Source organism: Prunus mume, linkage group LG3, assembly GCF_029339155.1.
Source record: "Prunus mume cultivar Tortuosa linkage group LG3, ASM2933915v1, whole genome shotgun sequence".
Classification (NCBI taxonomy): domain Eukaryota; kingdom Viridiplantae; phylum Streptophyta; class Magnoliopsida; order Rosales; family Rosaceae; genus Prunus; species Prunus mume.
In genome coordinates, this window is record NC_142700.1 from 14191027 (window position 1) to 14260557 (window position 69531).

Sequence of the window (69531 nt, forward strand, 5' to 3'; positions counted from 1 at the left end):
ATGCAGCAATGGGATTTGATCAAAATCTCAAAAAATTTAGTGAAATTGATTTTTAGGTTGTGGAATTGGGTGAATGATAACGGAGTAGTATTTTCGTAACCTTTTTTGTTACGGAATAGGGTAGTATTTAATGTAAAATCTCAGCAATCCAACGGTTCATTCTTCTATGCACATTTTGCTTATGCAGATATAGAATTATAATTGGTTTAGTATCAACAAACTGAAATCAGGAAATATAAATAACAAATTCTGTTGATATCTCAGCAGCTCTTCACATTTTCCTTGTCCTTTATCCTTTCATGCACATATAAGTCAGAACTGTCAAACCCTCCATGAAAAATCCAACCCAATCAACAATATTGAATCATGTCACTATATACTCTTTTTACAACTTCCTATTTCAATATTAATCTAAGGGCTATTTTCAATAAGTTGATTGGCCGGTTGAGCCAGTGTGGATAAGTGCTTTTTTTAAAACCTCACAAATATTACACATACAAACAGATTTTTGATAAGAAAATTACAAGAGATGCAGAAAATAACTCACAGTGACTATCAATGCAAATGCACTAGTTACATCAAATAAACAGGTGGGTTTGTTTGTGTCTTCCTAGGATATACAAAAAGATAACTTACAGTGCTCTCCTTGTGTGGCAGCAACACCCGAGGCCTTATTGTGTATGAGAGCTGTGAGGTTATTCACTTGACAGCCATAAGGCATGCATCAGCTGCATTATCAAGCATTTCAATTGAAAGGTCCATCCCTTGGACTTGAATAACCCAGAAACCAATGCCAAAGAATTAGGATATGAACTGCAATCAAAAGCTACTAGCAACGAATTAACTAAGCTCCACAATATCAATTGACAGGAGAGTTTCGGCTTTTCCGCCCAAACAATAGAAGCTTCTTAAACCCTTTGGCAGCTTTAGGAGAGGTTTCATCACTGTTCCATTTCTTCCTGGAGTGGAGTTGTTCTCTGAGTGTTTCATCACTTGGTGGAGTAGAGATTTCTATCTCAGAAATCTCAGAAGAGATTGGTAAGTTCTTAGTTATTGGACCATTTTCTTCAATGTTCACGGCTGAAACAATTGAAGTTTTGTTAGGTGATCTTGGAATAGGAGGATACACGCTCATTTCAGGAAGATAATTTCTTTTGTCTTCACTAAGAACTGGAAATTCCTGAGGCAACTCTTCAGCATCACCTGCAAACTGATCCAGTTTTGCAGAGTTCACTTCAAAAGGCACAGATAGACGCAAATTGGGAGAATACCCATTGCAGCTTCCGTTCTCCAAGGCCTCTCTTTGTAACGTCAGATTTCCTTCACTCTTTTCAACAGAAGATGTACCATGGAGTTCCTTAGTCTCTTCCAAATGATTGATGGAACTAGCGGGTTGAGTTGCAGGTGCAGCTGATGACTCAATTGGCAGTGCTTCTATGCAAACCTTTTCCTGGACAACAGAGTCAGACAAAATTAATGGATTTAAATTCTTCAGGTCGCCTTTCACATCTGAAGGTTTGGTTTTGTTTGGACTTGGTTTCTTATTCATAGCACCAGCTGCCTTCTGTGATGAGGCAGTCGCAACTACACCATTGGCTTTAATATTTTGTTTTTTGGGTTGACCGGAATTCGCCCCAGTGGTCGACAGCTTTTCAGTTACCCGAGCAGTTGCAAGGCGTTCAAGGGTGGAACCCCGGAGGACAGGCTTATCTGATTTCTTAGTCTCTTGGGTTGAGGATTGAGTTTTAAGCTTCTCACTCTTTGTGTTAGTCATGACAGTTTTGTTTTCCACTGGGGCCTTCTTAGACGTTGCTGTATTAGAACCACTCCTTTCAGCAATTCTCTTCTGGCGTTGAATTCGTAACTCCTCCATTCTCTTTCTCTGTTCTTCTTCCTAAAAATATATTGGAAAAGAAAGTGAATAAATCCAGCAAAATGGAAAAAGGAAGAGGGGGAGTGTTAGTAATAGTGGACAAAGGTTCAGTCTTGTGACATCAAAGAAAAAGAAGTAATTCCATTTGGTCTGGGTAACAAAAACAAGTTCTACAACATATTGCGTTCATCAAAAGGAATTAGGAAAAATCAGATAAAAAATTGCAATGAGTATAAAATATTTTAAAACTCGGTAAACACTGAAAATGATATCAAAGAAAAAACAGACTGGTGTCTAAAGCATAACTATTTCAAATTTGTGGGACAGATTATGCCACTCTTTCTTGTTCCCCCAAAAAAAAGAGTTGAAAAGGAAATCTAGCTTTGCAAATCTTACAAAGGGAGTTATCTTCCAGTACTTTCTATCCCTTCCCACATTATTCCATGAACCACTTGCAACGTAAATGTTCGTTACATACCTTTTCAAATTTGCTCTTCGGGACTGTGCTTTTGCTTACAGAAGTAGGTCTTGTGCTTCTTGACATGATATCAGATTTGCTCTTCCCCAAAGATCCATTTACAACTTTAGACCTTGCTTCTTTGGATTGAACTTTATCTCCAGGACTTCCACTATTTTTATCGTTCCTTCTCTTACCATTAGAAGGTTTCTTAACTTCAACACAATCAGTCATTTCAGTGCCAGGATTCTTTTTAGTGGTTTCAAATGATGACACATTATTCTCATAATCCATTTCGGGAGTCCATGGTGCCACAGCATGCTCCACAGCAGAACCACGGTCAAGCATCATGTAAAGGTCATCTGGTTCATGGGTGCTAAAGGCCTCAGGTTTATTATTTGAGATTTCCTCCATGCCATATTCATATTGAGTAGCTCCAATAATATCTGGAACGATGCTTATATCTGTCCTGAACCGAGAATCTGATTGATCAACCACTGATCGGTCTCGAACCATGAAAGAGTCATCCACAAGAACATCTCTCTTATTTTTCTCAGCATGAATACCATCAGTTGCTAACTTTGATGAAGCATAAACACCATCAAATAGTTTCAGATCATTGCTGGCATCCTGATTTGCTGATATATCTGTTTGGTTGCTGATGAACCAATCCCCTTCATTAGGACATTTGGTTATGTAAGATTCATTGGCACAACCAGATACAGTATCATGGGAATTGTTCCCCGATTCTTCAATTCTCCGTGAAAATAATACATCCTCATACGTGTTATCAGTTCTCTTGGTAATTCGAGCAGCATTCTCGTCACCTTCAAAGTACCGGATGTGCGTTTTACTCTCATTACCTGGATCTCTCTCTGTCACCACAAAAAAATCACTTGAATCTGCTTGTTGCTTAGTCACTTTCGTCCGTTCCTGGTTAAATGCAAATGACCTTCCTTCACCAGAGTTCTTACTTGAAAAATATTCTTCCTCAACCTGTATATTGTGTGGTTCCGTATCAAAAGAACGTGAATCCTTGTCCCTCATGAGAAGGTCCTGAAAAGCATTCCAGTTGTCATTTTGTTTTTCTCCCTCGTAATTATTTGCAACTCCATTTTTAATATCCTGATCAGCAGCACCATTTGAATCATCTACGTTGCCTGGAAACTTGCTCCCATCTTGTTTTCTTTGACGATGTGAGGTTGACCTATGTTTCTTCCCCAATGACCCAACAGCTTCCTCCACCTGCTGTTTAATGGATTTTCCATCAACGAACTCATCCTCATCAGATGAATTTCCCTCAGACACACTTCCTGTTTCTCCATCCCTTTTAGAGGTTATGTAATTGATATTACGGATAACAACCTTTCTTGAGGACTTCCTTCCATGCTTTTTCCTATGCACCTGCTCTGTTCCAGAGTACTTTTTTCCATGTTGCATAGGATCATCAGATTCACTCTCATAACTAGAGCCAGTGCTCTGATCGGATCCATCTTGCTCTGACGTTTCCAGCACTTTTCCATGAGAATGTTTCTTTTTATTCCTATGAGATTTATGATTCCTACGACCATCAGATTCCTGATCAAAAGTAGGGCCAGATTCTTCCCCATTTGGAGGCCATTTCATATTCCCTGGATAATATGGTGGAACCTGCATACCAGGAAAAATGTAACCTTGATAGGGGTGCATTTGTGGATATACAGGACCTTGAAAATTGTGCATGTACTGGGGAAGATGGTTTGGCCATGGGTTTGGTACTTGAGCTTTCCCATCCGTTGATGACATCTTACCCGATGTTGGCAAGCTATTATCTGCACAAGACAAGAGAAGATGTTGTTGGAGATAGAAGCTCAGTTTTTCTCATATTGTAATCCTAAAGTAGCTCTAACATGGGTAACACAGTAGCCTTTAAGATGACAGACAGGAATTACTGGCTTCTCTCATAAGATTGTTAGATGTGAAACGAAAATGAAGATGATCATAGCAATATCTATGGATTACGATTTTTAAACCATGTCACATATTTTGCAAATGAAATTTTTGGGCAATGTAGATCACATCCAAATTATAAGCAGAAACTGGAAAGATTCATGGATGTTCAACCATACCTTGGTTCACATCCAGACTTCCATGACTTGTTGACTCAGACACTGATGTGTCTAGTGAGCCATTTTTCCCAACAGAGAGAGTACTATGGTTAACATTTATCATGAGATTCTGATTGGGGTCATTATCTTCTCCAGCAAGAATGATTCCTGATGTTCCCAAGTATGGCAGTTCTGGGTGAGCGCATGCCTGCATTGCTGCTATTTCTTCCATCCAAAGCCTATCTTCATTCTTTTGTTTGTATAGATTTATGAAATTAATGCATGCTTCCCTGAAAAAAAAAAAACAAACAAACAAACAAACACAGATTTCATCCTTTAACAAAATATACACCCACCAAACCTCCAAATGAGAAAAAAAGAAGAAGAAGAAAGACAGTTCTGAATAAGAAAAGTAAAACTTTATTACATGAATTTATGGAAAGAGGATAAAAGCATTTAAAAGCAATTATCCCCTATATATCCCCCGAAAATGGTTTCCTGGAAGATATCTCGATATGTTTTTTAACATTCAGCGTCCTAACTTATTTTCTTTAATTTGAAAAGGTTCATGGCCAAAAACTTGTGGAAAACAGTTCCAAGTCAAGTCAACTTTCTATACCTTAAACGTGAAGCTCCAAAAGTATCAGAGAAAGATATAAGATCATCTATATAGTCCAGTTCAAATCCAGCAACTAAAGCACGAGCATAAGCCATCGCTTGTTCTTTGCATAGTACTACCTTCCGGGTTTCCAAAACACGTTGGAGACGAATCCTGTTCAACAACAGCAGCTGAGTAATCAATGCATGAAAATGCATTATGTTCTAAGTTGTAACCAAGCATGTACTCACATATAAGCAAATGACAATCCAGATAACTTACTTGGAATTCTCTTCTGGCACAGAATCAATGGTTACATTGGATTCACTGTTTGACTAATGCACCATCACAACACAATAAAATGGTTCATTATAATGGAAAGTGCTTCAAAAAGAAACATCAGTATTTCACATACAATTGCCAAATGATGCATACCTTCAATGCAATTGACTTATTGTGATTCCCATCAGCTGTGGATATTTTAACAAACTAAAAGTCAGAAGATAAGTTTTATCAACTGTAGCAGTTAAAGTAATAAAGAGAAAGGGTGGGCCATGCACAAGCCTCCCCACCATTGCAGGGTCTAAGTTGGGTCAGATGTAAGCAGCCTTACCCCTGCTTGCACAGAGGCTGCGTCCTATTTTTAACCTGCGACCTCCATGTCACAGTTGAGCAGGCTTACTAGAGAGATTAAAGTAATATAACTCTTTTTTCATATTTATCCATTGCTTGAAGTAAATGCATGTTTAAGGGTTCAAAGAAAGCCCGACATTTTTTCATCTCTAGCTGGTGAATTTTTTCCCAGAATACAAAACAGGGTTTAATAAATGAATTTGATGTTTAGTTCAATAGATCAAGAACGGAATCGATTCAGAAAATACAATCCGCAGGTAAATGAATTGAAGAATATCAAGAAGAGATAAAGTATAAGTAAGCATCTCCAAAAAGCACCTTCTGCCTCTGTCAATTCGTTCGATTGAATCGAATTCTCAATTTGCAAAATCTCCCTCTCAATAGTCACAAATCTTTCAAGAGCTTCTGGTGTGGTAACAAACTTCACAAACCTGTTGCATGTACATCAATAAAATCACACCAATTACACAATCTGTCAACAACGAACAATTATTTAGCACTTCATACATAATGAAATATGCAACTATAACAAGCTAAAGAACAGAACTTTACATCAAATCTAAGAGTGCTCTGACTCCAATGTCATTTTTTGGTTATCACAATTATGACGAGGCTCTTCACTTAAATTAATTATAATATATGATTTTCTTTTATAATTAATGGGTTCAACCCAGATCCAAACTTGGTCATCATCAATTTTGGAAATTTTCACTCAATTATGCTAGAATATGCAAGCAACCCATTGAAAATTGGACAAAAAATTCTTACTTCACTGATACCTGAGAAACAAACTCAAACAAACACACACAGAATTACCTTTGCAAAGTGGCTTTGGTGAACCAGGAGGCACCTGAGCCCGGAGGACGAAGAATAATGGAGTAGCCTCCTTTGGAAATCTGATCCTTGGCGCATTTCAAGTGTACAAGAAATGGTTCTAGAAGCCCTGAAGCCAATTTCTCGCTTCCACCACCAGCAGCAAATATCACCAATTCACATCTTTAACACAAATCAATGATAGAAAACTCAATTTTAGCAGAAACCCAGAAAATGATCACTGTTCAATTGCACACAACAACATGAACAATATGAAAGTACGCGTCTTTGTGTGTGTGTGTTTGTGAGCAAAGTACCTTGTTCTGGTTGGAGTGAGTTGGAACAGAGCATGATCAAGACGAGTCCTAGAATCCATTGCCAATATGAGAGAGAGAGATTTAGAAAGGTTCAAAATGTGAGCTTGGACATTTGGTATGGAGGTTTGGGTGGAGATGTTTTGTTAGAGTGGGGCTGAAAACATGAAGAGAGAGAGAGAGAGAGAGAGAGAGAGAGAGAGAGAGAGAGAGAGTGCCAGCAGGAGGTGATGAAGCTGAGCACATGGGGTAAGTTTGAGAGCGTCGGAGGAGCACTTTTAGATTGCTTCTGAATGTGGATCCCACGTGACAATGCCGACAGAAACGTATCTATCTTACGTTTCTCACTCTTTCTCTCACTTTCACTTTGCTTTCACGGTAGAAGATGAAGACGAAGATGAAAAGAGGAATGAATCTAAGGTGTCCGATCTTTCTTAAATTCCCCCCTCCCCTCCGCACAATCGACATCATGCATATTACATAACGTTAGGATTATATGTTGCAATTCTATAGGTAATTATAGAAATATATGTGGCTAGCATTATTGTAGCAACGGAGTATTCTCACCAATATATATATGATCCATCTGTATTACAGGATGGTCAACAATGTAATCAATAAATATGGTATAAATATAAACTGTCATTTCATCATAATTATGAATAAATATATGTTCGATTTATGACAATGTTTAAATATTTTTAATACGTCTGCTCATACATTTTAATCTTAAATACACAAATAAATATTCTTTTTTTTTTTTTTTGGTCTGACACAAATAAATATTCTTTTGTTGGAGAGTTTGATTTATTACAAAAATGAAGATTGCATACTCACACATATTTACACTTAATCAATAACTTAATTTCACAGTCTAACAATATAACATTCTATCTTTGAGAGTCTATAAGAATATAATATGTCATTATTAAGAAGAAAAAAGGGGTTGAGAAGTCTATATCTTGGGTTCTCTCTTTTGGAAGCTTGTTTTTAAAGAGAGCAATAAGGAACAAAGAGAGAGGGTCCTCTCACATTCACGCTGAATACGTGGACACAGTATAGTGTGTGTGTGTGTGTGAGGAAAAAGCTGTGGTGTTGCTTTACTGATACTAAATTCTATTGAAGACTTTGAAGCAAAATAGAGTGAGGGAGTGGATAAGGAATCATAACACTGTCAAGCACCAACCGCAAAAAGCTACCCCAAATATTGAATGCCAATTTCTCCTATAGCATACTACTTTTCTATTTCTTAACTAGCCCCTTTCCCTCTTACTCATTCAACCACAATTTATTAAATTTGTTGAAGCTCGGCTCACACCGAATCTATCCGCCCAATAAAAATACAATATGCGAGCCTTGTACACGCAGGCCTAACAAATTGCTCTCGACCTTGGCCTCATAGTTGTCTTAGAGTATCTCCATCCACAAGGACTAAGTCTAAAGCAAGAAGGCAGAACTATTCACGTGAATAGTGATTCCACCCATGGCAAAGTCTAAGGCAAGTCAAGGCAAGAAAAAAATATATGCAACAAAATATAAAATTGTTATGTATTTATAGGAAAGTGAATAAAATTGTTATGTATTTATAGGAAAATATCCATAATTTTTGGTATTTTTTTAAAAAAATTGAATTTTTATAATTTTTAGAATTTTTTTGCTCATTGACGTCAAGATAACACCACGACGTCAAGATAACACGACGTCACGCTTCTGAAGCCCATGCGAAAGTTGCCATTAGGCTGCCCGGCTGGTGGGACCCACCATTGCCCGAGCTCTTTTCTGCTGGAGGAGTTGGGTGCCAGGGGGCCTTTTGCCCAGGTTTGGGTGAGCGCTGGACTTGCTCTTAGGAAACTCAAGAGGATGCGAATCGTCAATGCCGATGACAAGACCTCCTCAACCACAGGCTCCTCACACCTCGTAGAATGTGCCCACGTCCCTTCAAGAGTCAGGTGTAAATTGCCTGGATCACCACCTGACTAGATGGGACTGCCGTCGTGCGCAATAGGTTACTCTGCCCACGTCCACCCCCTAGTAGAAACATTGAGGTCATCATGGGCAGAGAATGTGGACGAACTCCGACCACCCATCATCTGACAAATCTGATGTGACATAAACGGCTTGGCTCTGAGCCGAGGTGACCGGCTTGTAAATTAATTCATTTAGTTCTCCTTGTAAATAGAACATAGATTTTTTTTATTTTTTATTTTGTGTGTAGAAAATGACAATTTTGAGATCCCTTCAATACTAAGAGGAATAAAAGAGAAAAGCCTTGTCCCTTCACTTGGACCCGTACCTTATTCCCCATCACCTCTCCTGGAATCACATTTAGAATAATTGTATCTTCATATGTTAGGCTACTGGAATATCTGTGGTTCAAACAAAATTAGTTCTCTAACGGTGCGTTTGGATAAGGGAAATAAATTTGGGATTTTGACAAAAGTAAGAATTTCTACATTGACATGAACCAATTCACTTATTTGGATTTTAAAAAAACATAGAAATTTAGAAATTCTATGTGGGAAAAAAAATGGAATTTGGAGGTCATAAATTCCAATTTAAATTCTATCTAAAAGTCTTCATTTCTAAAATTACAAGATAGATTGAGTTTATAAAAAAAAGATAACTTTACAAATAAATGTTAAATTCCGTATTTAAATCCGTTATCCAAATAAGAAACTTTACAAATTCTAGAACATTAATTTCTGTCACTTTAAATTCCATCATTTATAACTTATGTTATCCAAACAAGATGAAGAAAGAATGAGAGAAAAGAAAATTCAAAGAATTGCTAGACTAGATTGCACCATAAACATAAGACATTGGCTTATCCAAAAACATCATTAATCATTTTAAGGACTTTCTTTCTCATTTTGATAACGAAGGGTTTTTTCTTGTTCCACAATCTTATAATGGAGTTGCCTATACTCTTCCGAATGATGATTCTATTAGTTGGGTTGATTGGCCCCTTGGTTTATTCATAATGTTTTATTTAAAGATTGTAATTCTTCATAATTATCAATAAATTATTGTACTTTCTTTAAATTGAAAAAAGAAGATGATTTCGGGCATGTTTGGGAGTGCTTCTGGACGGTTAAAAGAGTTTTTTAACAACTAAAAGCTTTTTTGACAACATTTGGCAGAAAAGTTTAGAAGTGTTTCTGGGTTATAGAAACGCTTCCTGGAGAAGCACTCCCATTTTTTTTTATTTTTTTTGTTAATGAAAATTTAAGATTTTTATAACGAAAGCACTTTTGTTGGATGCACTTATGAGCATAAATACTTCCAAGAAGCAGTTCCAAACGAGCCCGTCATATTCTTGAATATGCATGAAAAGTTTCAAGAGTTTATTATTTTCTTCTACTGGTGTGGATTGTAAGAGCATCCACAGTGAAGGGGTATATATGGGGGTGTATGTTAAATATACACCCCAGGTCACTGGAATCGTCTCCAACGGGGAGATGTAAATGGATGTAAATATATATCACCACCATGGGGATGTAAAATAAAATGTATATTTACATCTATTTTTACATCTCTTGCACGTGGGACCCACCTGAGAAAAGAAGAGGAAAAGTGGAGAAAAGTCATTATAAAAGAGTGGGACCCGTTGCTACAGTAACCGCTGAAAAAAAATTCACATGTGGAGCAATTTTGAGGATTTTTGGATGAAATCATATCTTCTCCGAATTTAAATATTTTTAGGTCTATTTGTTTGAAAAAAATAAAATTAACCTAATACAAAAAAAAAATGACTTTGATAAAGTAAACATAAAATACAAATTTAGCACAAAAATGAATTAAGACAAACAAATCAATTATACATATTTAGATTTACATCGTTTCTCATTGGAGCAAAAAACGTATTTACACCCCCCGGAGGTGTAAAAGGGATATAAAAGTGACTTTACACCCCCGAAAATACACCCCCCACTGTAGATGCTCTAAGGCAAATTGCAAGGCCAATTTAGCTTTTTCCAGTTTCAACTTTCAAGTGATGTTCCAATTATTGATTTCGTCTAATAGGCCATAACCTTCCTTTTCATACAATTTAATATTTTATCTAACTATGCAAGTGGATAATATATCATGATGATTTTGAGGAATTTTAAAGTTTACTACTTATTTTCATAAATCATATATATACTTCTAATTTCTAATTAATCATAGTCGAAAAAAGATGAGGCCGTAATTGGTCTTCAATCATCGAGGGCCGATTCCTACACCTGCTTTTGAATTTACATGCTAACAAGAACATCAAGAAGTTTATTAGTCACAATGATCACCGCACACCTTTTTCCATGTACTTTGAATTATTTTCTTTAGCTACTTCCAAAACTGAAGCTACCTTTGATTATTTGGAAACATAATTATATCAAGTACCATCCAACTTGTATATGATTTGCCAAAGAATAAGTTGATGGAAAGAAAGGGAATTTCAAATTCCAGAGTTTTTATTTATTTAATTATTCATTGTTTCTCTCTGCATTCATATTCCCCTAACTACACTAACAGTCATCGAAGAAATACTTGTTTTGGGAGCACTCCATTTTCTAAGTAATTTATTAGTAAAGGACAGCCACCACTTTTTTTTTTTGGGTATCAAATTCTGAGACAGTGTTGATCTTAACCTTCAACCTTATTAGTTAAACATTTAAATTAGTTAAGGTTTACTTTAAAACGGCTTGTACATGATTCTGTGGAATTAATTGGGGCAAATTATATCACAAATGGGGTGTTAGTTAGATTGGTCTAAGTTTTTGGTGTGCTCTAAAATGATCCTCAGTTCAAATTCCTATAATACCCGTCTGTATGAGTTTAAAAAATAAAAATTGGGGCAAATTATCATGACATAATGATGCCAAAGGCCCCATCTAGAAACCATTTCTATTTCTAGTTGGTTCATAAATTGTTAGGAAAAGAAACAAGGAAAAAAAAAAACAGAGAGGAAAAAGGTAATAAGTTTATGTTAGATTTCTTGACCCAAGAAAAAGAGTTTATGTCAGATTATGTCATAGATTTTTGTCAGACATAAAGTACTATTGGGAAACAACAATCTACCTTACATTAGCTGGATACATTATGACATTTTGTCTATGATGATGATGACCAAACACCCATCTGAAACAAGTAACATTACTGGGTCCATTTGCTGTTTCATTATGTGTATTTTTTAATAATTAAGAACTGATATGAAATCTTAACCACCACCACCACCCACCAGAGGACAAACAAAACTTCCATTTCCTGCTGCCAGATTATCCATATGTTTGTTCTGAGTGTGTCATAACTTTGGATACCCTGATATTCTGTGAGGCATAAATCAAATACGAACATTGTTTATTTGAAGTTTTTTTGTTGTTGTTGTAAAGGTTTGACCTACCTGTACATGTGAGCATGAACATGAACAGATTCAAATAATTCATAGCACTTGCTGGTAAAATATGAGAATTATGAGAGAATATTTATTTGTGAGAATTTTCTGCATATTCTTCGTTTTGTAGGAGGTCATATTACGGAACCTTATTGATCATGTAAAATAATAAATTCATATTTCTATTTACAGTAAGAAATTAGGAATTAAAGTAAATCAATTACAATTATTTTGTAGCATGTATTACTTTGTCTTCAGTTTGCTATGTGTAACTTTCAATTGTAGTTTCAATTTTTTTATAAATATTTTATACAAGTGATATTAGAGAAGGGAAATTCAAATACAGGACCTCGGGTGCATGTATGTATTAATTTGTTGTCTCTTTTCTTAAAACCTTAGTTAATCAAGAGTATTTTTTGGATTTACCAATATTTTTACCGTTTGAGGTATTCTTCTTTTATATATATAGATAAGAAGCCAGGAGACAGCTAGCTGATAAATTATTTTCGAAGAAAACATTAGAGAAATAATGATAATTTTTGTTTCAAACAGCGGAACCTCTGAATAACAGGAGAAATGAGTAGCAAGGAAAACATCAAACAAAGCGCAGAGCAAAGCGAAGTGGCACAGGGCAAACCAATTGGTAGAGAACAAAGGGGCCCAAAACACGGCCCAACAAGAAAAAAAGAACGAATTAATTCTAAAAGAGGAAAACAACGATAAAGAGGCTCATCACAAGACATTTTGTCTCACCCCTTTAAGTTTAAGATGTGGGGTTCTTCAAATTTCCCAGACTTTTTTGCCTAGCTTTGTTACTCCTCCGTGATGCGACGTTCATCTGGTGTAAATAGTTCATCATGGAGTTTGTTTGTTTAATGTTCCTTTCAGTTCCAAATGCTTCCTACTTCATATGTTTTTCTCGTATTTGCACTGTTTTTGTTTTTGCTAAAGTTAAGGGGAGAGGGGCAACTTACATATACAAGTACTACAATAGGAGCTTGAATCCAAGACCACGTGGAGCATACCAAAAGCTAGGGTCAATTCAACTAACGCCCCACTAGTACATTATTTTTGTTTATATATACTGTTTTTCTCTTTGTTAAGTTGGACTGAAAACCAAAGAGGACTCCTTATAGCTGGTTTTCTTATTAATAGGAGTATTAATTAGACTAAAATTGGGGCAATTTGACCTCAAATTAGAAGAACCCATTTCTAGTTCAAAAGTCCTTTGATATTAAACTAAAACAGGGTCATCTTTTATTTTTGCACATGTGACCTCCTAAATTTCATAAACAACCATACCATAATGCGACATGATTATTAAACGGGTTATGTTAGCGTTGAATCAATGAACGCAATTAATTAATGCATTCAGTTAAGACTGACTACTAATTAATCAATACAAACACAGAGTGACACAACGCGAACACACCCCACAAACATGTATTGCTAGTAGTACCCGTAATTACATACGAAGTTCATTACGTAATTTAGTTCATGATTCAAACCACTCGGTTTTTCCAAACACCATCGCTACAATCTTTTATTTGGTAAGATAATATATATTGACCAAGTGGGACAGGAGAACAAAGGCAACACGGAACTATACATGTCAAGTGAGAAGGTGTAATCAAATCAAAGGTCCAAAGGCTTGGAACGAGAGTACGGCAACTAGGGTTTTTGTTGACGAACATGAGATGAGTGACAAAGCATCAAGGGTTCGGGGAAACAGTTAATTCTCACAAATTAAAATTAAAAAAAAAAAAAAAAAAAAAAAACTAGCTAGAAGCTGCCTAGAAATAAAATTATGTGAATGTAAATAAAATGGTCTGTGTAATTTTCAGTGGAATATTTACCTCATTCAAACAGTCAAAGAAAACCTTTTGATGGTTTTTATAACTTGCAATAAAGTAATATATGTATGTAATATATTAATTTCTTCATTTTCTCAGAAAAAAAACATACAGATTAAAGTTACTTTGAATTTGTCTTGAAATTCGAAGGAGATAGAACTTCCCAAGGCATGTGCTGATTTAAATTTTCCACAAGGATTTTAATATTTTGGTCCTCGACAATTTGGTGGAAAAAAAAAAAAAACTGGAAGCATTTTAAATTCGTCCAGAACATGACCCAGTGCATGTTAGATGCAACTGAGGTGTGGAGGCAACATTTCACATAGAGAGAGACCTTCAACGTGTTTGAAGGGGTTTTCCCTTTGTATTTGCTTACCGCTGGTCAAAAATTTTGTTCTTTCCAGCATACTTAAAGAATAATTTCAAAATCAACTTCAACAGTAAGAAATTATTCCATCTTATAAAAAAACAAAATTTCTACAAGAAAATTTGGAAAAAAAAAAGGGTAGACTTGAGGCTTTATTTAAGGCCGTGCAAATCCGAGTACAAAAGGTACAATTCTCATTATAACAACATAGAAAGAAGAACAAGGAAGAGACGAACACAAAAACTCAGGCTCAACAGAGAAAAAGCATGTATCGTTCAGCGGCAATTAACTTCCACCGCAACCTTTTCCTCCTCCAAAACCAAACCCAATTGGCCAAACGGGTTACCAAACCCTGTGATGTATTCCTTAACCACAGAGGTATAGACACAAAAAGAACAATAGTCTCTTTGCTTTACGACCATCTTTCTCTTCTCAACTTGCGCCCTTTCTTAGATAACAGGACCATGAAACCTGGAGACAAACTGTTTGATAAAATTGATAGTGCGATAATGGGATGTAAGGTTGGCGTTGCTGTGTTTTCGCCACGATATTGCGACTCTTACTTTTGCCTTCATGAATTGGCCCTCTTCATGGAGTCTAAGAAGAAGGTTATTCCAATCTTCTGTGATATTAAGCCCTCTCAGCTTCGTGTCGTCGAGAATGGGCAATGTCCACCGGAGATGCTTCCAAAGTTTAGGTTGGCTCTTGAACAGGCCAAGAACACTGTTGGGCTGACGTACGACTCCTCAAAAGGGTAAGTTCCATGAACACATATATGCTCATTCTTTATTTTTAGGGTTCAACTTGCAGCAGTGCTAATAAGAAAATGTTAAAGAGACCGCATTTATAGATCACAATGTGTATGACCTTAAATTTCTAATAAAAGTGGAGTCCACTTATATAATGGGTCACGCATCAAACCTCTGTTAGAAAGATGGTACACAAGGTGGTCTATAACTATATGGTCTTCCCAATATTACCCGTGCTAATAATATTTCATCAAATAACTGTCTTTTGAGTATTTGGTTTTTAAGGTTATAATTATTAATATTCAAAGACATGATATAACTACTACATTTTCATAGAATTTCCTGAATTAATTCCGATCGGTTTTTCTTTTGGGTTTTGTAGGAATTTGGCAGATGTTGTAACAAGGGCTGCAAATATTGTAATCAACAGCCTGATAGAGATTGAGAACGAAAAGCATTCTATGCATCGTCCAAAAACTCCATTTCATTTCTAATTTTTGGCTCTGGCAAACTGATCCTTGATTACTTTCGTTAATTCGTTCTGCATATACTCATCTTGTGTAGTAAATAAAAGTTCAATGTACACTACACATCCATTTCTTTAATTACTTCCCATTTGTTCATTTGCAACTTTCTTTGTAACAAAGAGCACCGTGTAAAGCTCACCTGATAACATGTATACTTTAAATTCTTTTTAGTTGTATGTATTACAAAATGTTTAATAAAGATGCGTGACAAAATCTTTAATTTGTTCATTAATTTAATTCATTCTGCTTCGGTAATCAACCTATATTTTTTTTAAAGAAAAGATGGTATTTCATTCAACCAAAAGGAACATTACATGGTAAGAATTAGCATGTTAACGATGGCCTCGTTACAACCTTCTCAGAGAAATACAATTCTAATGCTTTTCAAGGTTCCCTTTTCTAATAATTTGTTATAGCCCAAAAATAATTTCATTTTCTCATTCGTCGGCTTTTTTTTTTTTTTTTTTTTGGTTGAGAAATTCTGGGATTACATTCATAATTCAGCCAAAAAAGTCATTAGCTATATACAAAGGGCCAATTCAAACTAGCCACAAATTGCCCTCACAATCGGAGTGATCTAACAACAAAATTAAGACAATCTAATCATTCAAAATAATAAATAAGTTTGGTATTAAGCAAGGGCGGAACCAGGAATTTGTTATCGAGTGGGCTAGATACATTTATTTTAGCTTAAAATTTAATCATCATTTTTATTTTGCTTATAGTTTATAGTCTTTCTAGAAATAAAAGTATGCTTTAAATCTTATAAACCACTCAAATTTTCAATAAACTTTAATATAAAACAAATACATATTAAAGATGCAATCGCAAAACACGTATTATCAAAATAAAAATATGTTCAACAATAGAATTCCAAGTGTACTTATTTTAATGTGTATTTTTATTGTTGTCTTTCAATCAAGTTCATAACAATTGGGATTTTTTTTTTTATTTTTATGGATATTGATGTGGAGGTATTGAGTAGATGCCAAAAATGATAAACTTTGTTTTTTTCCATTGTCCAGATCCAAAATTTCCTCCTGAGTTTTTTAAATAATTAATATTAAGGAAAAACTTAACTGGGATAAATGTGGCACAATATGAACCATTAAAATCTGAGGATTGGGAGTTGGTATGGCCAAGTATAATCATAGCTTGGTACTTTGAATAAACTGACCAATTAAAACGTGAATAAACTAGCACTTTGAATTAAATTTTGTGAAGTTGTAATGCAATGTCCTAACTTGATTAGCTGGTCTTCAATCTAAAAACCAATTTCACAATCACTCTATTGGTTCCGCCCCTGATACTAAGGCAGGTTATTGAAAACTTTTTAAGAAGCAAAAAAAAAAAAAAACTACAAAGGAATAGCTATGGTCCTTGCCATACTTAAGGCATCAAATAAATGCGAATATAGCCAGTGAGGTATAGCTCAATTGGTTGAGCTCTTTCACCTCCACCCATGCGGGTGGAGGTTCAAAACTCCCAGACGCTCAATAAATATTTGTGTAAACCCCTTCCCCCAATCGCTTGTACTAAAAAAATAAAAATAAACGCGAACCTAATTCCTACTAATTAAATCTTTGCAATTAATCAGAACCCTGAAAATAGGGCAAGTAGCGTCAATAGAGTTGGGATCCAAGCAAACAGCAGCCATGGAGTCTTTCTCAATTAAAATATGTAGTATATGTAGTTACACACATAAGACTAATACTTTGTTAATTATGAATAAGCGTTGAGCCTAGTAGTTGACTAATAAGTGGCGAGAATCCTCACAAGAGATTAGGGTTGCTTGTTGCTTATGCTTTCAATTTCAGTTGTTGACTATATAATGTATCGGTCTTTGATGGAATTTCTGTAGTTATACACGTTTTCCCTTGTTTTTTTAAATTTTTTTTTTTAAATTTTTTTTTTGTTTTGTTTTGTTTTGTTTTTGTTTTTAATTGAAAGGAAAAAATTGAAAACTTGAAGTCAAAATTGAAAACTTGAAGTCAAAATTGGAAACTATATGTATATATAATATTGTGTTAGAGTCGGTGGCGGATGCAAGATTTTGTTAATATGGAGATGTGATGGGCTGTGGATTAAATTGTAGAAATTAATTTTCATAATTACTAAGAAAAAAGAACTTTGTGAGCGCTGAAGTTGAAGTTGAAGCTATTAATTAGTACTCTGAGACCACTTTGTTGTGTAAATTTGGCATCTAAAGCTTGACAAATTCAATAAAGTGTAGGTATGTCTGTAGTTGGTCTTGAGTCGCTAGCGGCTAGGGTGCTTTTTGGGTGAAGAAATTTGGAGATATGATTTGGGGTGATATATAGTCAAAGTTTCTTATTTGACAAGTTTAAAATGAGGTTTACCAAATTATAAAGGCTTTCACATATGCTTCTAAGAAGCCAAAGATCCAATTCTAACTTACACCAAAATTAGGTGTTACTTCAAAATATACTATTACTAAGTTATGTCAAAAGAAATACCGTTAGGTAACTCACACTCATGAGTCATGGGTCTTGACGTTCAGATTCTGGCATTGTGATCCAAGGAAAGTTGGCCGTCCATGACTTCGCCTCACAAGCCAGACATCAGTGACCAGACCCAAGACCCCGAAACTCGATTTAGGCACTCATAAATTAGCCTTGTGACATGTACCCCCTGACCCAACTAAGATCATACCCATGCCCCGTGACCCGGCCGCTTGTTACCGGGTAGCAAGTTTGATTGGCGATGTGTCCGAAGATGCACTCACAGACCCAACAATTAAATTTTTAGGTTAATTAATAAGAAATCCCGCAATTAATTATCATTGACAAAATATATTAGCCAAGCAATTTACTTTATAAATTCTATCACTTCCACTTATTCTTACCACTATTTAGAACTCTAGATACTATGACTCAGCCTGGACTTACTAAGGCATCAAAGAATATTTGGATGATATTGCACCTTTTGACCTTTAACTTGGATGCCTTTCTCAATGTTTTTTATCTGTGAATTCATTAGATCCATTCATCTTGCAAGAAAGATTAATAATACCAGTTTAACTGTTTAACTCCAAAAACACCCATTAAAAAGTCAGACCTCATTTAAAAGAAAAAACCAAACAAAGAAGAAGAAAAGACAAGACACCACTACCACATATATCGCTTGCTTGAAGTGAAAGCATGTCATATGTATGTATATATATATATATTGATGTGAGTTGAATAAAGTACCACCACACCACATGTTGTTGAACGTGTGTAAGACACTAATCGATAGCCTGTTGAATCTGCACGCGTAAAAGGATCTTTCTTTTGCCCAAACAAGCCTCCCCACTTGTCACAAAACGACATGACGTCTCTAGAGTAGGTATGCTCTCCTTTTCAAATGGAAGCCAGCTGATCTACATACATATATGCCGCCCGCCCTACATGTGTTTCCTGGTCGTGGCCTACATAGTGCTCGATACACTTGACACTCTCCACTTTCATTTTGACATTTGACTTCCATGCCTAGCCCGCTTATGTATATTAATCCACTATCCATGCAAAACTTCAACACTTTATGATATCATATTTAATTTGTTAGTGACAATGTGATTATCTTAACAGTGCCATTTGTTGTTGTGTGATCTCTGTAATCTTTTAGTCTTATATTTCATGCATGCATGATTTGGCTTTAATTAATATTTTTTTAGTGCTGCTATTTGTACCATATTTACTGATTACGGTGGATTTTTCATTCATTAATGGGGTACATTTCTATTAAAAACATGGTCACTAAATATAGTACATATAGTATTATTAATATTTGTTTAGTGTTGCGGTGCATTTACGTATTGCCCTACATGTAATTAGCATGGATTTTGATAACAATTATTGCATTATCTAGACAAATGAGATTGATTAGGTGGATAATTGATCAGCATAAACCACTGTCGTTTTCAACTTTTTTTCTTCCCTTTGGTTTTGGGGCGGCAACATTTGTTTAACCATTACTTTGCATCTATATAAATGCACATTGCCTTCTCTTCACTCTTCAGTTCTACCAGTTACGCGTTCTTCTATCAACTAAGCTAATTTGTTTTGACCACACACACAGAAACATGGGAATTCCTAAGCTTCTTGGTGTGTTTCTAGTAATGGAAATGATGAGTGGCTTCAGATCTGGAGCACATGGTTTGAGCATGGAATATTACATTATGAGCTGCCCGATTGCTGACCTTATCGTGAGAAATTCAGTCATCAGAGCCTTGCAAGCTGATCCAACCTTAGCAGCAGGCCTAATCAGAATGCATTTCCATGACTGCTTCATAGAGGTCTCTCTCTCTCTCTCTCTCTCTCTCTCTCTATATATATATATATATACACACACACACACAACACAATCATATTGTTTACTCTCTCTATAGACACAACACAATCATATTGTTTAAATTTGGTAGGTTTTGTTAGAAGTGCACGGAATTTTTATTAAGAAAAGCAAAAGGTTTTCATGCTTATTTATTTAAAAGTACTTTCTAAAAAAACACAAGAGTGCTTCTTTTCGAACCACTAAACGCAATATCATAACACTACTATAGAGTAACAGCTAATTTACTATTTTTAACTTTATTTTTTCTATTGAGTGCTAGGTGTGCAACATCTACACTCTTCCATTGTTATTCATATATTACTTTTCAATCAGTACATTAATTACACGCAACACACATCCAAACAGTATAATATTTTGTTTTCTTGTGTAAAGTGTTTTTTTTATAACTTGCCAAGTTCATGTTAAATTATTTTTTTTAAAGGGATTTAATGACTCCACATTGTCATTTCTAAATTACCAAAAAAATTAAAACTTTTGTTTCTTTGTTGAATATTTAGGGATGTGATGCGTCAATTCTCCTAGATTCAACAAAAGACAACACAGCAGAGAAGGACTCCCCTGCAAATTTGAGCCTTAGAGGCTATGAAGTTATTGATGCTGCAAAAGAGGAGCTTGAAAAACAATGCCCTGGCGTTGTCTCATGCGCTGATATAGTTGCAATGGCTTCTACATATGCAGTTTTTGAGGTAATTAAGGACATATAAATTCATTCATAAATTATATTTTGTTCTTTTTTCTGTGTGTGAAATTAATCATTAGACTTACTGTTTGTTGATGGGATTTTATTAACAACAGGCTGGAGGTCCAGTATATGAGATACCCAAAGGAAGAAAGGACGGAAGTAGGTCTAAAATACAAGACACAATCAACCTGCCTCCACCCACCTTGAATGCCTCTGAACTCATTAAAATGTTCGGGCAACATGGTTTTACTGCCCAAGAAATGGTGGCTCTATCTGGTAAACATATACATGCTCCCTCTTAAAATTTACAAACGACCATGTTATGTAGCCGATTGAGTGGCAGATATTGTCCGGTCAAATCATGCAACACATGTTATGTTCTAACTAAACGCTACCTGCCAGTCATTCTGGCAGAATCTCCACATAAGTTTTTCTCTTAATTTAAGGGTTCATATATATTGGTTTTGCACTTTGTAGGTGCACATACACTAGGTGTAGCCAGGTGCTCTTCATTCAAAAACCGATTGAGTGATGCTGTGGATCCAAACTTAGATTCAGGGTTTGCAAAGCAACTGAGCAAAATCTGCAGTGCCGGGGACAATACCGAGCAGCCCTTCGATGCGACGAGAAACAATTTCGATAACCTTTACTTCAATGCTCTGCAGCGGAACACCGGACTGCTGGCTTCTGACCAAACTCTGTTTGCATCTGCAAGAACCAGAAACATTGTACATGGTTATGCCTTCAACCAAGCCATGTTCTTCTTTGATTTTCAACGGGCAATGGTGAAAATGAGCATGCTGGATGTTAAGGAAGGTTTCAAAGGAGAAGTGCGACAAAACTGCCGCAAAATCAATTAAGGGAGGAGTGTTGTGTAAAGAGACTTGAAGCATTCGTTTGCTCTTCATTGTGTATTTATGGCTAAAAACATCTGTCATTGTTTAATAGTTAAATAGTAAATTACATAATAAAGGTCCTTTGAGCTTATGTTTTATTTGTGTTATTTCTCCAGACGTTATTATGTGTAGACACGGTGTATTTTCTATATGTGCTTTTTTCCTTGTTTACAGTGGTGTATGGATGGGAGAAAATGTGCTTTGTAGAAATCTGTAGTATGTTTTTGGGGCCATGATATGTAGAAATCTTTTTTTTTTTTGGTCCGAAGCCATGATGTAGAAATCTATAGTCAAATAAATTAGAGCTGAAGCCCAACAGCCTAACCTCAAATTTGAGCAGGGCCATGCCAGCGCTGGCCCAGTCATCATGTAAGTGACCCAAATAAAAGAATAAAGGTTTTTCACTAAAACGATGCACATCGCTAACATTAACTTATAGAGGAATGTTAGCAACCTTCTCTTTAACATTCTTCCTTTTTTGCTTGACATGTGTCATTCTCCTTACACTTAAAACAATGTCATTAATATATTATGCAAGTTAACTTTTGCTTTCCAACTGTACCCTTATTAAATGTATTCAATTTATCCCAAAAAATTTCACAACTTTCTTACAATTTTATTAATTTTTTTTAACGTCAATTATTTTTTAAAAGAAAATGTATGATTTTTTCAAAAAAGAGGAAATGTATGTTTTTTTAAAAACACAAAGGACTTTTTTTTCTCTATCTAAACCCTTTGTGTTTAAAAAAAAATGGACATTTCCTCTTAAAAGTAGATATTTTCTTTAAAAAAAATAATTGATGTTAGAAAAAAATTAATAAGATGGTAAGAAAGTTGAAATTTTTTTGGATAAATTGAATACATTTAATAAGGGTAAATTTGGAAAGCAAAAGTTAGCTTGTATACTATATTAATAACATTGTTTTAAGTGTAAGGAGAATGACACATGTCAAGCAAAAAATGAAGAAGGTCCAAAGGAGAATGTTAGAGAGAAGGTTGCTAGCTTCCTTCTAACTTATATGGTTATATTTAGAGCTGGGCATCTAGGACCGAAAATTGAGCAAATCGATCGAACTGAACCGGTCAATCCAATTTGATTTGGTTTTTTCCTTTTCTTTTTGGTCAACGGTGCATGAACCAGATCGAATCGGTATTCATGGTTCGGCGCTCGATTCCTAATTTTAAAAATCGTTGATTAATTGGACCAAACCAAATATGTAAATCATATTTAATTTAATAATTATAATATACGTGGCTTATTTTTATTGGTTTTTGATTTTATGTTATGTGCACATTTGCGTAGCATATCCAAGCCCTTCACAACTTAATCTAGGTCAATCCTTCATCCCAATTTAGTCATGCCTCATCTATCTCTCCTCCCCTTTGCCTCGTCGACTTCGCCTCAGCCTCACATCGTATTGTTGGCGACACCTCTTCTTCATAGCCTTACTTGCACCTCCCTCTCATCTTTTAGTCTCTCATCAGTCATTCTACTCTTTCATCTCATTTTTCAAACTCGGTTTCTCTCTGCAAAGGTTAGTTGATTTCTCAACAATTTTTTTTTTCTTTTTTTGTTGATGTGATTTTTGTTTCTGTTATGAACCCTAATTTTGGGGTTTTTGGTATAGCCCTAATTTTCGTAATTCTTACATATGCAGACATTTTATCTAGCAAATTGGAGAGTTTTGAACTGGTGATTGTGTTGAAAATCAAGGGAAAGTTTCCTTTCCTTCCTAAATATGTGTATTGTTTGTAAATTGTAACTGCTATATCTATGGTGTGTATTGAAGCCTCAACACATAAAAGCCTCTAATTCAGGACTAGTTTAGCTATCAATTATTATCCTTGATTAGCTTTATTAGATAGAATGGGTTAGTGTATTATGTATTAAGGAACAAATTTGTGTAAAAGGCTTGTTCTGTTAATGAATTATTAGTGAACGAAACCAACCAGTTCTAAATTAGAGAATTAGCTCTCTAAAAGTTGATAAATTGCATCCCAATACTAGATAAATCCCATCAACTTGATGGTGTGATCTATCTCCAGAAACAAACCCAAAGATCCATCTTCCTTGAGCCTTCAAGATTATGCAATTTAATTGATAATATAATTACAATTTACTTTACTTGTATGAAAGCAGTTGTGAATAATTTTAATCTATATTCTATGAATTTACATATGTTTTGAAAAACAATAATAAGGATGTAAAAGTTTTGACTCATAGCTTTGAAAATCTATTTGGTGTGTAAAGGTTTATTACATTTGGAGTGTGACATGTTTTGGCATGTTTATGAGTTTGCTTATGAATATGTTTTTCATTTTATAGGCCTTAAAAATGTCAAATATGAAAGCTCGTCCTATATCCACAACAGATGATAAACCACAAGTAGTTGGGGATGGAGCAGCTACACTCTCTTCACATCCTCCCACTTCAGGAAAGATCAAGCTTACTAGGAAGGCATAAGAGGTATGGAAACATTTCATTAAGGAACTATTTGAACCAGGGAGTAATATAGGACCTAGAGCTTCTTGTAAGTATTATCGTGCATCTTATGCATGTGATCCCATAAAAAATGGGACATCTACAATGATGCAACATTTGAGAGAGAAATGTACAGGGGGATGTCCATTGAGAGATGAGAACAAACAAAAAGTGCTTTCATTTGAGAACAAAGAAACCCTAGTTGCGCATTCATATAGCAAGGAGAGAAGTAGAATTTCTTGTGTGAAGATGATAATACTTGATAAGCTTCCATTTAAGCATGTGGAAGGTGTCAATTTTAGGCTATTTATGAGAGAGTGTCAACCTAGATTTGATCCACCATCTCGTAGAACCATTGCTAGAGATGTGTGGGATCTTTTTCAAGAAGAAAAGGTCAAAATCAAGAGTATATTAAATCTAAATTCACAAAGAGTGTCACTTACCACGAACACTTAGACTTCCTTGCAAAATGTGAACTATATGGCTTTGACAGCTCATTTCATTGATGATAGCTGGAAATTGCATAAGAGAATCATCAATTTCTATCAAATTACAAATCATAGAGGTGAGGCTATTGGAAGACTTATAGAGGATTGTTTGTATGATTGGGGAATAGATAAAGTTTTCACTATTACACTTGACAATGCTACGGCTAATGATGAGGCCATTAGGCATATGAAGAGGCAATTAAAGCTATGGGGCACTTTTTTGCTAGATGATGATTTTTTACATATGAGCTGTTGTGCGCATATCCTTAATTTGGTAGTTTTTGATGTGTTGAGTGAATTGCATGATTCAATTAAGAGTATTCACAAAGCTTGTGTGTATACAAGGTCTTCCCCATCTAGGTTAGACAAATTTAGGCATTGTTTGGCCTTGCAAAAAAATTGACAGCAAATGTTTATTACTTTTGGACTGTAAAACAAGGTGGAACTTAGTATATCTTATGTTAGAAGCTACCTTAAAGTTGCAAAGAGGGTTTGATAGATTCGAAGATGAGGCGGCAGATTATGCACCTTACTTTCATCAAAGTGGTGGTGATCGTGATGATGGTATTTCGAAAAAGAAGAAAAGAAAGGTTGAAGAAGAGGAAATCTCCATTAAAAAAAAAGTTGAAGCCTCCAACCGCTGCGGATTGGGAGTATGCAAGAGCTTTTGTGAAGTTCTTGAAAAGATTTTACGAGGCAACCTTAAAGTTTAGTGCATATAAGACGGTTACTTCCAATATCCCCTTTAATGAGATGCTTTCTATTGTTGATGAGTTGAATGCAATGATTATAAGTGAAGACATTTTTTTTTTTGTTGTTGAAATTTTGCAACTTCAATGAAAAAGAAGTTCGATAAGTATTGGGGTAATATTCAGGAAGTGAACCAAGTTTTGATTGTGGCGGTGGTGTTTGATCCTCGTTACAAAATGACTATGTCCAATATAGCTTTGATGAGTTAGCAAGTGATGATTCGAAGGTTAGTGTGATGGTAAAATGGTTGAAAGATCTCTTAATGTGGATGTATGAGGCCTATAAGAAAGAGGAACCAGCAGTGGCCCAATCTAATGTGGAGGCTAATGTAGAAAGTGGAGGGGAGGTAAGAGTTGAATGCAATGATCCAAGACTTTAAAAATTTGCAAGAACAAGAAAAGATAGAGTCATGGTTCAAATTAAGAATGAGGTGGATAAGTATTTATTAGAGGCAGCTCAAGATCCAGAAATAACAGACTTTGATTTACTAGATTGGTGGGGAGAGAACTCTCCAAGATTTATATATAAGATTGCAAGGGATGTGTTTGCTATCCCTATTTCAAGTGTGCCTTCGGAAGCTGTGTTTAGTATGGGAAAAAGGTTGTGGATCCTTTTAGAGCGTCTTTGACTCCTAAAATAATTGAGGCCCTTGTTTGCACTAAGGATTGGCTAAGCCAAGTGGTTTTTGACTTCAACAAGCAGTCAAGTGAGGATGAGCTTGAGTTTTATCAAGCTTTGGAGAAAATGGAATCAGACACTGCTCCTATGTTTTTTTTTCTTTCCCTATTTTGACTTTTACATTTGAATTTGTCTTACATGTTCTCTATTCTTGTAGATACTCAAACATTATGGAAGAATGAACAAGTGGCCACTGGCCACTAATGAGTTTACTGCCAACAACTAAAGGGAGCATGAAGAATTGGTTTGTAAAAGGGCTGGACTGTAGGAACTTTAGATTTGGAAGTCTTTTTTGATGAGCTTACTTAAATATTTTAGATTAGAGCTCTTTTTTTATGAGATTGAAGTAGGTTTTTGAACTTAAAAAGATAGGTTTGTTACTTAAAAGGGTTGGACAGTAGGAAGTTTAGATGTGGAAGTCTTTTTTTATGAGCTCACTTAAATATTTTAGATTGGAGCTCTTTTTTGTTAAGATTGAAGTAGGTTTGTTACTTAAAAGGGCTGGACAATAGGAAGTTTAGATGTGGAAGCCTTTTTTGATGAGTTCACTTAAATATTTTAGAGTTGGAGCTTTTTTTTGATGAGATTAAATTAGGTTTTTGGCAAAAGATAGGTTAGTCAATTCCTCAACAAACCTATCTTTTGTCAAAAACTTTTTGCACTTAAAAGGTTTGTACTTAAAATGGTTGTTTTGTTATATTGATAATATGTTTTTGAAACTTTGGATGGATGTAAATGGTGAATGATGCACATGGTTTAGTTTGAAACTTTGGATGGATGTGAATGATGAATGATGCATATGTTTTAGTTTGAAATGATTGATTGAGTGAATGATTTTGAATCTGTTGTGATGTGGATGTGAATGATAAATAATGCATATGTTTTAGTTTGAAATGATTGATTGAATGAATGATTTTGAATATGTTGTGATGTGAATGGTGAATGAATTTCAAGCAGGTTTTGAATGAATGTTTGAGTTTGAATGAATTTAGATTCTAAATGTTTTCAAGCAGGTTTTCACCAAATCAAACAGAGAAAACCGGTTAACCGAGATGATCAGTTTCCCACCTCATAGTTCGGCACACAGTTTGAATTTTCTCCAAATCGTGAGGTACTGTTTGGCGTACGATTTGGGCTCAAAACCAAATCAAACCAAACCGAGCTCTAGTTATATCTATCAAATGTACTAGTAAATACTAGTCTTATCACCCTATGATGTGGCAGCTGATGTGTACATACTACATCATGTAAAATATTGCTAGTTTTTGTTTTTCTAATTTTATTTATTAAAATACACTTTATTCATTTAATTGATGTGACATATGATATGAAATGCCACATCATATGGTATAGAAATATGAGATAAAAATGTGATAAATGTAGCATTATTCTTTTGTTACTTACAACGATAATGTAGTTATTAAGATGAAAATACTAGGCTTACTACATTTTTATATCACATTGAGTACAAAGATCTAATAAAAGTGAACCTAAATTTACTTAAAAAAGAAACTACGCTCCAATTCCTATGGGTTGTGTATTTTCCTTATGTTCTTGTCTTATCTTGATTTTCAAATTTAATAAGATTTCTGAGCTCTTTCCAATTAAGTATGACCAAGATAACCTATTTACCCAAGGATTATTCAGACTCAGATATGTGCCCACTAAAAATATTAGAGAATTTTTAGATCTCAGATGAATCATCTTCAAGGTCTTAGCTTTCATCTCTAATTGGTCTCGTACTAAAACTCCACCAAAAAGTCGTATTTCCATTGGAAACAAATTACTTGCTCTGGAAAGCTGAAAATTGAGAAAATAAAGTAATAAGTCCTTTTAAAATCAAATTATCCTATGATTTAGAGTAAAAATTAAAGATAATGAAGACAAGGAATTGAATCCAAATTCTTTTTTAAATAAAGAAGCCCAAAAAAGAAGATGCAATTCAATAATCAACAAGACAGAAAGAGCATGGTTACAATTCGAATCTGAACAAAACCATGCAATTACTTTCCTTGTAATTTTGATGGGATGTGCTTCCATGTACAAGGGACAACCACCATGAACAAGCTTTCCACCAAATTCTAACACACAAAACTGAAACTTTAATCTTTCGATACTCAACCCTAAACCCTGCTACATCATTCCTAAAATCCAACAATTGCAAAAATTACATGCTCATAATATATAGCCACTTCCCCATCCGATCCGAACAATACAATTGAAAAAATGGAGAAGAGAATGGGGGTTGTTCAAGCACCTAAAGACTTCAAATGGGCATGTCTTTATTTCTTCAGTTGATGAGCTAGCTGCTTAAGTGAACTCCCTACATATTCATCTTCCGGTGCACACCAAGTGTTTGCTATATCGCTCGACTCAAAGGACGACGAGAAGAAGACCTGCTCCTGCTTCTGCTTCTGCTTCTGCTAATGAGCTCGCGGATCTGAGACACCATCACTTCCACCATATCTCCTGTATAATTCATCAGCAATGGCCGCAAGAACATAGCCCAAAGCCCCACCAATGCCACCATTACATCTGCTCCCAAACCCAACATTGATCGATTGTAACAATATTTTTCCCTTCTCCTGCATATAACTTGGCTTTCAATATATGGGGTGTTGCTGTTGTTCTCTCTCTCTCTGTCTCTCTGTCTCTCTGTGTCTCTCTCTGCTTGGAAGTTGGTGGGCAGTTAATATTATCCAGTATGTGGAATTTCTAATAAATGTAAAGTAAATTTAATGTTTGGTTCCAAAGGTACAAGCCAGCCGACCAAATGTAGGACTAGGTATCAAGACCAAACTTCATCCACCGTTCTTTTAAAACAAACAGTCTTCAGGCCGGTAGGTAGCTGAGGTCTACATTGGGAAACTATTAACCACCACTCTATATCTACCATTCTTTAACCCTCTGTTTATTTTTTTTGGGTCAAAAGTGAGATAACAAAAATATTCAATTTGAAATCATGTAATTTGGGCGAAGTTACGATTTGGTTCTTATAGTTTTAATTGTCGTCGTAATCTAAGTCATGTATTTTACTGATTATGCACAATTCACGTGAATAAGGGTTTAATTTAATCATTCGTTTACAAAATTAGCATGTGAGGTGCTTTTACACCTCCAAAAATAAAATTTCTATTTTACCCTAACATATATCATTCAGGTGTTACTTTTGTGGATAAATTGATGTTGAAATTTAACAAATTTACGCTATAATTTGTAAATTATAACCATTAGTATACTATGAGCATTAAATCACTACAAACTGAAGCTTTAAGGAGAAAATAAGAACTTCGTCTCAACTACAAGGATCGAATTCAAAATCTGCCATTTTGAATAGACAACACTATACGATCCAACAAATTTAGTTGATCTAGTGCAGATGCGAACTACTCTTTCTACTTGTACAATCTGACCATGTCATGTAACGTGTCAAAAAAGAAAGACTGCTCACCAATGCTAAATGCTTTTTTTTTGGCGGTAAATAGCAAACTAAAGAAAGACCATGCCATCTTTTTCATGTTTTGCATGTTCTGCATGTGAGCAAAGACCTTGCTATGCATGTGTGAGCGAAGTAGTTAATTTATGAGTAAGAAAAAGTGGTGCTGTTTGTGGTACATGAATGGGAGATTTTTTATTTTATGTATGTTTTGTTAAAATAAATTATTATTAATTATTTACTTGCTAACCAGTTAGCGCTCGATGTTATATATATGAACTCGGGCAATGTCATATGGGGGTCTTCAGTCCGAAAAGGGATATCTATGTGGCCCATGTAACATCCTACAATATATTGACTATGAAAGCTAATGTTTGGTAAATGTGAGTAAATAAGTAATATCCTCTTAGACAGTAAATAAGTAAGTAATATCATGGTAAATGTGAGTGAAATTTCACTTTGGGTTACTACATATCTTCGATTCCCATCTTCCCCTATATTCAAGGTTCTAGGAACGGCGGCATCTTGGGTTTGAGCTTTTCTTTCCGGGCCTTTTGGCCTTCTGAGCTATCAACAAAAAATATCACTTTGATTTGATCTATAACTTTCACCATGTTAGAGTAAACGATTCAACCATTTAATAAGTTAGCCAAGTTGATAGAAACAACATAGCCAAACGAAATATATATGTATAGAGATATGTTTGAGGGTAAGACTCATTATGTCTCCCCTACTAGGTGTATATTTTTATGTTTATTAATGAGATTCACTCACAACATTGAGTTTTTAATGTAAATTTCGCCCAGCCGGATTTCGAATCCTGGATCCTCCACTGCTTCTGAGTTCCTCCTCCACATACGACGTGGCTTCTTTGCAAAAAGACAACTGTTTTCTTTTGTCTTTCAACTCTTTCAACTCAAGTCCTGGTTTTAACTTAGGTCATTCTCTTTTTCTCCGATCATTGGCCACATAAATCTCCAAGCACCGACAATGTAAATCTCTGGCGAACTTCTTCCACTATTTGATTAATTCTTTTGGGATGGTTAGTCCAACAACATTATTTTCATTTCTCTTATGCCGCAAATTAGTGGTGGAGCCAAAATTGATTTTAGTGTGGCCAAATGAAGTAGCCAGCTAAGCTCTTTAAAGTTTATTTTGGCCAAAAGTATTACAAGTTTTATCATTATCAGTACATTTCAGTCCAGTTGGCCTAATTTCTTCCCTGTCGTTGTGACAGATGGGTGCTGTGCTGTCTTGTGGTACAGAAATAAATGATAAAAATGACTGGTTAACTGAAACGCCTACTTGGTCCCATCATATTAAAGACTTCGTTATTCATGTCTGCTACAAGATGGCAAATCCTTGTGTACACGCCTACTATGGTATAAAGCTAGTTTTCCCTAGGACATGGGAGATTAGCTGGCAAATGCGGGAAGGATTAAAAAAAAATTGTGCTAACAACAGTCGTCAACACATTGATGGGTTGTAAGATTCACTTAAGCCTTTAATGATGAGCTCTTAAACTATCAAGGATTCTAGGGTTCAAGATTTTATCAGATACTCCCGTTTGGAAATCCAAGGCCCATCCAACCCCAACCATATACCACTATAAGATAAAAGGTCAATAGTGACCAATTTCCTTGTGACCACATTAATAATGGTCCCAAATATAGTGACTTTAATGACCAATAATACTACATGATCTGTAAATTGATTAAGACATATTTTTTTTATTTTTTAATGACTAAATTTTCCTACCAGTATTTAAATTAGTCACTAAAAACAACTTAAATAATAAGTTAGTGACCAACACATATGCCAAGCTAGCCTTACTTATGTTATTTAATACATCAGTGCATGGCTCGTCAATGGGCCAGGCCGGGCTAGCCTGGCTTGAATTTAATGGGCTTGGGCATGGTGGCTGAGCTTCAAAGAGAGAGAGAAAATAAAGCCTAGGTTTTTAAGAAAATTCAAAGCCCAGGCCCGACTCATGGGCGAGCTAAGCCCAACGGGCGGGTCGAAATGGGTTTACTTCATTCGAAAAGAAGAAGAAGAAGAGGAGAAAGAAACAATGTGCCATTCAAAAAGAGGCACTCAACTGCATCATAATTAGACTGTAACACGTTTTAAGAAACAATTTTAAAAAATAATAAGTATCAAAAAAATATTTTTTTTAAAAAGATGGTATGAATAAATATGCAAATGCTTAGTGATGGGTTCAAGAAAAGCATGATTATATTTGGTGGTATGATTATGTTTAGTGATATGATATATTGTTCGTCTTATTCTTAATTTATATAATTATTGGATTAATAATTAACACAAATTAATTGTGCTAATCATCCAATTATAAACTAAGAATGAGTAAAGAAAAGTAAATGAAATGAAACAAAACAAGAAACCCAAAATAAACACAAACATCAATTTCTATCACCACTGTATCGACACTGTATCACCATGGTAACACCAATTTATCACGTTTTAGGCAGAGACGAATGATGGACTTCCTCTGATTTTCAGTTTCGACATCTATCCAGTTTTTTACCTATAACTTTTCAACCATTTATGCAAATTTTTTGTTCTTTATATGGTTGGATTCAACATAGAAAAATGAAGAACACAGGCGCGGACCAAATGTAAAAAATGGATACAAAAATGAGCCGAATTCAGTGGAAACAAACACAACGTTTCAAAACAAGTAACACACACACACACACACAAATGAAAGAGGGGGGTTTGTGATTCAAGTGATATAATCCTAATCCTAAACCCTTATTTATACATAATTATATATGTATGCGGGCCTAATGTTCCGAGCTTTTGTGGGCGGGCTGGTCCGGGCCTATGGGTCCGGCTAGGCTTCAGACACCCAAGCTCAAGCTCACCAGCCCAATACGGGCGTGCCATCCCAAAGCTGGCCGGGCCTTCCCAAAGCCCATAACGGGCCTGTCCGGGCTATTTCTCAATGGGCCAGGCATGCCCTATCGGCCCATGAACCCATGGACCAAATGATAAAGCCTACATCAGTGACCAATTAACTTTTTTTGAACTTTATGTTTTGTTTTCAAAACACACGTATTCTGAGCGAGAAGAGCGAAAGCATCTAAAAGAAAAAAGAAAAAGACGAGTGAGCTCATAATGAGACCAAAGTGACCAGAGAGAGCGATACCGTTTTCTTTGACGAGCGAGACTAGAGAGAGCTTAGAGCGAGACCTGCAATATCGTCTTCTTCGACGAGCGAGACCAGCGAGACCAAAGAGAGCTATATATACCGTCTTCTTCAATGAGCGTCCTCCTCTTCGTCTCTGTCGTTTCGAGTTCTAAGTTTTCTCCCAATATCATGTGAGCTTTCTATTTCTCTTTGCTTTCAATATTAGTTTTGATTTCATTTGAGTTTGATTTTAGTACAATTGTAACTCTGAGTTTGATTCTCTATTCCCTAATTCCCTAGTTCTCTAGGTTTGATTTGATAAATAAAGGCTTTAAGCAAAACTTTGTGTCCTTAAATCAGCTAGGTTTTCTTTTGGTACTCAAGCAGAGCTTGATTTTAGGTTCAATTTTGATTTCAGTTTTGATTATTGCATTTTTTTTTTATCTACTGCTTGTTGTGAATTACAGTTTGCAGCGGACATGTTTTGATATAAACAATGCATGTCCTGATTAGACTATTATATATTGCGTTGAATTTCACAATCCATTGATTTTCTGACCAATTTTGTTTGCTTTAGGCTAGTTTGATACTTCTTCTACATGTAAGACCATGAAACCCATATTTAGACTAATCACCACTACTTTCTTTTTTTCTTTCATTTTTGGGTTTGATTAGCGATGGATAGGAGTTGGATTCATATGCACACTAGGGGAAAAAACACAGTATATTCATGGGGTTAAAGAGTTCATTAATTTCGCAATTGGGCACATGAAACCAGGGATCACTGAAATGTTATGCCCATGTAATAGATGCAACAACTTGCTTTATAGATCTCCACATCAAGTTGAGGACCATTTATATGCAAATGGAATGGTTTTGGACTACGGTAAATGGATATTTCATGGAGAAGAAGAGAGTGATGATGATTTAGAGGAAGAGGAAAGTGAAGAGGAAGTTGATGAGGTATTTGAAATGCTACACGACTTCCAAGAAAATAGGTTTGGGGATGATGAGGAATCACAAGATCATGTTTGAAGAAGCAAATAGTTTTACAAAATTGTTGAGTGATGCAGAGCAAGAATTGTATCATGGTTGTAGGAATTTCTCCACACACAAAAAAATTTCTATTTTACCCTAACATATATCATTCAGATGTTACTTTTGTGGATAAATTGAAGTTGAAATTTAACAAACTTATGCTATAATTTGTAAATTACAACCATTAGTATACTATAAGTATTAAATCACGACAAACTGAAGCTTTAAGGAGAAAATAAGAACTTTTTCTCAACTCTACAACGATTGAATTCAAAATCTGACATTTTGATTAGACAACACTATACGATCCAACAAATTTAGTTGATCTAGTGCAGATGCGAACTACTCTTTCTACTTGTACAATGTGGCCATGTCATGTAACGTGCCAAAAAAGAAAGACTGCTCACCCATGCTAAATGCTTTTTTTGGGTAAATAGCAAACTAAAGAAAGACCATGCCATCTTTTTCATTTTATGCACGTTCTGCATGTGAGCAAAGACCTTACACATGCTATGCATGTGTGAGTGAAGTAGTTAATTTATGAGTAAGAAAAAGTGGTGCTGTTTGTGGTACATGAATAGGAGATTTTTTATTTTATATATGTTTTGTTAAAAGAAATTATTATTAATTATTTACTTACTAACCAATTGGCTCTTTTGAAGAGCCACTCTTTTTGGATTTAAAAGGAGAAGCAGCCCAGCATTCGATAGGAGAGCAGAGATAAGTTGGCAGCAGAGAAAGTGAGAGAAGAAAAAATCATAGTTGAGCAGCGAAGCTATTTGTGGCTGTCGTTGGTTATTTTTCCCTTTCTCTAAATTGTACTCAATTTGTAATCCTTTTATATTCTTGAATGTGTGAGCTTGGATATATTTGGGGCTTGGGTTTCTTAGTGTTAAACACTATTGTATTCTCTCATTTGATTATAGTGGATTACTTCACCGTCTCAAACTGGATGTAGGCATTGCCGAACCAGTATAAATCTTGATGTTCTTGTTGGTGTTGTTTTGTTCTTTTTATTTATTTATTTTATTTATTTTTTTTTATCTCTTGCCAGTTGTTTTATTTTCACTCACAATTGGTTGATGCTTCCACACAACAATATCATGGTAAATGTGAGTGAAATTTCACTTTGGGTTACTGCATATCTTCGATTCCCATCTTCCCCTATATTCAAGGTTCTAGGAATGGGGCATCTTAGGTTTGAGCTTTTCTTTTCGGGCCTTTTGGCCTTCTTAGCTACCAATAGAAAATATCACTTTGATTTGATCTATAACTTTCACCATGTTAGAGTAAACGATTCAACCATTTAATAAGTTAGCCAAGTCGATAGAAACAATATAGCAAGCCGAAATAAAAGAAGAAAAGTGTAATATTATAAGGAACTAGAATTCAGAATCCAAAACATAATAATAAACAAAGAATAAGACTTCTTTTTTATACGAGCAATATAAACTATGGGGAGGAAGATTCGAATTCGGGTGCAGAGTGGGAGAATATCCGCTCTAACCAACTTGGCTAAGCCTATATTTGCAAGAACAAGACTTCTTAAGCAACAATTCCCTATCTTTCTACCATAAATTTGGAGTTAACCAAGTTAGTTGTGATCATTTGACAATTTAACACTTGGAAAGGGTCTCAATTTTCTTAAAATCTTGGTAGAATACATCTATCTCACAAGATGTATATGTTTCTAAAGAAGGTAATAAAGTTGTCATGCTTTGGATCAAGCTTGTATACTCTATAATGGCTTGTCCTCAAATATGAATTAAAGTCAGAAACATCTTCATTATTATTATCAAGGCGATATTCACCTTCATCATCCTCATTCTCATCACCATTGTCATTGTGTTTGGGCCAAAAATTGACACATCCAGCCCAAGGCCCATCAGAACAAACAAAGTTGAGTTAGGCCCAACATAATAGGAAGAGAGTAGAGGAACAATCCCACATAGCAGCCTCTGGGATAAAAGTCAGCAATGGCGAAGTCAACAGGATGAAAAGTCAGCAAAGGCAGCCTGAAATGAAAAAAGTCAATAACAAGCGCCATAGAAGAAGTAAAGGGTTCGTGACATCAAGAAGCTGAAGATTAAGTCCCCCTTATATATGTATATACAGAGATTTTTCCTGTCTTTACAGAGAAGGTAAATCTCCCAAGATAGATAAGCGAGTTACAATCTCGAGAGAGGATAAGCGGGAAAGTAGGAGCTGTCGGAAGGGCTGAAAACAGAAGTGATCACCTATCGAGAGCCTATTGAAGAAGAGGAGGAAAGGGGAAAATATCTTTGCCGCCCAATAAAAAAACACAATCACCCTACTCCAGAGAAGAAACAGTTTTTCTATAAATACAAGAAGGAGTGAATAGGGTAGGGACACTCAAAAAACCAGAAAATCAATCAAAAACAAAAACTCAAAATGACTTCAAAACACTGAAGCAACCAAAGCTCATTGAGCCAAGACACAAACAAACAACTCAACCAGAAGCTCACTTGAATTCCAAGTGAAAACCAGCTTTAGATTAGAATTCCCAAGGTTCGGACTTAGAAAATAAGTCATTCAAATTTCAGAAGTTGAAGTCCTCGAACGACCTACGCCCGAGATTCTGCCCACTCAGAAGCTTCACAAAAGCCTAAAGTACATTGAAGCTCTGCCAGAATCAACCTTTGGTATCGATTTAAAGTTGAAACTTAGCAATCAGAGTTGTCAACATTCCAGTCCGGCCCGGACATTTCCGATCCAGCCGGGCAGTTCATCCCGGCGGACATTTCTAGCCTCCCATCCAGGCGAAATGGAGTTCCAATTGTATCTTCATCTCTAGCATGAGTATTTATTGTTATAGTTTTGTAAAAGGCATGCCTAAAAGTTTAAATTCCATCGAAATTCCATCATTCTGAAACAGTTTAAATTCCATCAACCATTTTGGCCAGAACAGCCTGTTTATCTGAGATAAATTGTTAAAGTCCTCACCCGTCTGAGGCAAGAAAAGAACTTACTTGGGAGATATTCCTCACCCAAATTCACAATCGTTTGTTTGTAGAAATCAGTAACTTGGGGCGCAAGTTATTTACTCCAAACTAAGTCTCTAAATTTTATTGCTAGTGGCACGCACACCAAAGAAAGCTGACTTGTCGACCAGTTTATGGTTCTCAAGGCGTGAGGAACTTTGCCCTTCCATCACAGGAGTGAACGCCAAACGGGCAAACACATTGTCTTCTTCATCATCTTCAATCTCTTCCTCGTTCTCATAGTCCTCGTCATCATTGTTGCCAGCATCATTATCATCATTATAATCATTATCGCACTCCTCATTATATCATCATCATCATGTTAGTCTTATAACATCTTAGCAGACATACAAATAATACACAAAATACCTGCAAAAGAAACCATTGTTCCAGTAGACAAGTCTTCCACCTCTTTAACAAGCTCTATATATCACTCTATCTCAATGAGGCTCAAGAACTTTTGTGATTTGGTGCTTGACAGAGGCAGTGACCTATCCTATTTATAATGAGCTTTAGTTGGTGTAATTCAAATAGGACTCTCCCATTACAATCCTATTAGAATTCAACTTAATCACCAAGTAACCAGATGACTATGTCTAACTCTTTTAATTATATTAAGACTTCAATGCTTAAATAGAATATCTTAATCACATATGTATAAGCTTCAGAATACTTGTTCTAATTGATTTTGGTATCTGTCTTAGAGTCCCAGCCAAGTTCAACGAGTGTGTGACCTTATAACGCTTACACATCATCCTCGTCCTCCTCGTTGTCACTGTGATAGCCATCACTGTCATCATCATTCTCTTCCAAAAAAGATATTTTGCGTTTGATGGATCAAGAAGACTTCGTTATTTGTTAGCGGAAACGTGTGATTGATTGAACCTTAAAAACCTAAACCTTGAAATAGGATGATAGTGCATCCGTTTCAGATTTTAGGACAATTTTAGAGTATTAAATTGAAATTAACTCAAAATAAATTAAAGAAAAACAATGGCCATGATAGAACGAGATGTGGTCTTGTGACATTATATTATTTGTTGTGATGGACATCAACAATTGTTGAATTATAAAAAAAAACAAAAGCAAAAATAAAAACGAAAACTCATCATGAATCATAACTTCGGACATAAGATAGAAATTTCAGTATGCATGTATGCCTCCAAATAAAAGAGAGAAACATGCAACAAATGGAAGTGAATGTGTGGTATAAACTACATTTCAGCAACTTCAGGTTCCATTTGGCTAATTACTTTATTTTGGTTATGAACGACTGAAGCTAAGCTAATTTCTTCATTGCCGTTGTTGTGAGTATGGTTTCTGAGGAAACTAGCAAACCATCCTGCAGAAAGCTTTGGAGTTCGCTCAAGTGTTTCCCGATCAACATAATATAAGCCAAATCTTTTGGTGTATCCATTGAGCCATTCAAAATTATCCATCACGGACCAAACGAAGTATCCACGTACATCAGCACCACTTCTGTCAATTAAAATCAGAAAATTAATATTCCACGTTTATATTATATATATATATATCCTTGCTTTGAGGAATATCGAAGAGACTCAAATTAATTGTTTGTCAAAAACCTTATTGCTCTGGCTAAAGAGGCAAGGTAAGATTTGTGAAAGTTGATCCGATCCCTGTCTTCTAGTTCATTCTCTTGTGTTTGTAAAGTGCATCCTGCCACATAGTTGAAACAAAAAAAAATTGTTCGATATATGAATCTGTTTACAATCAATGAAATAAACAAGTTGTGCCATCCACTAACCATTTTCAGTCACAAACATGGGCATGTTATTGTATCTTTGCTTAACATAGTCAATGATCTTCTCCATGCCTCTTGGAACAACAAAGAAATCATCCAGTCCAGTCTATATGTGAAAGACAACACACGAGTTGACCTTGTTAACTAATATAGAAAGGAAACCAAAAACCAATTAGGCAACAAAGATCATGTTCTCAGACTATCGATCTAAACTATAGATCGTATAAGTTGATAGTCTTGTAACATATTATGTCAGACTGTTTTATGATATAACAATATAGTATGTTTGATATACCGGTTCTCCAATTGGAACCCCATCTCGATACCCAGTTGTGTTGAGAAATCCCATGATGGGACGGTCACCCCCAGAGGGGCAAGGAGAGTGAATACAGTCCCTGACATATAGAGTTGAATAGTGGTTGACACCGATAAAGTCTATGCTTCCTCTCAAAAGCTGTTTCTCTTTGGCTGAAAACCTTGGTAACTCCAAACCATGGCAATGGCGCATTTCAGCGGGGTAATCTCCATACACTACAGGATCAAATGTCCTGTTTAGAAAAAGAAAAAGAAAATAGTCACGTACGTACTTTTTGCATACGATTTGTGTACTCCTTGTACACTTCTATTGTATAAACAGTAAATAGAATACACAAAACTAAAGACCTGTAGTATAATTTGTGTACTCTTTGTACACTTCTATTCTCAAATTCACACAATTTATTATAACACTTGTGATAGGTTTAAGATTCATCATTTAGAATTTACAGTTTTGATTTTAATAAATATACGTGTTATAATTTGGATAAATTTGTAACAATATCTCATGACATGATCTTTACCATCGTACCAAATTTTAAACAAAATTTTAAGAGGGATTTGGATTTTAACATGACGCCTAACAACTACAATATCTGTATGGGGCAGGTGAATCTGATCCACTTGATGAAACTTAGACATGTTAAAAATCTGAAGATGTTTTGTGGGTTCCATACCATGAGGCTTTTGCTTTTCTTTGAACAGTTACACGAGTCTTGGAAAATGCCTACCAGCGAAGAAATGGCGGATCTCAAGATTATGAACCTACTGACAAATTGAAAATAAATAACCTATAATTATTATTTTGTTGCATAACTAATACACTTGACTATAATTTTTTCTTTTAAAAATTCAATTTGTGTATGATTTCTTTATACAATAAATTTGTCACAAGTTTCATTAGTTTATATGGAGCACCATTTCTTTCTTTTTTAATTCTATAATAATTGTTCGGATTGGTTTAAATAATATTTTATTCATGGTGGTCGTTATTTTAAAATAGTATTTTCCTAGTGGACTTAAAAAATAAAACTTTTTCAATAAAGTATTAAGATTTAAGGGACTCGTGAAACGTATGATTACTAATAAATTATGGCTAAACAAAATTGAAGAAGCACTTACCAGGCCACATTGAAAGCTAAGGCTCTATCAACAGCATCCCGATCCCTTTCTTCATCCCTAAGCGGTTCATACATGAATGCATGCGCAACAATTCCTACAAACCCATTTTGTTTCGGCTGTAACATTAATTAAGTAGTTAAGCAGATATGGGATTAGCCAAGTTGTATAGAGAGGATGTGCTCCTCACTCTATACCCGAGTTTGAATTCTCCTTCTCATCATTTAGATTAGTTTAAACTAGATTATCGCTTGTATCATCAAAAATCAAGTAGTTAAGAGTTTGATAAAGAAAAAAAATACGTACCCAGAAAAAAGTACGATAAATTTCAACGGCCAAAGCATGTGCTATTAACATGTTGTGCATTCCAATAAGAGGCTCAATGTCAGAATTGCCAGTGGAACAATTGCCAAATGGTGGAGAACAACGAGCCGGTGGATATAGTCCTCTGAGATAGGCAAAATCAGCCACCATATTGGGCTCATTTATGGTAACCCAGTGCTTTACCCTATCTCCAAAACTCTCAAAGCATATGGAGGCAAAATGTACAAACTCTTCCCTGCACCAACAATGAAAGAATGAACTCTTGAGAACTCCTAAAAGCTTGACATAGTTATATCACTTATCATAGCAGAGAAAGCCGTAATGAATATTGCTATTTGAACCACACTTACGGATCACTGATATATGAATCTGATTAGTAGACGTTGTGCAAATAGTTTTACTTGTACCTTAATAGCGGACTGAGCCAACCCCCGTCCCTTTGTTCTAGTACTTGGGGCAGGTCACTGTGGTGAATTGTCACAAATGGCTCTATTCCTGCATGGTAGCAGAGTTAGATGACTAAGCATTGTTTAATTTGGCTAGTAACTTGCTACTTGCTTAGTAAATCGAGTGCTCATGCACAGGTACCTTTGCTTATAAGATTGTCTATAAGTTTATTATAAAAGATGATCCCTCTTGGATTGACTGAGCCGAGCATCCCATCTGTGAATGGCTCAAGAAGATCATTTCCAATTTAAACTAAGTTGAAAAAAGCCCAGATTGACAACAGAACAAAGCAAACAAAAAACAAGATTAAACAATAAACCAAATTAAGATAACACGAAGCGGGCACCGTACCAGGTAGAATTCTAGCCCAGGAAATGGAGAACCGGTATGCATTTGTTCCTAAGGAATGCATCAGCTCAATGTCTTCCTATATATATAGATTCATATACACACAAGATAATTTCAGAAAGTTAAATGGTTTGCTCACTGTTATGTGTTTGTTTTCTATTTTATTGTTTCAAAGTTGAGAATATGAAGGAAAATGGATGAGAAAGGGGTGATCTATATGGAAAGTTCAATACCAAGTAGCGGTTGTAATGGTCGTCTGCAACTTCTCCATTGTCATCATCCGCTATTTTTCCTGTGCAGACATTAATTTGGTGAGTACAAAGATCTATGAAAAGTTACAGAAAAAAAAAAGCTTTGTTTTGTAGTAAATAATATTTAGTGTTACCTGGAATTTGAGTGAAAAAATCCCAGTTGCTTAAGCCCTTACCATCTTCAAGATAAGCACCTTCAACCTTAAAAATTTGAAAGAAAGCCAATTCAAAGTTCAGATAGTTGCAGAAATAAAGAAAGAGTTTGAAGAGAAGAAGAAGAGGAAAATGCCTGATAAGATGAAGTGGATGCACCAAAGAAGAAGTCATCTGGGAATTGAGACCTTTGGACTTGTTCTTCATCTTGTTTGAAGCTTTGAGCCAAAAAAACAGAGAAAATGAAGAAAACGGAGGACAAGTACAAGAAAAAGAGGTTGCCTCCCCTTAGCTCCATTTGGTAGGTTTCGATTTTCGTGATATCAAGTTGGTATATATATGAACATTTGGGTATGGCAATAACTTTATTATTATTATTATTATTATTATTATTTTATACAAGTGATATTGGGGGAGAGGGAGTTTTCTTAGGACCATGTTTGGCTCTTGAGTTCCTCCTACACATACGACGTGGCCTCTTTACAAAAAGACACATGTTTTCTTTTTTCTTTCAACTCTTTTAACTCAAGTCCTGGTTTTAACTCAGGCCACCCTCTTTCTCTCAAAGAGACCTTTTCTTTTGACAACCACCTAACTCTGATAACCGACGACGTAAACTTTCGACCATCGCCACATAAATCTCCAAGCACCGACAACGTAAATCTTTAACGAACTTCTTCCACCATTTGATTAATTTTTTTGAGATGGTTAGTCGAATAACATTGTTTCCATTTCTTTTATGCCCCCAATTAGTGGTGGAGCCCAAAATTTATTTGCGTGGCCAAATGAAGTAACTAGCTAAGCTCTTTAAGAATTATTTTGGCCAAAAGTATTACAAGTTTTATCATTATCACTACATTTCAGCAACTTTAGCTTCCAGTTGGCCCCTTTTTGTTTTGGTCTGAGCTTCCAGTTGGCCTAGTTCTCTTCCCTGTCGTTATGACAGATAGGTGATGTCTTATGGTACAGAAATAAATGATAAAAATGACTTTTAACTGAAATGTCTTTTTTCTGGTTTAAAATTGAAGTCCCAAAAGATGAACATTAAAGAAAGTCCCATCATATTTGTTTGGGTCTGGTTGAAATTTGACCGGGTCAGGCCCAAGATTCGACAATTGAACTAATAATGAGCCCAAGTTATATTTTAGTAGCCCTAATCAATAAGGTCGGATAAAAGTCCAAAATCATAAATGTGGCAGAATATCTATTTGTGGTTAGATCATAGTCTAAAATATCGATAATATCGACAAAATATCAAGGATATTATCTTTTTTTTGGGTCACGGATATTTCGGAATATATTCATACACATATCGTATAAATATCAATAATATCGAAAAATATAGATGTCGATAATTTCGCTCACACTTCAGCAATATTTTGTCAAAATATCACTATAATATCGCTATGATATTGAAAATATCAAAAAATATTGATGTAATGGGAAAAAAAAAACACACAAAGTACACGCAAAGGAGATTCAAACCCTTAACGCCTTAACCATCATGTTGCTTATGTTTTTGTGATTATATACTAAAATTTGTATACTTATATTGTTTTGTTTTGAAATGTTTTTCCAAGAATTAGATTTTCACATGAGTTTGTGAGTCTTTGACCTTTCCTCTTGGGATGGAATAGAGCAGCTCATGGAAAGAATCTAAGACCCAATCTTCAAATGATTTTGCTTATTGACACGTCAACCAATCTCGGATCCATATGGGTGACATGTTAACAATTACATTGAAAACTATTTTGGGGATTTATCATTTGATGACTACTCACAATACACTTACTCTACACATAGAGATTATGAAGATACTGAAAATTTTGAACCTCAAACCAAATCAAGTGGTCCAATCTCAAACCAAGTCAAGTGGCTAGCCAAAACAACGATATTGTCATTTATAATAGCAATAACCAAATAATAAATAAATTGAATGACAAAACCTACAAGCTTGGCTTGGGGTTAGCCAAGGGGTCAAAGGGACGTAGGATTCTCACCATCCATCTTGTGGAGAAAAGCAACCAAGTCTTTTGGTCTTCTTGGATTTCTACATTCTAGTCAAGAATCAAGGTCATCTGCAAGAAATGACATATAAATAATTGACAAAGAGATAAGAGTGGAATAAAGAAATAGGAAAAAATTGGGGTTGAGATAGGAGAAGCCATTGTTGAACTCCACCTTCAATATGTTGTGGTTGGGACACAACCCATCTCTTGGGTACTGAAATTACACAAATCTTGTGGCTGGATTAGAATGGCATGGCAGCTGAAGCTTTTGAAAGTGTGAGAGGAGTTTGTTGAAGGAGGTTTGAAGACCCAATAAAAGTATTACATAGAAGTAAGATTTGCTTATTTCTATATATATATATATATATATATTACTATAAACAAAATGGCCAAAAGAATGGCCTTTTGAGTTGGCTGGATAATGGAGAACAAGTCAAGGACTTGGCTGGGAGAAGAGGTCCAAGACTTGGCTGGGAGAATGGCCAAGGAGTTGCCTGGAAGAAGTCAGAAGTTTGTTGAGGTAAGAAAACCCACGGAGGTCACTTTGATCATTTCAAGGTGGGCAAGAGTTTGGAAGCCAAAGATGGTCCTTATCTTTGGGTAATGGTTTTGTGACATGAGAATCAGGCACGGATCCACATAGTGGGCTGTCTGGGCTATAACCCATATGAATATTTTTTTGTATTTGTAATACCATGTATAAAAATTAAAAAAAAAAAAACTTAACGGAGATAGCCTATCCCAAAGCTGCAAGAAGAAAGAACAGAGAGATGGAGCAGACGGAGAGAGAAGAAAGAAAAGAAGAAAGGAAGAAGGAAAAAGAATAAAGAAAGAGGGAGAGGGAGAGGGAGAAAGAGAGGAAAAAAGAAAAAAAAGGAGAGACGATAAAATATAATGAAAAAGAGAGAGGAGGGAGATATGTTTTGGGATGATATGTGTTTTTATTTTGTTAGGTGCACTGCACCACAAAATGGGATGTTTTTATTTTATTATTACTTTCTTTTTTAACTTCAATTCCTTATAAATATCTTCTTCTTTCTTTCTTTTTTTCTTTCTTTGTTTCCCTTCAATCCTTTCCAAATATTTCAACAATATTATCAATAATTTCAACATTTTCTCTATTTCAAATGTCGTATAATGAGAAAAAGTTCTAAATACGATGAACAAAATATACTTAAAAAAAAAGTGCTTATATAAAATAAAAATATAACAAACTAGGGCTTATGATTTACCCAAAAAAAATTTAGCCAACCCTATGGGTTACCTCTAGTTTTTAGTTCCTAAAATCTATTGTCCAAACCTAAATATCTACAAAAACCAACCAAAATCTACAAAACTCACCAAATTTTCTTAATACATTTGTACTTAAGGTAAATTTAGCCCACCCGATTTGCAATTCCTAGATCCGTCCCTACTGAGAATGCTCTAAGTTCAAAATGATAGAAGTAGTATCTAGGACCGACCCACCTTATGAGAATAATTCAAAAGCTCTTTGTAGCCTAGTCACTCTCTCCAACCAAAAACAATGGCCAAATTGGATGATTATCAAATCAAGAACATATATATGTATATTAAGTAAAGAAGAAATCTTATGGCCTATGCGTTATTAATAAGCCTTTCTTGACTTACATATATAATTATTAATTATTATATATGCAGTTTTATCAAAATTGGTATATTAAATGTTTTCTGAAAAAAGATATTGTGGGCTTGTCACGAGTTAGTCATATTTAAAGGAAGCTCACACAATTCATTGGGCTCTCATGCCTCCCCAACATCGGTGGATTATTTTCAATTGAGACTAGGACTCCGGAAGCCACAATGTCTCACCATATATCAAGCCAAGTCCCCGGAGGTTCAAGCCGAACCAGCGGAAGTAGGCCCAAAACCTCCAGATGTTTTTATGCACGTGATGAGATCCATCCAAGGAAAGCAATAAAAGAAAGTGATGTCAATCCGGAACATTCCTAAGGACGAGAGAATCAAGTGATCAGATTTAGAATCCGATGATCTCATTCAAATCAATTATGCGGATTTAGGAAGCCACACAAAGAAAGATTTTGAACGAAGTTGACCTTTGACCATTTAATGGCCAGCCCATGGGCTGACGAATGCCCCTATATAAACCTCATCAGATGAAGGAATGAAGAACTTGGATATCAGACACAAAAACCTACTTTTTGTCTTTCACTTTTCTATCCCTGACTAGGTTTTTATTTTTCAAGCAAGTAGACTAGATCAGTTCTTCGCTTTCGTTAGTGTAAGTTTAATTTCTTGCCTTTTTCATTACATTGTTTTAAGATTCAAGTCTATTGTTTACTTTTTATTATCAAATTTGCTTTAAGTTTAATTTAATTTCATATTGCTTTATTTTATCACCTTTGTCATGCATATCATTCTTGTTTCATTCTTACTTAAAGTTACGTTTATTGTTGCTTCGATATTATTTTTACATTTACCTTCTTGTTATTTAATTTAATTGCCTATTAATTTAATTTACGCCATTATCATTAAATCCCAAAAAATACTAAAAATATCCATACGAAACCCAACCATTATCGACCCCCAGGAAGTGAAAACCTAGGCTAAGAAGAGGTTCCTTGCTTGGCTGATCAATCGGCTGGTTAGAAGTTAGAAGCGCGAACACAAATATCCGACTTTTTCCATTCAAGCCAACTAGTGGCTTGGTGGTGGCACGCCTATGCAATCTAAGAGAAGAAAGACCAAAAATTCCTTCTGTCGGCCACCTCGGTAGAAAAGAAGGAAATATATAGAAATTTCGAGTATACAAAAACACTGTTAATCACAGCATTTCCTTATTTAAAAATGATGACTCATATGCATATATGCCTCCAGATAAAAGAGAGAAACATGCAACAAATGGAAGTGAATGTGTGATATAAATTACATTTCAGCAACTTTAGCTTCCAGTTGACTAAATATAATAGTCTTGTTATGACCAGAAGCTGCCATAATTTCTTCCCTGCCGTTGTGACTATTGTTTCTGAGGAAACTAGCAAACCATCCTACAGAAAGCTTTGGAGTTCGCTCAAGTGTTTCTCGATCAACATAATATAAGCCAAATCTTTTGGTGTATCCTTTGACCCATTCAAAATTATCCATCACGGACCAAACGAAGTATCCACGTACATCAGCACCACTTCTGTCAATTAAAATCAGAAAATTAATATTCCACGTTTATATTATATATATCATTGCTTTGAGGAATATCGAAGAGACTCAAATTAATTGTTTGTCAAAAACCTTATTGCTCTGGCTAAAGAGGCAAGGTAAGATTTGTGAAAGTTGATCCGATCCCTGTCTTCTAGTTCATTCTCTTGTGTTTGTAAAGTGCATCCTGCCACATAGTTGAAACAAAAAAAAATTGTTCGATATATGAATCTGTTTACAATCAATGAAATAAACAAGTTGTGCCATCCACTAACCATTTTCAGTCACAAACATGGGCATGTTATTGTATCTTTGCTTAACGTAGTCAATGATATTCTCCATGCCTCTTGGAACAACGAAGAAATCAGCCAGTCCAGTCTATATGTGAAAGACAACACACGAGTTGACCTTGTTAGCTAATATAGAAAGGAAACCAAAAACCAATTAGGCTACAAAGAAGATCATGTTCTCAGACTATCGATCTAAACTATAGATCGTATAAGTTGATAGTCCGATAACATATTATGTCATACTATTTTACGATATAACAATATAGTATGTTTTATATACCGGTTCTCCAATTGGAACCCCATCTCGATACCCAGTTGTGTTGAGAAATCCCAAGATGGGACGGTCACCCCCAGAGGGGCAAGGAGAGTGAATAAAGTCTTTGACATATAGAGTTGAATAGTGGTTGACACCGATAAAATCTATGCTTCCTCTCAAAAGCTGTTTCTCTTTGGCGGAAAACCTTGGTAACTCCAAACCATGGCAATGGCGCATTTCAGCGGGGTAATCTCCATACACTACAGGATCAAATGTCCTGTTTAGACAAGGAAAAAAAAAGTCACGTACGTACTTTTTGCATACGATTTGTGTACTCTTTGTACACTTCTATTGTATAAACAGTAAATAGAATATACAAAACTAAAGACCTTTAGTACGATTTGTGTACTCTTTGTACACTTCTATTCTTGAGAAATTAGTGTCTTGAAGTAATAGAAATTCACACAATTTATTATAACACTTGTGATAGGTTCAAGCTTCATCATTTAGCATTTCCACCCAGTTTTGGCAAGGGGAGGGCTTTTATTCATAGGATATACGTGCCAGCCCTTGCAAAAAAAATAAAAAAATTTGTAACAATATCTCATGACATGATCTTTACCCATCGTACCAATCACTATTTATGAACAGAAATTTGTATAGAGGGATTGTGGATTTAAACATGACGCCTAAGAACTACATTATCTGTATGGGGCAGGTGAATCTGATCCACTTGATTGAAAGTTACAATGAAAAATGTATGAAATGTTTATGCTCCATACCTCTTTATGTAATTTTCATTGAACAACACGAAGTCTTGGAAAATTCTAGATGAAGATGGCAGATTAGTCAATGAAATAATGTATGGAATTTCCGCTACATTTCTTTATGTAATTTTAGTGAGGTTAAAGTATGCAGCAAGTCATGTAAAACCTACTGACAAATTAGAAAATAAATAACCTATAATTATTATTTTGTTGCAATGACTAATACACTTGACTATGGAATTTCTGCTCTTTCTTTTAAAAATGTCAATTTGCATATGTAAGTGATTTCTTTATACAATAAATTTGTCTAGAAGAAGACATCATTAGTCAATGAAATAATGTATGGAGCACCATTTCCGCTCTTTCATTATTTCATTAAAATTCAATACAAAAAATAATTGTTCGGTAAATTTGGTTTAAACAAATGTTATCTTATTCATGATGGTCATTAATTTAAAAAACATTGTATTTTCCTAGTGTAAGAAAAGAGACACATGTCATGAGGAAAATGGAGAACTTTTGTCCAAATAAAGTATTAAGGATTTAAGGGACTCGTGAAACGTATGACTTTACTGTTTTGCATAATAAATTATGGCTAAACAAAATTGAAGAAGCAACTTACCAGGCCACATTGAAAGCCTAAGGCTCTATCAACAGCATCCCGATCCCTTTCTTCATCCCTAAGCGGTTCATACATGAATGCATGCGCAACAATTCCAATACAAACCCATTTTGTTTCCGGCTGTAATATTAATGCAAGTAGTTGAGCAGATATAGACTTAGCCAAGTTGTATAGAGAGGATGTGCTCCTCACTCTATACCCGAGTTTGAATTCTCCTTCTCATCATTTAGATTAGTTTAAATTAGATTATCGCTTGTATTCATTCAAAAATCAAAGTAGTAAAGAGTTTGATAAAGAAAAGAATACGTACCCAGAAAAAAGTACGATAAATTTCAACAGCCATAGCATGTGCTATTAAGCATGTTGTGCATTCCAATAAGAGGCTCAATGTCAGAATTGCCAGTGGAACAATTGCCAAATGGTGGAGAACAACGAGCCTGTGGATATAGTCCTCTGAGATAGGCAAAATCAGCCACCATATTGGGCTCATTTATGGTAACCCAGTGCTTTACCCTATCTCCAAAACTCTCAAAGCATATGGAGGCAAAATGTACAAACTCTTCCCTGCACCAACAATGAAAGAATGAACTCTTGAGAACTCCTAAAAGCTTGACATAGTTATATCACTTATCATAGCATATATCATAGAGAAATGCCGCAATGAATATTGCTATTTGAACCACACTTACGGATCACTGATATATGAATCTGATTAGTAGACGTTGTGCAAATAGTTTTACTTGTACCTTAATAGCGGACTGAGCCAACCCCCGTCCCTTTGTTCTAGTACTTGGGGCAGGTCACTGGTGGTGAAGGGTCACAAATGGCTCTATTCCTGCATGGTAGCAGAGTTAGATGACTAAACATTGTTTAATTTGGCTAGTAACTTGCTACTTGCTTAGTAAATCGAGTGCTCATGCACAGGTACCTTTGCTTATAAGATTGTCTATAAGTTTATTATAAAAGATGATCCCTCTTGGATTGACTGAGCCGAGCATCCCATCTGTGAATGGCTCAAGAAGATCATTTCCAATTTAAACTAAGTTGAAAAAAGCCGCAGATTGACAACAGAACAAAGCAAACAAAAAACAAGATTAAACAATAAACCAAATTAAGATAACACGAAGCGGGCACCGTACCAGGTAGAATTCTAGCCCAGGAAATGGAGAACCGGTATGCATTTGTTCCTAAGGAATGCATCAGCTCAATGTCTTCCTATATATATATATATATAGATTCATATACACACAAGATAATTTCAGAAAGTTAAATGGTTTGCTCACTGTTATGTGTTTGTTTTCTATTTTATTGTTTCAAAGTTGAGAATATGAAGGAAAATGGATGAGAAAGGGGTGATCTATATGGAAAGTTCAATACCAAGTAGCGGTTGTAATGGTCGTCTGCAACTTCTCCATTGTCATCATCCGCTATTTTTCCTGTGCAGATATTAATTTGGTGAGTACAAAAATCTATGAAAAATTACAACAACAACAACAAAAAAAAAAAAAGCTTTGTAGTAAATAATATTTAGTGTTACCTGGAATTTGAGTGAAAAAATCCCAGTTGCTTAAGCCCTTACCATCTTCAAGATAAGCACCTTCAACCTTAAAAATTTGAATGAAAAGCCAATTCAAAGTTCAGATAGTTGCAGAAATAAAGAAAGAGTTTGATGAGAAGAAGAAGAAGAGGAAAATGCCTGATAAGATGAAGTGGATGCACCAAATAAGAAGTCATCCTGGGAAATGAGACCTTTGGACTTGTTCATCTTGTTTGAAGCTTTGCGCTGAAAAAACGGAGAAAATGAGGAAAACAGAGAACAAGTACAAGAAACAAGGTTACCTCCCCTGAGTTCCATTTTGTTGGTTTCGATTTTCGTGATATCAAGTTGGCAGTGGCAGCTAGAAAATTTTAACAGAGGGAGCACCTCATATTTTGAAATAATTTTTTTTAAGACAACCAAACTAATTACAAAATCCCAGTTTTAATTTCTATACTTCATTATTTTACAGTTATATTAATTTTCATTATTTTACATGTTATATTAACTATCTACTCATTTATCCTAGCAAAAAATCAAATGAAATATATTTTATAAAAAATACCCAAAGAAAATTTGAGATAATTTATCACTATAAAATCAAGAGTCGAAGCAATAAGAGATTTGAAAGGGCAGCAATGTAGTGAGAAAGGAAAATAAGAGATAAATCAAAGAGATAAATAAAATTTGGTTAAGAAAAGTATGATTTTATTAAGAAGATAATAGCCTCAATGAAGATTTGAGAGGGGGCACATGCCCACCCTGGGCCTTAGCTCCCTCCGCCATCAAGTTGGTATATATATGAACATTTGGGTATGGCAAGAAGTTTATTATTATTATCATTATTTTATACAAGTGATATTGAAGGAGAGGGAGTTTTCTTAGGACAATGCTTGGTTCCCAAGTAGGGGCGGTCCTACGCCAAGGGCAAGGTAGGCTGCTGCCTACCCCAAATTTTTCAAAAAGAAAAAATACTCATGTGTAATAGGCCAACCCATGTGAAACATACAAACCTATGCCCACCCAAAAAGCAACCCACATGTATGCAAAACCTAAAATTTCCCCTCTTTAATTATCTCCTCTTTAATTATCTTCTCTTTAATTACCTACCTCCAAATTTTAAGATGCATATGACAACATTGAATCTAATATATTTTAAATAGGTTAGAAGTTATGTGTTCTAATATATTCTAGGGTTTACTTAAGAATGAATTATAATTTGCTGACTTTGTTGAAATTAATTAGGTCTTTAATTTTTAGAATTTTGTTGAGATGTTTGATTTGATATTGGCATTGTTGAGATGTTTGATTTGTTATTGGTATGTTAATGTTTGATTAAAGGCATTGATGCTATTGTGAGAATTTATTTGATTTTTTTATTGAAATGTTGGATTAAATAGGCTATCCTTTGTTATGTCGGATCACAATTTGAACCCTAAGAAAATAAAGAATTTGTTGGAAATTTTTTTTTTAAAGAAAAAGAATAGTTTTTTTTTTTTTTTTTTTTTTTGGGCTAAACTTTTATTTATGCATATAGATGCATTTGAGGGTAAGACTCATTATGTCCCCCCTACTAGGTGTATATTTTTATGTTTATTAATGAAATTCACTCATAACGTTGAATTTTTAATGTAAGTTTCGTCCAGCCAGATTTCGAATCTTGGATCCGCCACCTAAGTTCCTCCTCCACACACGACGTGGCCTCTTTACAAAAAGACACATGTTCTCTTTTTTCTTTCAACTCTTTTAACTCAAGTTTTGGTTTTAACTCAAGTCACCCTCTTTTCTCTCCGACCATCGGCCAAATCTCTAGTGAACTTCTTCCATTGTTTGATTAATTCTTTTGGGATGGTTAGTCCAACAACATTGTTTTCATTTCTCTTATGCCCCCAATTAGTGGTGGAGCCCAAAATTGAATTTAGTGTGGCCAACTGAAGTAGCTTGCTAAGCTCTTTAAAAATTAATTCAAACCCCTCGGGTAAAATAAGAACAGCCCTACAATATTATATTAAAAAGTATTTATCTTTATCATAAAAATGCATCACATGGATTTCAATCAATCTAACGATTGAGATTATACATAGGTGGGCTTATTTCTACATAGAGGTGTAGGCTAATATTTGATTTACTTAGTTTGGGCGTAACAACTTAGCCTAAGTTGTATATTCTAAAAACTCCAGCCCACACTTAGATCCGCCTATGCTCCGAACGTTTCACGGGATTACGAACCTGAAACCATTAGTCTACAAATTAAGGCACTTCTCCAGTGAGCTAGATTCCCTTGGCAAGAATATTTAATACACAAGGTGAGGAGCCATCTATAATTCACTGCATTCTATTTCTGGGACAACGAACAAACCATATGAAAAACAGAAGTGAATAAAAAAAGAAAATTTTCCATTACTCGTTTGAAGGGTCTTTTCATTTGCCAATTATTTAGGGTTTTGCATATGGAGACAAACAGGTGGTTTCCATTTCTCTTATGCCCAAAATTTATTTTAGTGTGGCCAAATGAAGCAGCTAGCTAAAAGCTCTTTAATATAATATGACAAGCCATAATAATTTTGGCCAAAAAGTACTACGAGTCTCATCATTATCATTAACAAGGACTTTTTCTACATTTCAGCAACTTTAGCTTCCAGTTGGCTAAATATAATATTATTGTTATGACCTGAAGCTGCCCTAATTTCTTCCCTGTCGTTGTGACTACTGTTTCTGAGGAAACTAGCAAACCATCCTGCAGAAAGCTTTGGAGTTCGGTGCAGCGATTTTCGATCAACATAATATAAACCAAATCTTGTGGTGTATCCACTGAGCCACTCAAAATTATCCATCAAGGACCAAATGAAATATCCACGAACATCAGCCCCGTTCCTGTCAATTAGAATTTCACAATTAATATTGCAAATTTATATCACTGCTTTGAGGATTATCGAAGAACTAATTCATTGATGATACCTTATTGCTCTGGCCACAGAGGCCATGTAAGCTTTGTGAAACTTGATCCTGTTCCAATCTTGCAGTTCAGTCTGTGGGGTTGGTAAAGAGTATCCTGCCACATAGTTGAGAAAATTGTTGGATATATGAACAGGTTTTCAATCACAAGTTGCGATATTGGCTTTACCGTTTTCAGTAATAAACATGGGCTTGTTATTGTATCTTTGCTTTAGATAATCAAGCATCTTCTCCATGCCTCTCGGAACCACAAAAAACCTAGGCATTCCAGTCTATGAAACACAGCACAAGTTGAGAGCACCTTGTTAACTAATATATGAAGGAACCAAAATCCAATAGCCATGGAAGAAGAAATAAATTATGAAAATTTATCCAAGAAAAGAAGGGGGAAATAACAAGGCTGATGATGCAAGGGTACAATAGCTATGCCAAAATTATGTTGCCAAATGATTTTGTTTGCAAGGCACGGGCATGTCATGCATTATAGTCCGATAACGTAACATGTCACACTGATTATATCAAGAGTAATGTTCGATATACCGGTTCTCCAATTGGTACGCCATCTCGATACCCGGTTGTGTTGAGAAAGCCTCTGATGGCATGGTCACCGCCTAAGGGACAAGCAGAGTGGATACAGTCCTTGACGTATAGAGTTGAATAGTGGTTGAAGCCAATAAAATCTATGCTGCCTCTTAAGAGCTGTTTTTCGTTGTGGGAAAACCTTGGCAATTCCAAGCCTGGGCATTCGCGCATTTCAGAAGGGTAATCTCCATGCACTAAAGGATCAAACATCCTGTTAAGAAAAAGAAAAAAAGTTTAGTCATGCTTTGTGTACTCTTAATTTCTACACTTCTATTGTGCTGCGATCAGATCTTGTAATATTATAAGCAAATTGGTAGAAACACAGATCAGAAAAATAAACACTTAACATGCGACATTGAAGGCCAAAGCTCTATCAACAGCATGCCGATCCCTTTCATCATCTCTCAGCGGTTCATACATGTGTGCATTTGCAACAATTCCAATAAACCCATGCTGTTTTGGCTGTGTCAACATAAAAGTTATCACATATATGCACCCTCAAATTTAAACCCAAAAAGTGGTAACGTTTCCAACTTCAGCTAAGAACAAGCTCATATTCGAATTGCAATGGAAAATACAAGTTCAAATTCCCTATAGACAAATCACAGCTTGATATGTGTCTTTTCGTGCTTTTGAGAAATTATTTATGCTTATATGTCACACCAAAAGATGTCAAACAATGTTTACATGCAATTACCGAATTACGTACCCAAAAAACCCTACGATATGTGTCAACCGCCGTGGCATGAGCTATTAAAATGTTGTGCATTGCAATGAGAGGCTCAGTATCAGAATTGCCACTTGAACAGTTCCCAAAAGGGGTTGAACAACGAGCTGGCGGGTACCATCCCCTTATATAGGCAAACTCAATCATGAGATTGGGCTCATTGAAGGTAATCCAATACTTCACCCTGTCCCCAAAACTTTTGAAGCATATGGAAGCAAAATGTGCAAATTCTTCCCTTCAACAACAAAGAATTCAATAAAATCTTGCAAAATCAGTAAAAGCTTAATTGCCAAGAGTTCCAAATATAGTGTTGTTTCAAAAATAAAAATAAAAAAACGTACCGTAATAGCGGACTAAGCCAACCCCCATCTCTTTGTTCTAGAACTTGGGGCATGTCATTGTGGTGAACTGTCACAAATGGCTCTATCCCTGCATTATGCATCCAAAATCCAAATCATGCATATGAATATATTTTAATTTAGAAAAATTTAATTGGTCTTGAATTTAAGATCAGATTATGCACCTTTGAGCAACAGATGGTCTATAAGTTTGTTATAAAAGGTGATCCCACTTGGATTGGTTTTGCCGAGCATCCCATCTGTTATTGGCTCAAGAAGATCATTTTAATTGAGTTGCAAATATCCCAGATTAACCGAAAAAACTAATTAATTAAGATAATATGAAACAACATACCAGGTAGAATTCTAGCCCATGAAATAGAGAAGCGATATGAATTCATTCCCAGGGAATGCATCAGCTCAATGTCTTCCTATATAAATGCATACACATACAAAGTTCATCTCAAAAAGTTAATTAATTTGCTCACTATATTTTATGTGTTTGTTTTCTCTTTTAATTGTTCTCAAGACTTACCAAGTAGCGATGGTAATGGTCGTCTGCAACATCCCCATTCTCATTACTTTCTATTGTTCCTGAAGTATTTTTAAGATATAGACTTTAATTTGCCGAAAATCCATGAAAATATTAAGCATAAAAATATATAATGTCAAGATTAGTTTTTTTTTTTTGGTTTTTTTTTGGGGGGGGTGTGGGTGGGTGTTGGGTGTTGGGTTTCTGACAACATTGTTAGTTCTTTGTTTACCTGGAGTGTGACAGAAAACATCCCAGTTGCTTAGGCTCTTGCCATCTTCAAGATAAGCACCTTCAACCTTATAAAATCAAAAGAGGTAGCAAATTCAAAGTTGAGATAGTTGCAGATCAGCAGAGAAAGAATTCAAGAAGAGGAAGAAGAAGAAGAGACATATGCCTGGTAAGATGAAGTGCCGGCTCCAAACAAGAAGCCATCTGGGAACTGAGACCTTCGGATTTCTTCATTTTCTTTGAAGCTTTGAGCCGAAAAAGTAGAGGAAACAAGAACAAAAGAGTACCAAAAGAAACAGAGCATGCCTCGTCCTATGAACTTCATTTTGTTGAGTACCTATTTTTGTGATATTTTCACTCTAAATTGGATGTAGAAACTAAGATTGCTATCAATTAAAAAAAAAAAAGTTATTTCTGCTGCGCTTTAAAAATAATTAGCTGTAAAAGTAAAGTAGACTCACTCGAGCTATACCCAAATAGTACTTGTGTTTTAGAGTGTTGACTAATGTGTTTTTAATTTGAACCAATTTAATCGTTGTATCCTAATTTGTTAATTTGGTGTTAAAAAGTTTTTAATTAAAAAACTAATATAACAATTGAATTGAATTTATAAATAAATAAATAAAAACTGAAAAATATCAGAAAATAAGACACCGCCATCAAATCTTACCCACACCTCAAAGCCTCGATTCCCCGGACACACACCCACCACCCAACTCCAGTGCACCCCACAAAACCTCCTATGACCAGCCCCAGCAACATGTTCCACAACCACAGAATTCCCCAACCGCTCCCCCAAGATCCGTTTAACTTTTAGCGATTTATTCTTGTAATTCTGGTTTGACTTTCTTGATGACCTTAAAGATCTGCCTTTTATCCTTCATAATCTGCCACATGCTTTTTCTTTTTCTTCAATTTCCAGTCCTTTCTTATTTCTTATTGTGTAACTGAGCTTATATTCTTGATTATCCACTTGGATTTAGTGTTTTAATTGTTTATCCGTGTGTTTGTGAGTTCCATGACTGTTCATAGATCTCATCACTTCTTGTTATAGGTCAGAGCATAGTTTAAAATATCAATAATATCAATTAAATATCAAGAATATTATCGTTTTTTAAGGATCACGGATATTTCGGAACGTATCTATATATATATTTTATAAATATCCTAAAATATTCGATATTCGATAATTTCGTTCATGCTTTAGCAATATTTTATCAAAATATCACTATAATATCGATAATATTGAAAATATTTATGTAAATTGAAACACAAAAGGGATTCAAACCATTTGCCATTTCACTCATCCAATGTTTTAACCATCATATTGCTTATGTTTTTGTGATAATATGCAAATGGGAACTCTATGTGGTACTAAGTCACCCATATATCTTATCATGCAATGTATAAATTGTAAATTATTGTAGTAAATTATTATATATAAATGATTATGGTGTGTTTAATATTCTTCATTAATTACTACATATTTTATACACTTACAGTGTTTGTCAGCTCTTTATATAATCAACTTAAATCAGTTAAACTCATCATGCAATGCATTTTCTTCCAATTTTTTGTGATAAACTAATAGATAATTGACTAAATAAACAATCCTCCAAAGTTTCAATAAAAATTTCCAAGTTTTTATTCAATTTTTATCGATATTGATAATATCCCAATATTTCCATCGAAAATTTTGTGTTTTTGGACTATTGATATTTCCAATACCATGATATTTTAGACCTTGATTTTATGTATTTGACTTTAATTTTAGTCAAAATTACAAATTTACTCTTATTATTGACCAAAATTTGGATGAAATTCTAAAGCCTTAACAACAACGGTTAAATGAGTTATTTTGATAAGTTTTGTTCATTTGTTTTGTGTTTGTTCCTGTGATGGAAGGGTAAAGTTCTTCATTGCCTTGAAAACTATTGACTAGTCAACAAGTCAACAAGTCAACAAGTCAACTTTCTTTAGTGTGCGAGTGTCATTGCTAGCAATGAAAATCCTAGCATACTTCTTTAAAATAGATAACTTGCGCCCCAAGTTACTGATTTCTAAACAAGCGATTGTGAATTTGGGTGAGAAATATATCTCAAGTAAGTTCTTTTCCTGCCTCAGACTGGTAAGGAATTCACAATTTATCTCAATACAAAATTAGTAGTTATAGCGAATAAATGATAATAAAGTGGACTGTTTTAGGCAGAACTGCCTTTTACAAAACTATAAAGGGAAAAATCAACTCTAGAAAGACAAAAAGATGGTTGGAATTTCCATTTACTGGATAGAAGCTTCGATCCGGTTTGACTGGTATATCCGTCTTTAATTTGGATCGACTACTTCAATCGCTAGTGTAAATCGATATCAAAGTTCAATTTTGGCGAGTTTTAATCTACTTCAAGCTTTGAGAGGCTTTTGAACAGGCAGAATTGCACCTCTTTAGTGAAAAGGCGTATGGTGGACTTGAGGACTTCTTCGAGCTAGAATCGTAGTACATGTTCGCTTGATCAGGCTCTTCATAAATTTGTTAAGGTTTTCATATTTGTGAAAACTCAAACTCTGCTTGTATGGCTTTTACTGAACCAAATTTGTAACGAGAGAAGTTTCGTTTTGAATGACTTATTTCTCTTACTCTGAACTTGGAAGTTCTGATCTACATTGGCTTCTTTTGTGGCTCAAATGAGCTTTTGGTTGTTCCAGTTTGTTTTAAAGTTTGTTTTGAAGGTTAAAAAGCCTCAGAATTTTGATCAACTTTGTGATCATTTTGAGTTCTTGTCTTGTGTTGATTTTTTGGTTGTTTGATTGATTGTTCTTTTGCTCTGTTCACCCTCTCTTATATGTATACGATTTTATTTTTTTTTTGGAGCAGGGTAATTCTTTTGATAATGGGCGGCAAAAATTCTCAAAAGATCTCTCATTTTTAAATGCAAAGAAAAAAAGGTTTTATCAATTCTGGCGAATAAGCTCTCAATAGTCAGTTCTTAAGACAATCATTTCTCTGTTTTTTGAAAGAGAACCTAACCCCTCTTTAATTCCAACTGCCCCTTGTGAGAGCTTAAATCGTGATGGTTAGTTTGATTTTTCAGTTTGAACAACTCCCTGTTTTCCTACTTATCTCTTTTTGGGAACATAGTCATGCGTATCTCTTGAAAGATGGTGCCTTCTTTGGAGTAGAAACATTATCTCTAAATATACAAAAGGGATTTTGGTCTTCTAGTGGCAGAGATTCAGAGAAGTCTTTTTGCTACTGACCTGCTTTCATTTAATTCCCAATCAACTCTTTGTGATAGTTGAAATTGTTGACTGTTCTAAGTCAGGTAGTCTCGTGGGTTCTGAGAATAGGCTTTCAAAAAAGATATGCTGATTTTGCACTCTGGGTTTTGAGATCAATGGTGAGTCAGAAGCTGGGCCCAATCCAATTTTTCTTTCGATTTTTTATTGATCTGCATTAGTGGTGGATTGCCATTTAATCTTGATGTTTTTACGACTCTGCCACTTATAAAAGACATAGGCCTTCTGATTTGGTCTTGGGCCTTTTATTTTCAAATCAAAGCCGAGCCCTTCGTTTCTCCTGTTTTGTGTGCCTTTGTGAGAAGTGAGCTGATATGCGATTTCTTTTGGCCCAAACAAGTTTAAGTGCTAAATTAACTGATTTTTTAATTCACAGGGTTAAGTTCAATGGGGGTCCGAATTCAAGGGATATTTCAGCAATTTACTCAAATAAAAATGACACGAAGGGAGCTAAAAAGATACTGATGTTCTGAATGGGCTTCAATTCTTTATCCAAGCTAGTTTAATTTTAGAATTACACACGTGCCCAGAATGCATCAGGTTTGAACAATATCAGACCATTGGGCCAATTTTGCGTAGTCGGACGTATGAGCCCAAGCTTTTAAACAAAAATATGAAACTGTGACGAGGGCAACTTAAGAAAGCAAATTAATATCCTGCCCCAAAGACCATTAATTGTCATCTATTTATATAAGAAATTATAGGATATTACGATAGTATATGTTGTTGTACTTCTTATACACACACGTGTTATAATATAGGTGGAGTGACAGAGTTTATTTTCCCTCCTTTTGGGTAATACTATCAATAAATATTCACTTATATTATAACATGTGTACAAGTTGTGTCGCGTGACCATACTACCGTAATATCATTGAGTATCATTAATTAATTACAACAAAGTCGGCTGTTTTAATAAGCTAGACAACAACTTAGGAATGGGTATTTAACTAATTTTGTTTATATTAATGGGTTCAAGTTAATTACTATACATACTGAAAAAGTGTGCTTTTGTTAAGTATATACCAAAATCTCTCACTGCCATATACCCTTTCTTTTAAAAAAAGAAAAGTGAATAATCTGACTAGAAAGTTTGATAAAAGTTCAATAGTGAAAGTACTCTTTTGATTCATTAATTTGAGTGGGGAAATGGTTACATACTCAGTGAACAACAATAGCAAATGATCCACTTGTTGATGCAACCAAGCAAATGAAGAAAACGTCTACAATTATACCCACCATGGAACCAGCTATATAAATTATGCACCATTCTTTTAGCCTAGCTAGCCTTTTGGTTTCAACAGATGTCCCTGTATAATCTTTGTGCTTAGGCACTTAATCACCATGGAGGAAGAATATTTACACATAATAAGAAAATGGGTAATTAATCTGTCACATATTTTGGTTAAATTTGGCATTAGTGTACAGTCCTCGTTCGTAAATGATCGACCATATGTTTTGGGAAAAAGGGTTTAAGAAGTAGAGTTGTAGTGGGATTGTTCAATCAAGTGATATGTGTGCATGTATGTATATATGTGCTGGCTTGGAGGAAGTGTAACAGAACAGAAGGGCGTACCAGAATTTGAAGCGAAACCCATCAAAAAGGCCGTGTCTGGCTCATCTGTTATATCTCATCTCTCTCGCATGACTTGACTTTCTCTAATTAATTTCACTTCTCCTTCCCAATACTTTTATTGCTTGCCCAGAATTTAATAGTGAGAGAGAGAGAGAGAGAGACAGATAGATAGATAGATCAGCTAGCTATTACATCTGATCTTCTCTTTCAATATCCAAACAAAAGGGAGAGTGGGTTTGATTGTGAGTGAGGGTTTTAGCTCTACAGAGAGACAGAGAGCTCTTTGATATCTCAAGATCACACAAGCATGGAGCAAGAAATGGTGGATTTAGAGATTCAAAGTCAAACTAATACAACATCCGACACTGTTGAAGCCCCAGCTATCTTCAAGAAAGCCATTCGACCCGTCACATTGAAGGTACTCATCAAGATCCTCTTTCTTTTGCTTTCTTGAAAAACTCTTATCACACTTTCACACATTGGTCTTGATTTGTTTTTATTTTATTTTTACCAACTAATCACATTTATGCAGTTTGAGGACGTGGTTTACAAGATCAAACCCAAGAAGAGTACCAAGAACGAAGAGAGAGTGATCTTAAACGGTGTCTCGGGCCTTGTTCAACCCGGGGAGATCCTCGCGATGCTAGGCCCCTCCGGGAGCGGCAAAACAACTCTCCTAACCGCACTTGGAGGCCGGCTCGGCGGTCGACTAGGCGGAGCCATAACCTACAACAATAAATCATTCTCAAACGCAATGAAAAGAAACATCGGCTTTGTAACCCAAGACGACTTTCTCTACCCCCATTTGACAGTCACCGAAACCCTAGTCTACACAGCCCTTCTTCGCTTGCCCAACACGCTATCCAAAGCCGAGAAGACCATGCAAGCCGAGGCTGTGATTATACAACTGGAGTTAACCAAGTGCAAGAACAGTGTCGTTGGGGATGAGTTCTTGAGGGGTGTTTCAGGTGGGGAGAGAAGAAGGGTTAGCATAGGCCAAGAATTACTCGTAAACCCTAGCTTGCTCTTCTTGGATGAGCCCACATCCGGGCTCGATTCGACCACGGCGCAGCGGATTGTTTCGGCATTGTGGGATTTGGCTAGTGGAGGAAGAACTATTGTGATGACAATCCATCAACCTTCAAGTAGGATTTTCTACAAGTTTCATAAGGTGATGTTGTTATCGGAAGGGAATTGTTTGTATTTCGGAAAAGTATCGGAGGTCATGGACTATTTTTCGGGCATTGGCTATGTCCCATTGGTAGCTATGAATCCTGCGGATTTTCTTTTGGACCTTGCCAATGGTATGTTGTTCTTGTTTTTTAATAATTACAAGCTTAATTCCTGATTTCAGCTGTCAAAATCATTATAAATGCGTATATTTTAGTTTGAAATTCTGCATGCATTGTTTTTTGGTTTGATGGATCGTGGGTTCAGTAATTGCATGTAACTTTAGGTCCATCTCTTCGTTCAATGACTACCTTGACTGTGGTGCATAGTTAATTACTGTTCGAACTTCCAAATTGGGTTTGAATAAATTTCTGGGGAAATCCAATTACGACCAGTGAGAATTTATTCTTATGCTTGGGGCTTGGAAATGTTTGTAACATTGTCAGATATGCCTGGGGAATTTGTTCTTATTCAAATTCATGAGAAAATGCATTCGTTATCATCAGTTTTTTATTGCAAGTTTTTTATTATTCTTAATGCCATGTTCTTCTTATTCAAATGCCTGGGGAATTTGTTCTTCTTATTCAATTCAGTTTTGTATTATTCTTAATGCCATGTTTGATATAGGATTTCATTGCAAGTTGTTTGACTACAAGTGTATATTAGATGTTTGTGAAATTGTCTGTGTGAGTAAATATTTTGTTACATTTTACATATGTAGGTCTGGCGCCTGATGGATCGCATGAAAACAAGAGCAAGGTGAAGCAGAGCTTGGCCTTGGCCTACAAGCACAACCGTTTAGATAATCTGAAAGCTGAGATTCAAGAAACCAACTCCAGCCATTTTCAAGATGGATCAGAAAAAAAGAGGTTCGGGAAATGGCCCACAACTTGGTGGCAGCAATTCTCTGTGTTGCTTAGGAGAGGATTGAAAGAGAGGAGGCATGAGTCCTTCTCCAGTCTCAAGATTGGTCAGGTTGTGGCGGTGGCTCTTCTTTCTGGGCTACTATGGTGGCAGTCAGATGTTTCCCACTTGCAGGATCAGGTAAAAACACACTTCCTTCCTCCCCCTTTTCTAGTATTTGCAATATGCATATTTTCTTCTTTTTTTGGTTACTTGGGGAATTTCAATATGCATTCTCATGGGACATATTCCACAAAAATTCTATTCTAATTAGTGCTAATATCAATTATGACCAATTGCTGATTGATACTTCACTTGTCACATATATGATCTGGTTTGTTAATGGGGGTATAAAAAAAAAAGTGTTTCACTATGATTGGTACTATTCAGAGGATGTTTGTTTCTGGGTTTGGCACAATAGTTGAAGTTATAGGCTACAAGTTAAACCCATAGAAAATGTACTTGATCTCTTCTAGCAAGTTCAAATTATAGATATATCGGTAACTTTGAAAATTATGCCAACAAGCATGGCATAATGTATCACTTCATGGAATGCCTAAGTTTCAGTATGCAAAAGAATTTTTTTTCGAGACAACAATTTGCAAGGACATCATAGCTTCTCTAACATAACCCATTTTTAACAACTTGAGAATCTTTTTTGTTGGTTATGTATGCAGACTGGGCTTCTCTTCTTTATGTCTGGATTCTGGGGTTTTTTCCCTCTGTTCCAAGCAATCTTCACCTTCCCCCAAGAGCGCAAGATGCTTGAAAAGGAGAGATCTTCAGGAACATACAGACTCTCCTCCTACTTCATATCAAGGATTGTTGCTGATCTTCCCATGGAGCTTGTCCTTCCAGCCGTATTTGTGACCATAACATATTGGATGGCAGGGCTGAAACCAACAGCAGGACACTTCTTCCACACCTTGCTTGTTCTGCTACTCAGTGTGTTAGTAGCTCAAGGCATGGGGCTTGCTCTTGGGGCTCTGGTAATGGACCAAAAAAAGGCCACTGTTCTTGCATCAGTCCTCATGCTGTCATTTCTTCTAGCTGGAGGTTACTATGTTCAACATGTTCCTGCTTTCATTGGTTGGATCAAATACATCTCCATCAGCAACTACTCATACAAGCTCTTGCTGGGATCTCTATACAGTAAATCTGACACTTACCCATGTGATAGTGGGGTTTGCTTGGTTAGAGAATTCCCAAATATAAAACATGTTGGGCTTGATGGCCAAATAAGTGGTGCTGTTGCTTTGGCGACAATGCTTGTGGGCTATAGGCTAATTGGGTATTTGGCCCTCATGAGGATTGGAGTCACAAAGAAAAAGTATGCTTAGTTTATGGGAAAGTCATAGGAGGCCTATATGATTTGTATAGATGCAGATGCAGTTCTTTTTTCGGATTAGATATTTTGCTTCCCAAGTTAATTTTCCAGTTTGGCTTGTGTTCTAACTACAGACAATATCTGAGAGGCATAAAGTTTGTGGGAGTTTTGATTAGCAAGGTAGTGAACATGTAGACATTTGGTGGAGTAATCTGAGATGGCATATATAAGTAATATATTGTGTCTAGTATTTTTATAATGATGATCATCTCTCCATTCTAGTATTTTAGTGAACTCGTAACACCATGTCGACATCTTTTCTTCCCGCGCGTGCTTCGACTAAAATAGAGAAAACATTAGATATTAATCGAGTAGTCAACCAGAAAAGTGATGAGCTCTTCAATGTGTGAATGGAAAAACCACAAGCACCTATGTCCACTATGAAAATGGGGTTATAATAAGCAACTCACTGAGAGGACTCTAAACTCTCAACTTTAAAAAATTAATATTATCCCACCCACATTGTAAATAAGTTTTTTAAGAAGTAGAGTTGTTGTGGGATTGTTTAGTGACAGAAAATAAGAGAGTGCTTTAGCTGTGAATATAGAAACCAGAACAGAACTTGAAGCAAAACCCATCAAAAGGGGCCTCGTCTAACTCATTTGTTATATCGCATCCCTTTCCCATGATTTGAATTTCTTAATTAATTTCTCTTCTCTTTCCCAAGACCTTAGAGAATATCTTCAAGAAAAACATTCGACCCGTCAAAGTGAAGGTAAAAAACACACACAGGAAAATTTTTGGTTTATGGAAAGTCAGACGATGCCCATATGATTAGTATAGATGCAGATGCAGTTCTTATTTTGGATATAGACATGTTGCTTCCCAAGTTGATTTCCAGTTTGGTTTGTGTTCTAAATACAGACAATATATGGGAGGCATAAAGTTTGAGAGTTTTGATTAACAAGGTAGGTAGGGAGCAGGTAGACAATTGGTGGAGTAATCTGAGATGGCATATATGATAATATATTGTGTCTATGGTATGTTTGGAAACAGTTACACACTGTTTCTAAAATGTCTTTTTTGTGTGTCCTTTTTCTACATTAAACATTTTAAATTCATTAGACATTTATAATTTTAGTGAACTTGTAATACCATATCGACATTTTTTGCTTCGCACGTGTGCGACTATAACAGACAAAACAGTAGATATATTAATCTAGTAGACTCCAAAAAAGTGACGGCATCAAGATATACAACAGCTCCCTCAATGTGAATGAAAAACCACAAGCAGCTCCCAAAGCTCAACTTTAAACCAATGATGTTTCGTGTATGGATATTATCCCACACTGTAAATTATTAACAAGTAAAAAGTAAAGGTCTTCTTAAGAACTCGTTTACAGGATGATATTCCAAACTTGAGGGACAGTTTAGGATTGTTGTTATTTTTTATTTTTTATTTCTAAAGTTGCTTCTCCTGTGCTTTGAAAATAATTAGATATAAAGTAAAGCTGTTCTATATTTGGTAAACAATATTTTTAAAATGTGGTTAGTACAAAAGACAGTGTCAAAACCGTTTGACAAATTTTAATATAAAAATGTTATAACTTACTAAAATAGGCATAATGATGAAAGTGTTATGCGCTAATCATGTGGTGGTGGTGGTAAACGAGATGGAGGTGGAGGTGGTTGTGAAAAATGTGGTGGTGGTAGTGGTGGTGGAGGTTGAGGAGGAGGTGGCGGTCGCGGTGGCGGCGTCTTGTTGGTTGTGGTCGCAAAGGAGGATGTGGTGGTGGTGGAAGTGGCAGTGGTAGAGTTGGATGTGGAGATGGTGTCATTTTTAAAAATTAATGATGGTATTTTGGGAATTAAAAAATTTATTAAGGGTTCATCTCTGCTTCTTTTGAAAGCATCTTTGCAAAGCAACCCGCCTACTTTTAAAAGCTTCTATCAAAAGGTCACTGCTTTTAAAATAATAGGGATATTTTATTTTTTCTAAACACCTTAAACTGCTTCACTTTAAAGTAATGTGGGTTTTAAGCGATAAAAAGCAATCACAAACGGGACTCCATTAAAAATTGAAAAACAGTTGTTTATGGTGCTCATAATTCTTTTTTTTCTTTTTTCTTTTTGTGAAATGGGGTGATTAACCCTAAACACACAAAAACTAAATGACAGAGACACTACGAGTTCCAAGGACTATCAGACCACTCAGATGGTTTAAAAAATAGACTATAAGCAGACTTCACTGAGAAGACCTCATTAGTAGTAGAATTCCATATCTGAGCGTCTGAAGTAGTACCAAAAAAATTAACAAGAATACTAATAATTTGCAGCATAACCTCTTCAGCAAGCACCATTCTGAGTTTGTCAATATCCCACCAACCTCCCTTAATGAAGTAAGATATATGACAATTCAGATCAGAGACAGAAGCATTACCATGGTGCTTAAGCCGAGGCTCATCATTCAACCATTTATCTTGCCAAAACTTCACTTGATCTCTATTGCCAATTCTCCACCCAATACCCTTCACTAACAAATCAGCACCATGGAGGATACCCTTCCATGTAGAAGAGGAGTCAGGCCTTTAAATGAGCGAGGGATCTGGGATGTCCTTACCTTGCAGATACTTAGCCTCACAAATTTTAGCCCATAATCTGCTGTCTTTATTATGAAGCCTTCACCCAATCTTGGCCAACAAGCTCTAATTCATATGAGTTGTTCACTCAAGACCTAAACCACCTTTGCTCTAAGGTCCACAGGCCAAATTCCATTGGCATAAATGAGTTTTGTTTTTCTTTTCATTGCCTCCCCAGAAAAAGTTACGATTAAGCTTATCAAGCTCCTCACAAATACTTGCAGGCAATTTAGTCCTTTACATAGTATAAATTGGGATAAAAGCAGCAACCGCCTTAATAAGAGTGGCTCGCCCAACTAGAGAAAGAAGTTTCCCTTTCCATCCAGCAATTCTTCTGCGTACTTTGTCAAGAAGCCCATTAAAAGTAGCTTTATTAGGCCTATAGTGTAACAAAGGCATGCCCAAATATTTGCTCATATTATCAATCAAATGAGAACCACAAATATTACTGATTTCCTGAGCAGTCTCTTGCATGTATTAGGATAGCAGAAAATAGCAGATTTATCAAAGTCAACAGCTTGTCCCGACGCCTGGCAAAAACCTCCAGACAATCTTTCATGATCTTGGCTTGTTGGGGGCTAGCTTCAACAAACAGCACAAGGTCGTCGACAAAAAAGATATGAGAAATAACTGGCCCAAACTAAGAAGATTTTACAGGCTTCCATACACCTCTGTTAACAGTGTCAAATATAATGTGGGATAATTTCTCAATATACAATACAAACAAGTAGTGGGTAAAATAGGATCCCATTCTTTGGCACAAAAGTCTCAGTGAGCTCCCCATTAAGACAAATATAATAGTGGACAAACTTGACACAGCTCATTACCAATTGACGAAGCATGTGAGGTAACCCCACCTCACCAAATACTTGCTCAATGAAGTACCAATTGAACCTATCATAAGCCTTTGACAAATCGACTTTCTAAGCTATGAAACCTTTTTTGTCTTTCAAAATTTTAAATTTATGCATAAGCTCTTGAGCAATTAGAATATTATCAATTATATGTCCACCTATGACAAAACTAACTTGGTTAGAGCATTTCCAGCAATACAGGCTGGGCTCAGGGGGTTTTGGTCTTGTAGGCGTTCCAAGCAACAAAATGGAGCCGGGCAAGAGGTGGGGGCCAGCACTGGGCTGGCAGAGGTGGGGTTCGGCCCGAGTGCTTACTGGTGGCGTGGCTGGCTCGAGCTCTTCGACCTCCTTTTTCCAAAGAATCCATGGCGTAATTTTTCCCAATAAAAAATTGAAAAAAATTGAAAAAATATTTAAAAAATACCCAAAAAATACTGAAATTGTTCTCTATAAATACCAACCAATACTCTTCACTTTTAACACCAACAACCAATATTTTTGTAATAAAAAATTGAAAAAATACCAAAAAATTACTTCTTTTTTTCTCTCTATACCTTATTTCCATTTTCAACATTTAAGTAAATATTTTTGTCCTTTTACTTTTATTTATTTTTATATTACTCTATTTACTTAAGTTTACAATGTAAATAAGGAAGTACCCCCCCTGTTTGGATTCAAATTTAAATACTAGAAAATCAAATTCCCACCAAATCAAAATATGAAAAATCGGTTTTAGTGCAAAATACGATTTAGGCTAAGAATGATGGCTCATTAAGTCAATATATACTTCATATTAAAATCCCATAAAATCAAGTTTTCTTATTTGATGTGTAAGGAATAAAAGCCGCCAAAAATTTTCTTGAGAAAATGATTATTTCGAAAAACTATTTTTCATACTTGGTCAATATTGCACCTCCGCTAAAAATCTTGAGAAAATGATTTTTCATATGTAGGAACCCAAAAATCTTATCCGAAATATTATCCAAATTAATTGTTTAAGTAAACAAAGTTGTGAAACAAAACAAAAAAAATGAATAGTATTTGCTATAGAAAGCCTAAACTACTGGAAACACATTTTGTTAAGGGAGGTAGGGCAGCCACTATTCACATGAATAGTAGTGTCTTAGGCTCCCCTTGCCATGACAAGGGGCTAACTAGTGAAAGTGTTCTTATGAGTGATGAGGCTAGATAAAACAGATCTCAGTCGTACTCTTAATTCTTTCGATATTCCCTACATCATTTTTTGGGGTGAAAAAATGGGGATATTATTTTATTTTAATTTTTTGGTGAAAAATGGGATATTCTTTCGGTATATCTATGTTAGCAACAAAATGAAGCGAAGCACATTTACGAAAAAGAAAACGTGAGAATAATTGCCACGTTGAAAATATTAAGTCACATCATGAGACTTTACAGTTAAGCAATGATGTAATCATCATTCCCATCGATAGTCAAGTTGAAAGTTGAACCACAGATGCAGCGCCCACCTATAGAATATTACACTTTAAATTAAAATACCCCTTCGTTCTGCACGTGCGAGATTTTTTTTTTTTTTTTTTAATCACGTAGCATAAGTATTTTTTGAATTTTTAAACATGTTGATAAGAGTTGAATTAGGTGGTCCATATACATGTTGGTTGTATTGGTTCTGAAGGATGCACAGTGCACATGCACAGCTAGAAAATTTGACTAGATTGGTTCAAAAGTCCAACATTTACTGGCAACATGTTGAACGCCGAAATGGGCTCACCGGTCTGGTCTCTTTGTTGGTAAAATTCTGGGTATGAACTTTGAATGTCAATGAACATGTGAAACTACAGGTTTAATAAGCGAAACTTTTTACGACGACATTCTAAATGCCGTCGGGAATAAAGCATAAAATATAGATTTGCGTGTGTATATGGTTGTCTCAAATGAATGTGGTAATGAACCCACCATCCCATGCATTTAGGTGCACCAAGCTATGCAGCCAATAATTGATGCACTAGTCAAACCACAACTAAAGTGATTAGATTAATTAATCACAAAGGTCAAAATAAAGGAAAATATTAGGGAGACCTATTGTATTGGTGGGCTCAACTAAATGTGAACGCACATCAGACACACGATAATAATTGTTCTTAATCACTTGAACTTTAAGCCCCTTTCAGTAATTTTGATGTTGAGCAATATAATTGTTCTTAATCATCTGCACTTCATACGCAATATAAATATTAGGGAGACCTATTGTCGTCTTTGAGGAGCGGATCGCTTACTGTTGTGTATTTGTTTATGTAATTTTGCTCTTTTTATACCATATGATTGTATTCAAACTGCAAATCTTTTAATTAAGATTTTGCTCTTGTTTTTAATTGTTACGTTTGGGTTGTAGATTGGCTATTCTAATTATCCATTATATGATATTTTAATAAAATATTATTTTCTTAAAAAG

The 69531-nt window shown here is 35.4% G+C and overlaps 6 protein-coding genes, 3 long non-coding RNA genes and 1 pseudogene across 13 annotated transcripts; 5 read left to right on the forward strand and 5 right to left on the reverse strand.

The window, feature by feature from the left end:
- Nucleotides 1-455: 455 nt before the first annotated feature.
- On the reverse strand, nucleotides 456-7027 carry CIP7 (COP1-interacting protein 7). 2 transcript variants are annotated; one of them, XM_008228446.3, is made up of 9 exons: nucleotides 6779-7027; nucleotides 6465-6644; nucleotides 5967-6079; nucleotides 5451-5485; nucleotides 5298-5350; nucleotides 5037-5189; nucleotides 4439-4707; nucleotides 2352-4141; nucleotides 456-1894 (listed from the first exon to the last, which is right to left on the reverse strand). In XM_008228446.3, the coding sequence occupies exons 1-9, from the start codon at nucleotides 6835-6837 to the stop codon at nucleotides 860-862; spliced, it is 3687 nt and encodes a 1228-aa protein (XP_008226668.2). In that variant the 5' UTR covers nucleotides 6838-7027; the 3' UTR covers nucleotides 456-859. The 2 variants fall into 2 exon arrangements, with proteins under 2 accessions (XP_008226668.2, XP_088904077.1); XM_089047951.1 differs by lacking the exons at nucleotides 5451-5485; nucleotides 5967-6079; nucleotides 6465-6644; nucleotides 6779-7027 and having other exon boundaries at nucleotides 5037-5206; nucleotides 5298-5335.
- A 7555-nt stretch (nucleotides 7028-14582) lies between these two features.
- LOC103326240 (putative 2' cyclic ADP-D-ribose synthase BdTIR) lies at nucleotides 14583-15755 on the forward strand. Its single transcript, XM_008228447.2, has 2 exons — nucleotides 14583-15120; nucleotides 15498-15755. The coding sequence occupies exons 1-2, from the start codon at nucleotides 14633-14635 to the stop codon at nucleotides 15607-15609; spliced, it is 600 nt and encodes a 199-aa protein (XP_008226669.1). The 5' UTR covers nucleotides 14583-14632; the 3' UTR covers nucleotides 15610-15755.
- A 3897-nt stretch (nucleotides 15756-19652) lies between these two features.
- On the forward strand, nucleotides 19653-21671 carry LOC103326241 (Peroxidase superfamily protein). Its single transcript, XM_008228448.2, has 4 exons — nucleotides 19653-19939; nucleotides 20493-20681; nucleotides 20791-20953; nucleotides 21155-21671. Exons 1-4 carry the CDS (start codon nucleotides 19727-19729, stop codon nucleotides 21535-21537), a joined length of 948 nt encoding a protein of 315 aa, XP_008226670.2. The 5' UTR covers nucleotides 19653-19726; the 3' UTR covers nucleotides 21538-21671.
- A 1303-nt stretch (nucleotides 21672-22974) lies between these two features.
- LOC148918810 (uncharacterized) lies at nucleotides 22975-27247 on the forward strand. Its single transcript, XR_016125614.1, has 3 exons — nucleotides 22975-23108; nucleotides 23232-24040; nucleotides 26985-27247. It is a non-coding gene; the product is annotated as an uncharacterized LOC148918810 (long non-coding RNA).
- A 5255-nt stretch (nucleotides 27248-32502) lies between these two features.
- LOC148918811 (uncharacterized) lies at nucleotides 32503-34544 on the forward strand. Its single transcript, XR_016124980.1, has 2 exons — nucleotides 32503-32749; nucleotides 33234-34544. It is a non-coding gene; the product is annotated as an uncharacterized LOC148918811 (long non-coding RNA).
- Nucleotides 34545-37709: 3165 nt separating this feature from the next.
- LOC103326339 (beta-glucosidase 18-like) lies at nucleotides 37710-41672 on the reverse strand. Of its 2 annotated transcripts, none has more exons than XM_089049037.1 (12): nucleotides 41457-41672; nucleotides 41302-41368; nucleotides 41150-41208; nucleotides 40920-40995; nucleotides 40710-40784; nucleotides 40529-40616; nucleotides 40104-40356; nucleotides 39801-39916; nucleotides 38659-38911; nucleotides 38367-38469; nucleotides 38185-38278; nucleotides 37710-38077 (listed from the first exon to the last, which is right to left on the reverse strand). In XM_089049037.1, exons 1-12 carry the CDS (start codon nucleotides 41616-41618, stop codon nucleotides 37813-37815), a joined length of 1611 nt encoding a protein of 536 aa, XP_088905163.1. In that variant the 5' UTR covers nucleotides 41619-41672; the 3' UTR covers nucleotides 37710-37812. The 2 variants fall into 2 exon arrangements, with proteins under 2 accessions (XP_088905163.1, XP_088905164.1); XM_089049038.1 differs by having other exon boundaries at nucleotides 37710-38074; nucleotides 41457-41633.
- Nucleotides 41673-43197: 1525 nt separating this feature from the next.
- On the reverse strand, nucleotides 43198-44228 carry LOC148918812 (uncharacterized). Its single transcript, XR_016125388.1, has 2 exons — nucleotides 43502-44228; nucleotides 43198-43398 (listed from the first exon to the last, which is right to left on the reverse strand). It is a non-coding gene; the product is annotated as an uncharacterized LOC148918812 (long non-coding RNA).
- A 1821-nt stretch (nucleotides 44229-46049) lies between these two features.
- Nucleotides 46050-50264, reverse strand: LOC103326243 (beta-glucosidase 18-like; annotated as a pseudogene). Its single transcript, XR_016125325.1, has 12 exons — nucleotides 50132-50264; nucleotides 49973-50039; nucleotides 49813-49871; nucleotides 49575-49650; nucleotides 49364-49438; nucleotides 49182-49270; nucleotides 48746-48999; nucleotides 48436-48555; nucleotides 47071-47323; nucleotides 46776-46878; nucleotides 46594-46687; nucleotides 46050-46492 (listed from the first exon to the last, which is right to left on the reverse strand). The product of XR_016125325.1 is annotated as a beta-glucosidase 18-like (transcript).
- A 2229-nt stretch (nucleotides 50265-52493) lies between these two features.
- On the reverse strand, nucleotides 52494-55690 carry LOC103326244 (beta-glucosidase 18-like). 2 transcript variants are annotated; one of them, XM_008228450.3, is made up of 12 exons: nucleotides 55498-55690; nucleotides 55339-55405; nucleotides 55110-55168; nucleotides 54930-55005; nucleotides 54760-54834; nucleotides 54578-54665; nucleotides 54219-54471; nucleotides 53856-53971; nucleotides 53468-53720; nucleotides 53097-53199; nucleotides 52931-53024; nucleotides 52494-52846 (listed from the first exon to the last, which is right to left on the reverse strand). In XM_008228450.3, the coding sequence occupies exons 1-12, from the start codon at nucleotides 55660-55662 to the stop codon at nucleotides 52588-52590; spliced, it is 1608 nt and encodes a 535-aa protein (XP_008226672.3). In that variant the 5' UTR covers nucleotides 55663-55690; the 3' UTR covers nucleotides 52494-52587. The 2 variants fall into 2 exon arrangements, with proteins under 2 accessions (XP_008226672.3, XP_008226673.3); XM_008228451.3 differs by having other exon boundaries at nucleotides 55504-55689.
- A 4563-nt stretch (nucleotides 55691-60253) lies between these two features.
- ABCG9 (ABC-2 type transporter family protein) lies at nucleotides 60254-63841 on the forward strand. Its single transcript, XM_008228453.3, has 4 exons — nucleotides 60254-60625; nucleotides 60740-61511; nucleotides 62099-62421; nucleotides 62958-63841. The coding sequence occupies exons 1-4, from the start codon at nucleotides 60515-60517 to the stop codon at nucleotides 63618-63620; spliced, it is 1869 nt and encodes a 622-aa protein (XP_008226675.2). The 5' UTR covers nucleotides 60254-60514; the 3' UTR covers nucleotides 63621-63841.
- The last annotated feature ends 5690 nt before the right edge of the window (nucleotides 63842-69531 follow it).

Coding starts and splice junctions, on each gene's coding strand:
- CIP7 (XM_008228446.3), bottom strand. CDS start 6,837: ATGGATTCTAGGACTCGTCTTGATCATGCTCTGTTCCAACTCACTCCA. Junction 6,645..6,778: donor CTCACTCCAACCAGAACAAG/GTACTTTGCTCA, acceptor TTTGTGTTAAAG/ATGTGAATTGGTGATATTTG. Junction 5,351..5,450: donor ATAAGTCAATTGCATTGAAG/GTATGCATCATT, acceptor ATGGTGCATTAG/TCAAACAGTGAATCCAATGT.
- LOC103326240 (XM_008228447.2), top strand. CDS start 14,633: ATGTATCGTTCAGCGGCAATTAACTTCCACCGCAACCTTTTCCTCCTC. Junction 15,121..15,497: donor ACGTACGACTCCTCAAAAGG/GTAAGTTCCATG, acceptor TGGGTTTTGTAG/GAATTTGGCAGATGTTGTAA.
- LOC103326241 (XM_008228448.2), top strand. CDS start 19,727: ATGGGAATTCCTAAGCTTCTTGGTGTGTTTCTAGTAATGGAAATGATG. Junction 19,940..20,492: donor TCCATGACTGCTTCATAGAG/GTCTCTCTCTCT, acceptor TTGAATATTTAG/GGATGTGATGCGTCAATTCT. Junction 20,682..20,790: donor CTACATATGCAGTTTTTGAG/GTAATTAAGGAC, acceptor TATTAACAACAG/GCTGGAGGTCCAGTATATGA.
- LOC103326339 (XM_089049037.1), bottom strand. CDS start 41,618: ATGGAGCTAAGGGGAGGCAACCTCTTTTTCTTGTACTTGTCCTCCGTT. Junction 39,917..40,103: donor TTTATCGTACTTTTTTCTGG/GTACGTATTTTT, acceptor TTAATGTTACAG/CCGAAACAAAATGGGTTTGT. Junction 38,078..38,184: donor TCTTTAGCCAGAGCAATAAG/GTTTTTGACAAA, acceptor TTTAATTGACAG/AAGTGGTGCTGATGTACGTG.
- LOC103326244 (XM_008228450.3), bottom strand. CDS start 55,662: ATGAAGTTCATAGGACGAGGCATGCTCTGTTTCTTTTGGTACTCTTTT. Junction 53,200..53,467: donor GCGTACCAATTGGAGAACCG/GTATATCGAACA, acceptor TGTGTTTCATAG/ACTGGAATGCCTAGGTTTTT. Junction 53,025..53,096: donor CATGTTTATTACTGAAAACG/GTAAAGCCAATA, acceptor ACTATGTGGCAG/GATACTCTTTACCAACCCCA.
- ABCG9 (XM_008228453.3), top strand. CDS start 60,515: ATGGAGCAAGAAATGGTGGATTTAGAGATTCAAAGTCAAACTAATACA. Junction 60,626..60,739: donor TTCGACCCGTCACATTGAAG/GTACTCATCAAG, acceptor ACATTTATGCAG/TTTGAGGACGTGGTTTACAA. Junction 62,422..62,957: donor TTTCCCACTTGCAGGATCAG/GTAAAAACACAC, acceptor TTATGTATGCAG/ACTGGGCTTCTCTTCTTTAT.